Source organism: Hemiscyllium ocellatum, chromosome 30, assembly GCF_020745735.1.
Source record: "Hemiscyllium ocellatum isolate sHemOce1 chromosome 30, sHemOce1.pat.X.cur, whole genome shotgun sequence".
Classification (NCBI taxonomy): Eukaryota; Metazoa; Chordata; class Chondrichthyes; order Orectolobiformes; family Hemiscylliidae; genus Hemiscyllium; species Hemiscyllium ocellatum.
The window spans coordinates 35140814-35203520 of NC_083430.1; the positions used below are offsets into that span (position 1 = coordinate 35140814).

Sequence of the window (62707 nt, forward strand, 5' to 3'; positions counted from 1 at the left end):
CGTTGAATTCCCTACTCCTTGAATGCTGCCTAACCTGCTGTGCTTTAACCAGCAACACATTTTCAGCTGTGATCTCCAGCATCTGCAGACCTCATTTTTTACTCATGTGGTTTGATGCCACTCTGAATTTGGATTTGAGACATACTAATCAAGGACAAGGCAATGTCAAAAACTGTACTCATGCTTAAACTTTAAAGTAATGTTATTCAATACATATTAATGCTCAATAGTGCTCTACATGGTAATCATAGATATACCAAGATCTGACCTATAATTACTTTAGGCGAAGACTGTTCTATGTTCTTCATGTGTTCATGTCCATGTACTCACACAAATCTTCCAATCTATATTGTTGCAATCTGGTGATATTCTTCCAGAGTGTGCATTCCAGAATACAATACTCTGACTGCACACACACTGTTCTATTTATGCTCAACAATGTGCAGTTCTGTAGCAAAGTTGTTCCAGTATCATGAATGTGTTACACAGCACCCTTCCCGAAGTGTTTTCCTCTGTAAATAACATTGATTAAGTTATGCAAATGAATTAGCTAGATTATTCATTTTGCATTAACTTTTTTTTTGCATTACTTCTATCCCTCCCCAAATTTTTGACTTGATTTATCTGCTTCAATAGAGAGATCAAGAAAGTCTATAACCAGATATAGAAATATCTGAGGGAATGGTAGTGATCTTGTTTGACCTGTATTGGCTTCTGTAACATCAGAGATTCTATTGGTCTAGCTGAAGAAACTCATGAAGGTGTAACTTCAGGAATGTATGTGACTTATGAGCTGGTTATACATCTTCTGCTCCATTATTAGTGTCATATTGCATTATTAGACTCCGTAGGAAAAAAATAGTCTATCCATGAGCTGTTATCTTCAAGTAAAGAAGTTTGTTCCCTTCAAAGGTGACGTCCTTCAAAGTTCTATTCAATAATTGTAAATGAATGTACATATTTGATTGGTTATGATTTGATTAACATTTGATATGTTCTTCAGACTGTAACATATCTTTGAATCATAGCCCATTTTACTAGAATAAGGCAGAAGCTAGACACTTTTGTCCTTCCTAAAGGTGAGTCTTGGAACTACATCCCTAGATGGCTGTTGATGCTGTCACATGTAACATTTTGTTCAGATGAGAAGTTTTTCTCCTCTGGCTAGATGGTTTGTTTTGTGTTAAGTAGTCTACACTCTCTGTAGACTGTTTTACATTAAATTGAATGTTTGCCATGCAGAGCTTGTTGAACAGTCTTCTGGGTCTGTATTAATTGCTCTTTAAACTGCTGCTTCTGGAGATAAGATTCTCTTTTGATTGAAGAAGTTCAGTTGCTGATCTAACTAAGAAGCCAATGACACTTCTGTCACAAATAAGCTATTTTTGTACGTTTTCACAGCACATGGTTCAGATGGTACATACAGATCAATAATGAAATTATATAAAGACTATCTGCTAATAAAGCATGATTGCATCAATGCCATATTTGTTCTTGAAGTGAAATATTGATCAAAAGCTGTTTTGAAGATATCAAATACAATTTGTTTCTCACTGTAGGACATTGTCAGATCATGTTCCCATGTCACAGAGAAATATGCAGTTTGTTCTGCACATGATTGGTTTCCAATACTGAAGTTGTCTGATATCTTTAAAATTATGCTTTCCACATTTGCCAAATTGCTAGCATTTCAAATGAATCTGGTGTCCTGAATTTGTCTGATGTAAATATTGGTATTGGTAAATTTTGTTGCAATGTTTAATTGTTGATGGACAATTGATGTTGTTGATTATTTTCTTGATTTTTAAGAATATTGTTAGCATTTTGCTTTTTTTTGTTGCCTTGTTGGTTTCTTTGTTAACAAAATTGATATTGAATCATTGTTGTGATAAAGGTCTGGAAATTGCTGAAGTTTTTCAGTTCTGAATGTTGTGTTCAACATAAAAGTCAGTTTTCCGTTACTAATATGGCATATTCTAAGAGATAAATTTGAGGTATTTTTTTCCCAGAATGCTTGGAGGATCTCCCAAAAAGCTGGGAGCATAATTTTCTCAAAATAGCTTTCCTCAATAAGATTCAATGTTTGACTATGTCAAAAATGGCTGCCACGATATAAATTTTCACACTAAATTTGACTCTACAGGAATAGATTAGATTACATACATACAGTGTGGAAACAGGCCCTTCGGCCCAACAAGTCCACACCGACCCACTGAAGCGCAACCCACCCATACCCCTTACCTAACACTACGGGCAATTTAGCATGGCCAATTCACCTGACCCGCACATCTTTGGACTGTGGGAGGAAACCGGAGCACCCAGAGGAAACCCACGCAGACACGGGGAGAACGTGCAAACTCCACACAGTCAGTCGCCTGAGGCGGGAATTGAACCCAGGTCCCTGGCGCTGTGAGGCAGCAGTGCTAACCACTGTGCCACCGTGCCGCCCAAATAGATTTGTGGTTTTCTTCATTATCCGATTTCTTGCATTTTAGTGAATAAAATTGGTAAAATTGTTTAGTTGTTGAATAGAACATTGAATTTGTCTTTCAATCCATCAAAGAATTCATCAGCTTCCATGTTATTCCCTTCGATACTTTGAATTTAAAAAAAATCCTGATCTTTTTTCTTTTACAATTGGTTTACTTAAACTGGCACCTGAAGAATGATCTGAAATTGTTGTCATTAACTTTATCATCAAGTATATCACTCAGAGATGTGTCCACTCACTGCTAAATGTCAAGTCTCTTCCCCTCAGCCCAGTTTCACAGATGCTTCCTTCCCTTAATGGATTGAATCTGTTTTAATATCTGATAATTGGCCTCTTGTCACAGGTACTCAATTTGAATGGCTTCTTTTAGTAGCCATGGGCTTTCACTGCCTTTTTCAAGATGTGTTTTCCCTATCTCTGACTGTCAGAGGTTTTTTGAGAGTACTTACAGTGTTCTGGCAATTTCTCAGGAAGAGTTTCCTGTTCAGAGATGTTTACTTCACAATATCTGTTCAGCTCTGTTGCTTTCCTAGCTGCAAGCTGGCCTTAAAACGGACTGCCGATTCCTTGACAAAATTTGATTTTTTGAAACTTTCCCTTCCTCAGGAGATCCCAAGTCTATTTCTTGATTTTCACAATTTTCTGGATAGCGTATCCTGTAAACCATCTTTTATTATGTGGTTTGATCATGCACTATGAGTTCAGGTTTGAAAAATACTGAACAAGGAGAAAGTAAAGCAATGTCTATAGTGTTAGAATTCAAAATAGCACTACTTATTATACATTAATCCTAAATGCTAAACACATCGTAATCATAGATATTCCTTGCTCTGATTTACAGTTACTTTAGGTGAACACTACTCTATCTTTCTGTGTTCATGTCCCCGTGTTCACATGAATCTTCCATTTTGATGTGTGTTGCCGTGTGGTGGTGTTCTTCCAATGTATGCACTGCAATGTGTTAACTCTGCCCAAACTATTTATGTTCGATGTTTGCAGCTCTGTCATATCACCACAAGATTGCTCCAGGGACCTGAACACCACAATCTTCCCCCAGGGAGTTCAATCAAGTTTTGAATATGTTAGCACAAAAATAGTTGGATTCACAACGTACATTTACATAGAGTCAGAAATTTGTAGCACTAAAAGAAACCATTCATTCCGTTATACCAGCACTTTGATGGAGTTATTGAATTAGTCCTAGTTCTTTGCTCTTGTCCATAATGTTGTAAATTATTTCCTTACAACTAATTACTCAACCTACCTTTCAATATTTCTGTTGAATTTGTCTCCACCACACTCTTCAGCTGTGTGTTTCTAATCACAATAAATCTCATGTCCCTCTAGTCCTTTGGTCTTGAAGCTGTGTTCTCCAATTACCTTAAAGCTCCTCTTCCTGTCAATCATCACAGAGTCATAGAGTCATAGAGATGTACAGCATGGAAACAGACCCTTCATCATCTTCATGACTTGTATCTAGATGCATCACATTTGACAAAAAAACGAGGTTTGGCTTTTCCAGTGCTTTGGATAACAATTACTTTCTGGCTTTACAAAATAGGCTTCTTTTCTTCTAGTATAATACTTGGTTTCTGGAAATTTGATGAATCAAATCCAGTGAACTTAAAGCAGAGTCTTAAAGAAGGATCAGGAGCTGGAGAAGCTGAAAGCTTTAGAGAGGAATTTCGAAAGTGTATGAAGATCTAGATAGCTGAAGATATGTCCACAAATGAGCTGGTATAACAGAGAGGCCAACTCAGATGAACAAGATGTTCTGGGGGATAAGATGTAGGACTGGATAAAATTACAGAGAGTTTGTGAAGTGGTTTTAAGCATGCAGATAAGAATTTTAAATTGGAAGCATAAAGGGGCCAGAAGCCAATATAGGTCGCTGTGCTGAACAAGACAAGTTCCAGTTATTGTGAACTCATTGGAGCAATTGGGGTAGGAAAGGGGGAGATCTCTGTCTCTAATTGATTGCTGATCTCAGAAACCAGAGTAAAACTGTCCTGATTTGAATTGGAAATTAATTTCTGCTTCCCATGATTCAGCAAAGGCAACCAGGGATTTTTCTAACTAAATCCAGCTCTGAAGAGCAGTGTGATAAAGTAGCATTTTGAACTGACAACCCAGGTACAATTTTGTTCATGAGCTTCTCCTGTTCATTCCGAAACAACTGTGTGTCTTGTTTCAGCATTGCCAATGCTCATTTTCACTCAGCTGTGACTGTGGTCATTTTGAAAGTTGTTGATGTACTTTTAAGGATTAACCTTTGTCCCAATTTATGGGCTTCCTAAATTGGAGAACTGGATGACCAAAACACTTGAGTTGAACTTCTGGCAATGGGAAGATGTTACACCAGCTAATCAAGAAGATGGAGATTTTCAGATTTAGAAGTTTTGCAGCAATAGTAACAGAAGAACGCACAAATATTGTGAAGCAATGCAAAAAACAAGACCATGAAAAAGCACATAGTCTCAACACTTAAACCATACCGCTCCCAAACCCATGACAAGAAACCCCACGATATCACCTTGCCCATTCCAAGAATAACCTCTGCCCATGAAGCAGAAGATAGAAAAGCTTAAATACACTTACGAACAGATTCAAGAACTGCTTCTTCCCTGCTATTATTACACTGTTTGAATGGACCTCTCAAATTTCAAATTTAATGTTCATCTTGCTTTTGGACATTCTATGTAACTTTGTATACCTAACTCTCTTCAAGAGTCATAGAGATGTATAACACAGAAACAGACCCCCTCGGTCCAACACGGCCATGCCGTCCAGATATCCTACCCTAATCTAGTTCCATTTGCCAGCATTTGGCTCATATCCCTCTAAGCTCTTCCTATTTATATACCATCCAGGTGTCTTTTAAATGTTGTAATTGTACTAGCCTCCACCCCTTTCCTCTGGCAGCTCATTTGATACATGCACAACCCTCTGCATGAAAAAGGTGCCCTTTAGGTCCCTTTTAAATTTTTCTCCTCTCACCCTAAACCTATGCCATTTAGTTCTGGACTCCACCATCCCACAGGGAAATGACTTTGTCTATTTATCTTATCCATGCCCCTCATAACTTTATAAACTCTATAAGGTCACCCCTCAGCCTCCGATGTTCCAGGAAAAACAGTTCCAGCCTGTTCAGCCTTTCCCTATAGCTTTAATCCTCCAACTCTGGCAACATCCTTGTAAATCTTTTCTGAACCTTTTCAAGTTTCACAACATCCTTCCTGTAGGAGGGAGCTCAGAATTGCACACAATATTCCAAAAGTGGCCTAACCAATGCCATGTACGGCAACAATATGACATCCCAACTCCTGTACTCAATACTCTGACCAATAAAGGAAAGCATACCAAACACCTTCTTCACTATCCTATCAACCCGTGACTCCACTTTCAAGGGACTATGAACCTGTACTCCAAGGTCTCTTTGTTCAGCAACACTTTCTAGGACCTTACCATTAAGTGTATAAGTTCTGCTCCAATTTATCTTTCCAAATTGCAGCACCTCACATTTATTCAAATTAAACTCCATCTGCCACTCCTCGGTCCATTGGCCCATCTGATCAAGATCCCTTTATATTTGGGGTAAGCTTCTTCGCTGTCCACTACACCTCCAATTTTGGTGTCTTCTGAAAACTTACTAACTGTATATCTTATACTCGCATCCAAATAATTTACATAAATGACGAAAAGCAGTGGACCCATCACCAATCCTCGTGGCACACCACTTGTCATAGGCCTCCAGACTGAAAAGCAACTCTCCACCATCACTTCTGTCTTCTATCTTCAAACTAGTTCTGTATCAAATAGGAGTTCTTTCTGTATTCCAGGATTTCTAGCCTTGTTAATCAGTCTACTGAAGTCCATATAATCACATCCACCACTCTGCCCTCATCAATTCTCTTTGTTACTTCTTCAAAAACTCAATCAAGTTTGTGAGACATGATTTTCCATGCACAAAGCCATGTTGACTATCCCTAATCAGTGCTTCCCTTTCCAAATACATACAAATCCTGTCTTTCAGAATTCTCTCCAACAATTTGCCCACCACCGATGCCAGGCTCCCCTGTTTATAATTTTCTGGCTTTTCCTTACCACCTATCTTAAATAGTGGCACCATGTTAGCCAACCCCCAGTTATCCGGCTCCTTGTTTGTTATAGTGTGCCTGTACTGCATGCCAAACAAAACCTTCCACTGTACTGAGGTACATATGACACCAATAAATCAAATCCAAACAATATGCTATCTTGTATAGAATAACTCCACATGAATAAATCACAATGCATTGTCATGTCAAATAGCATTATTTCTGTCTGAAACCGTGCAGTTGATACTATATTCCTGCCCATGTGTTGTTTTAAAATTCTGAGAAATAAAAATTCAAGTCATCTTTCATCAAACAATGGTCCTTAAGAGTAGGGAAGAGCAGTGGACTTTTCGATAAACAGAAATCACAGCTTTTGTGAATGTTAATGAATAAGAATAGAACATCCTCTCACATCACCAGGATTAAACAAGAGCTTCACAGGTCATTTATCTGACTGCTATTTGTAGGTACCTTGTTAGGTTTTAATTAGCTATTTAGTTGGTCAATATAACAGTAATGACACTTCAAAAGCATTTCCTTTTCTGAAGGTACTTATTAACTTAGGTCAGTTTATCAGAAAGATAATTAAAAGAAATATAATAAAATGTAATTTTAAAAACAACTTAGTTTTCTTAGTGTCTGTAATATATGAAAGTGTTCTGCCACGACCGACAGTCTGGTTGATTGAGCCAATAAAAACTAAAATGGGAGGGAGGCAAAATCTGAATCAAACAGCTATGTTTTATTTCCCCCAGGCCCTTACCCCAATCCCCACACACCAGGTCTTGTTATCATATGGTCTGCTGTTACACATAACCCATTCAGAAGTCACATGATACCAGGTTATAGTCCAACAGATTTGAAATCACAAGCTTTTGGAGCGCTGCTTCTTCAAGGCACTTCACCTGATGAAGGAGCAGTGTTCTGAAAGCTTGTGGCTTCAGGTAAACCATTGGATGGTAATCTGGTGTCATGAGATTTCTGATTCTGTCCAGCCCAGTCCAACACCGGCACCTCCACAACGCAACCCATTGTTAGCTACCAATTGTCCCCATTGGTATCTATTCATTCTGCTACACTGATCCACTCTTTTGTCTGTCTGATGATTCTTCTGTCTTTGGGCTCTATCACTACCTATTGTTTACTCCTTACCCCCGCCCCCTTCCACCTTATTATCTGCATAAAAACAACTTTTTCCTACTTGCCATGAGTTCTGAGGAAAAGTCACTTGATTTGAAACATGATTTCTGTCCACAGATGCTGTCAGGCAAGCTGTGCTCATCCAGCAACTTTCTGCTTATCCAGCATTTGCCGTTCTTTCAGTTTTTATTTAACTGTGTTTTTCTACAGGGCAGGTAGGAACAGAAGTGCCACGAGAGAGACTTTAGGAAGGGAACTAAGGAGCACACTAACTGAAGGCTACAGCACCAAAGCAGGGTCAAACCAAGGGCGGTGATGAACAAATAGATGGAGTTAGAAGAGCAAACAATTTTTGGGGAAGGGGTTGAACTGTGGACTGTGGTTAGGTGGTTAGGGGGAGTGTTACTACAGGACTCAGGCTGGTGACACCCTCAAAAGATGTGTTTTCCAAAGTTACGGCCTAAAGGATGGATATGTGTCGAATCATGGCTAAATAAAGCTAGGCAGGTGCTCCATCCAGAGAAGTCCAAGGTACATAGTTCATGTTATCTGTCTGTCAGTGGATTTTATTGCCAATAGGTTCTTGTTACTGTAGTAAGGTATTACATAGCAGTAGATGAACTGTCCCCCGATTGTGAGTTAGACCTGACTACATCCTAAAGGCAAATTATTGCCATGCACATCTTTATGATTCTGCTCACAGAAGGCATCTTTCAACAACAGGTCTTTTTTCACAGAAAAATAAATTCCGAACCATCACTCCCTCCGAATGCATTGTCCGCACACCTTCTGATTATTGTTTAGGAAGGAGGCGGACGAAAAATAAAGTGGGGAAAATATTCGCATTGGCTAAGGAGAGCCGGGAATGACCACGCATGCGTCTCTCCAGCTGAAACTGACATCTTCAATCAAAATTGTTTAAAAAGACGGAAAAAGATCAGGATGGATTTCGAATAGGAAGGAGGGAAAATCCCCGCCAGTTCTGCAACAAGTCGAAATATGATTTAGCGACTGTAAGTACTGCTAACTAATCCTTGTGTAATGAGCCAGTGTTTGAACAGCCTCTTTAATCCATTGTGACATTTCTAGGCATGTTTTTTTGGAATCTCTGGCGAATTTGTTTTGTGACATTGACGTGAGAGAGCAACTCCCTTTTCCCTTTGCAGTTGTCTGCTGGTGTTTCTCATCGATATGCGATGAAGATCGCCCAGCAGAGTTGAATAATATATATTCTTTAAAAACAGGAACAAACCAAAGCACGCTTCCAACAGCGGGGCGATGTAGTCATTTAAATAGTTTGCTTTAAATAAAAACTCTGATATGCAGCAGATAGCATTGAAGTCTCGATACCTGTTCAGTACACGATATAGCGCCAGTGATAATTAATTCGTAGGAATATGTTCTGAGGACGGTTTCACTGCTGATTATTTAGGTCCATCTCAAGATTTTTTTTTTCTGTCCGGTGGGTTGATCCTACTTTCAGGTTTCAGTTCAGGGCTGCAGTGTATTGTGTTATCTCCATCAGCGCCAAATGTCATCTAAGTCCATGATGTTCTGCGACCAGAAGATTGAGCATTCAGATCTCACAGACAACAGAATCAATTTAGGATTGTTTCTCAAATTGCTGCACCGAGGGAGTGCTGTATTGTCGCAGGTGTTGTCTTTCCAATGAGAGCTTAAACCAAGTGTACGTCATGCCTTGGTGCCATAGAACTGGATAACTGTCCAATTCCTCCAGGCAGACCAAATGTCTTAAATGAATCTAGTCCCATTTGCCAGCATTTGGCCCAATCCCTCTAAACCCTTCCTATTCATGTACTTTTCCAGATGCCTTTTAAATACTGTAATTGCACCTGCCTCCATCACTTCCTCTAAAAGCTCATTCCATACACGCACCACCCTCTGTGTGAAAAAGTTGTCCCTCAAGTCCCCTTTAAATGTTTCCCTTCTCACCTTAAACCTATGCCCCCTAGTTTTGGAATCCCCTACCCTGGGAATAAAACCTTGCCTAGACACCCTATCCATTCCCCTCACAATATTATAGTTCAGAAGTTCAGAGGTGTCCTGGCTAATATGCATCCCTTAATCACAACAAGCAGGTGATCTGGCAGTGCAGTGAGAGCACCCCTACCCATGTGTCAGAACCTCTGGGTTCAACTCCCCATTGGGACCTGAGAGATACACAGGAGCATACATGATGTAGTAGGTTGACAATCAGCATGTGAATGCTTCAATCACTTGTCACTAATGCCCGAAGGAGAAGAAAACATATACATGAAGACATGCAAAGATTAAAAAGCAAACACTGGAAAACTTCGTGAGGTCAGACTGAATCTATCATGAGAGGAACAGAGTTAGCATCCTGGGTTAGAACTGGAAAATATTGGAGTTTATTTCAAAGAATGCACAAGGCTTCAGTTGCTATAACACTTGACCGCATTCCCCTGCCTCAGCTGCTAAACCTGCATCTGTACCTTCTTTAACATTTCAGTCAACAACTCCAACATCTCTTCTTGGCTTCTTGCCTTTTATCCATATTAACTTGAGCTCATGAAAAACTCAGTTGCCCATCATCTCATGTGAACAAATTCTTGTTCACCCAGCACCCTGGTGTTTGTTGAATTATACTAGGACCTGGTCAAACACAAAACTAGATCTTAAAAGTCACATTCTTAATTTTTGAACCTTCCCTAACCTTGAGCCTTCCCTATACTAGAACCTCCAGACCAGCAGCCTATTGAGATTACTGTGTCATTCCATTCTTTTTCCCCATGTACATCTCTGTTTTGCATTGAGCTATGTTTGGCAGGCATGCCTTCAATTATCTGAGCACTTGCCATCTTCACCTTTCCATCCTTCTTTCCTCCATTCTGGCATACCCTTACACCAAAGATTTTGACTAAACTTTGGCCACCTGCCTCAAAATATACATATTTCACTCTGCTAAGTTTTATTTGCAAAATATTTTGGAATTTTTTTGCTTAATTGAAGGGGCGTCCCAAATTCAAGTTGAAATTCTCCACAAATTTGGAAAATAAATAGCAGATTTTAATCAAATGTTCAGAGGTTGTCAAAAATTGTTCCTAGTGCCCAAAAAAGTAAGGTCTCTCATGGGAAAGTCATTGCAAATTTTTTGCATGGCTTGTGCAATATCTTACTGGTAGTTAGTTAAACTACACTGTACTGTAATATTTCCTGTTGGGAAAACATTTATGAATATGTAACGAACAGTTCTGCAAAACATCAAGCTGTGACGCAATAAGGAAAAGTGAAAACTATAAACTATTTTACAGTTCAGACATCTCGTTCAAGACTGCTGTAGACATTAACATGGGAAAAAGATCAACTACTTTTCTGAAGCCAAATAGTCTCAGACCTGAATATGGATTCTGATTGAAGGAGTGTTTCAGCTTGAAATTGGTGAGAAGCTTTCTTTATTGAGCAGGGTCTAACGTCTCACTCTCTAACAATAGTAATCAGATATCAAGCCATTGATGCGATGCAGCTTTATCCTGTGCATGGACAAGAGGAGTTTCAGAAAAGAGTCAGCTCTGAGCAAGGGGAGTTTGCTGCCTTTTGATATCTATCACCAGTTGAGTATTTTCTTCTGCTCCGTCAGATGAACAGGCCTCTAGGCTTTCTGCTGCCCTGGAATGCTGGTCTCCTACACAACCCTAATATCCGCACCCCACCATTAGTGGCTGTGTCTTCATCTGCCTAAACCCTAAGATCTCCAATTCCCTTTCAAAACTTCTTTATTTCTCTCTACATCTCTCTCATTCTTTCATTAAGGTGCTTAAAAATAACCTCTTTGACCAAACTTTTCACAGGATTTCCTTTCATAACTCAAAACTAAATTTTGTCTGCTCCTGTAGAGCACCTTGAGATGTTTTAGTACATTATAGATGCTAGTATGTTTTGCTGCTGTTTGGAGATTGTATTCCAGAAAGCAATATTTAGAGGGCTGGGGGCACCGATGCTGTGGAAGTTCAAATACAGAAAGATGTTGTTGTATTCATTGTAAAGTATCTCTCTCAATACAACTTGATTCCTTTCAATGTTTAATTTAGTGAAATATGTTATTGCCTGCTTAAACAGCACAGTTTGAAACTGTAGAGGTGTGTCTTTTAATCTCAGTGCAGTAGACTTCCTGCAGTAACCTGTCACCCAAACCTGTGACCTCTGACCCCAAAAGGGCAAAGTCTGCAGGCACATGGGAGCACCATCATCTCCAAGGTCCCCTTCAAGTCACGTATCATTCTGCCATGAAAATATTTTGCTGTGCCTTCACAGTCACAGAGTCCCTCCTTAACAGCACTGTGGGGTGTACCTGCACCACCTGAACTGCAAGAAAATGTTTCATCTGCAAACGCCTGAGTGTTGAAAACTCATTGTTCAAATATTAAAAGCCTTTATTTATTCTTTCTTCATGACTGGGATGATAAGGCAGGGAGGAAGCCACCTTGCATCGTGTTGCTTTGAAAGAGCAATCCAATCTGTCTCACACCTCTTTTCTTTGCCCATAACCCTGAAACTTTACTGTCAAGCACTTACACAACTACCTTTGAAAAGTTATTATTGAATCTACCTCTACCCCACACTTTCAGGCACGATTATAGATTATAATATCTTGTGGCATAAACTCATTCTTCCCATTCAAGATTAGATTAGATTACTTACTGTGTGGAAACAGGCCCTTCGGCCCAACAAGTCCACACCGACCCGCCGAAGCGCAACCCACTCATACCCCTACATTTACCCCTTACCTAACACTACAGGCAATTTAGCATGGCCAATTCACCTGACCCGCACATCTTTGGACTGTGGGAGGAAACCGGAGCACCCGGAGGAAACCCACGCAGACACGGGGAGAACGTGCAAACTCCACACAGTCAGTCGCCTGAGTCGGAAATTGAACCCGGGTCTCAGGCGCTGTGAGACAACAGTGCTAACCACTGTGCCACCGTGCTGCCCACCGTGCTGCCCATTCCTGTCTCAGGTTCTTTTTCCTATTAAATCTGGGTGTTCAGATCACTGACCTCCTGTCACTAGAAGCTCCTCTCTCTACCCTTTTGAAACCCTTATGATAATGTGTATGTGTGTATCATTTCATCATAGGGGTTAAAAAAATCAATCATATGTGGATATATAGATTGATTTTTGTAAGGTCTTCTGATACAGGACTCCATATTCCCAGAAAAAATGACCGCTAATAGTGCATTTGATGAGTAATTTAATATCAATGTGAAGTTACTCTGGGCTCTCCTCCGTCTTTAAACATGCTAAGAGTAAATCAGATGTCAAGCCCTGAATGCACTCAGCAGAAACGTGGAGTGATATTGCCTTGGGAGTTATCCAGTAAGACAGTGCCAAATAAATCCATCATGTTGACTGAACTCGGTTTTGCTTTTTTTTTGGTTATTGATTCTGCAGGTGCGCGTATTGCAGGCAAGGTCAGTATTTATTGCCCATGACTAGTTCTCCATGAGAAGATGAGATGAGCTAACTGCTGCCATCCATGTGCGTTAGATACCCCCACAGTGCCTTTTTCTATGGCACTATGAAACAATGGAATGGTTTGCTAGAGCATTTCAGAGAACATTTAAGAGCCAATGACATTGCTGTGAGTCTGGAGTCACATGTAGGCTATATCAATTAAAGAAAACAGATTTTCTCCCTGAGCACCATTAGTGATAATGCCCTTATCAATGATCCAGTGATGAAACACATATTCTAACATGATGATGAAAGACAGGAGGATCCCAAGTTATTTGCTGAGTTAATTAACCTCAGCAACAGCGAGGCTCCTGAAATTCTTTCAATGCTTCCCACTAGAAAATCTGTAATAGTGAATGTTCCCCAAATCTCTACTATGATGACCCTCCCCACTACCTGCTGTAGTCAAATAGTCTGCCAAAACTTGCTGTTCATGAAAGGTAATCATTGGGGAGAAGTATTCAAGGTGAGGCAGGGGTATAGTGGTAATGTCATTGGATAGTAATCCAGAATCCTAGGCCAAGGTTCTGGGGAAATGGCTTTAAACCCCTCCCTAGCAGATGGTGAAATGGAAAGCTAATCTAATGCCAACTATTATTGGTTGCTGTAAAAATCCATCTTGTTTATTAATGATCTTCAGGGAAAGAAAGCTGCTATCTTTACCTGATCTGGCGGACATATGACTCCAAACCCACAACAATGTGACTGATTCTTAACTATCCTCTGGGCAATTAGGATGGGAATTAAATCCTGGCCTAACTAGAAATACTCACATCTCATGAATGAGTTTTTAAAAATCAGTCCTATTCTAGGAAGGGCCAGTAGTTTCAATCAGAAAAAAAAAATCAGTCCTTATGCAAATTCACAAAGAAAACTAGAATAGATTAATGTGAAGAAAATGTTTAGGAACGTCTGTGCAGAGGAAACAGAGGCAAGTCTTCAGATCAATGAGATTTCATCAGAAATGTGTATATATCTCTTGCACATCAGACCTGAACTAATTAGGTTTTTTATCATTACTTTGGTGTTAAAGGTAGTTTTAGCACTGTATCCACCATCCTACAGGGCAGCAATCGTTTTTGTCTTGTCTTTTTTCCAGGCGATGGCTTCTCACCGAGCACAACTAAGAAGACAGAGTTCACAGTCAAGCAGTAATTCCAGCTCCAGTCGCCTGTGCAGGAGACATCCAAACACGTGCTGTTTCTGCTGGTGCTGCTGCTGTTCCTGGTACAGATCTGAAATTGTAATGGAAAGCCGTTTTTGTAATTGATCAGGAGGTGACCTACGTGTGCCAGATGTTAAAGAATGGCAGTAGATCCCTCTCCAGAGACCTGAGCACAAATTTGCTGCTGGCACTCCCTCTGACAATACTGGAGGAAATGCTACAGTGTCAGAGTAAAGCCAGTTCACCAAGCACTCTGCTTTCTCAGGTGGATGAAAAAGATCCCATGTGTTATTTTGGAGATGAGAGCAGGATGTGTCCCCAGTATCCTCAATAATTATCCCTCAACCTACACCTAAAGCAGATTATCTGATGTTGCTCCTACTTTCTGGGAGTCTGAAATGTGTAAATAATGTGCTGCATTTCCTATATTACAACAGTGACTACATTCCACAAACATGCTTTATTGCCACTGAGGCATTTGAACGGCTCTGTGCTTATGAAAGGTGCTATATAAGTGTAAGTTGTCTTCCATATGGAAGGTTCCCTGTTGGTCCAGTAAACAAACATATCATACCATTTGCAGTGGAAGGTCCCAAGGTTGGTTTCTGGTCTGCACTGAGGTATTGAATGTAGCTGAGGCAGTGGTTAGATTACTTGTCATCAACACTCATGGGACAGGAGCAAACCAGTTCCTGTTCATGTCATTGACTAATAAGCACTCTTGGAAACTACAAACATGTCAATATCAGGGCTGCATAGGATTGGATTTAAATGTGATTTCTCCGATCTCCCCCAGTATCGAGAAGTAGCCATTTGGCAATAGCTAGCCACACTCACAGATGACAACTCAGTTGATTCAGGGTGACATATACTCAGTCAAAATGATATCTGTATGATGTTGGAATCATATCCCGCTCTGAGTAATTATGTTCAAAATAAATCTGTTGTGCTTAGCTATTAATGCACCTAATGACAGTTTGCAAACACACTTCTAGAAAATGTGCACAAGGAAATTTTGGGTTCTACAGGCGGATCTCCCCAGTCCCTGAACAGCAAGAAAGTTGGGAACATCAGATGAGATGACCAGTGAGGACGTTCCCATCCCTGCGAGCAAGAAGTCCCATTTACAATCAGTGTTGGTTGGCAAAATGTGTTTCTCAGGAGTGAGCAGTGAGAGGCCTTTTCGCTTGAATGATCGACATTACTTCCTACGCTTGTCTTGATATTGTGTAGTTTTCTGTTCTCCACTGCCAGGTAGGAACTAGAAGCCAAGAATTCCCACCATCAAAGTCAGAGCGGGTAGCTGGCAATTCCAGCTTAAAAATTGTTCCTCTGGACCTTAATCTTGGATACCCGGTTTCCACATCTCTGAGCATGTTCCCTGGGCAGTGGCTACTCCAATCCACAGACATCAGCAGCCAACATGTACCAGCATCACTGCATCATTGTAATATTTCTCTGATCCATGCACACTATGTTTCTGAGTTTCAACACTGCACTTTGGTACTTTTCATTGGAATGCTGCTGCAAGGACATTTTCCATGCAGGGACAGGCAAACATTTCCTGGTTTGTAATTGAGAGCATCTCAGGTTGGCTTACTCACTCTCTTAGCACTCATTAGGGGCGGCACGGTGGCACAGTGGTTAGCACTGCTGCCTCACAGTGCCAGAGACCCAGGTTCAATTCTCGCCTTGGGCAACTGTCTGTATGGAGTTTGCACATTCTCCGTGTGTCTGCATGGGGGTGCTCCAGTTTCCTCCCACAGTCCAAAGATGTGCAGGTTAGGTGAATTGGCCATGCTAAGTTGCCCGTAGTGTTAGGTGAAGGGGTAAATGTAGGGGAATGGATCTGGGTGGGTTGCTCTTCAGAGGGTCGGTGTGGACTTTTTGGGCCAAACGGCCTGTTTCCACACTGTAAGCAATCTAATCTAATCATTCCCTCTGTGCCTATTTCGATGCTGTTTTGTGCTTTGCCCTCTCAGCCAGGCTCACGATACTTACACTTTGCCTTCCAGTGCTGGCACAAAGCCAAGCTTCTTGTTATACATAGTAGCAGTCATCAGTCATGAGGCATGGACATTTTGCTGTCCAGCATTGTGCTATGTCATTCTCACACTTGATTCATGTACCAGTTGAATCCACAACAAACATACTCCATGTGCTTCAACCCAATGGCCATGTCTCAAAGTCTACAGTGGGTGTTCCTGTCCTCTCAAGGAACACATCCTTCAGGCATGGGATCCCTGTACAGTAGATCAAGGGCAGCCTCAAGGGCAGAGTCAGCAGTTAGGAAGGCAAATACAATGTTGTCATTCATCTTGAGAGGAATACAACATAAAGGCAAGGATGTACTTCTGAGGCTCTGGTCAGACCACATTTAGAATATTGTGAGCAATTTTGGGCCCCATACCTCAGGAAAGATGTATTGGCCCTGGAGCGGGTCCAGAGGAGGTTCACAAGAATGGTCCCAGGAATGAAAGCAGGTCAGGCAGCAACTGAGGAGCAGGAGAATTGACATTTCAGGCTTAAGCCCTTCATCAGGAATGAGGCTTGTGGGCCAGGGGGCTGAGAGATAAATGGGAGGGGGGGTGGGGTTGGAGGGAAGGTAGCTGAGAATGCATTAGGTAGATGAAAGTGAGGGAGAAGATGATATGTCGGAGAGGGGGGTGGAGCAGATAGATGGGAAAGGTGATGGACAGGTCAGGAGGGCAGTGCTGAGGTGGAGGTTTGGGACTGGATAATGTGGGGGGAGGCGAAAAGAGGAAACTGTTGAAATCCACATTTATCCTGTGTGGTTGCAGGGTCCCAAGGTAGAACATAAGGCGCTCTACCTCCAGGCCTCATAGTCCACCTTGGGACCCTGCAATCACACCGGACATTGCAAGGGGAAACCCTCCATGAAACTCGTCAAAAATGACAGCCATAAAATGATAAGATTCAGCCCTACATAGGTTGGAGGCAGGGAAAGGTGGAAGGGTTCTTTTTTAATCACATCTTTAAGGCATTTTATCAGAAAGTGGTAGCCCCCTTCACCAGCTGTTTCAAAGATCAAAGTAAATTGAATACGGCTTCAGAAAGAACCCAAAACAAACAAGGCTATAATTCGAAAGATCTCTCCACTTCTCTAACTTGACTAAACTTTCATTATCCCATCATTGACAACCATATCTTCAGTCAGCTAGACTTTCAGCTGGGTAATTCTGTCTGTCATCCTCTCTGTCTTTTCCAATTCTTTGGGATACTCTTTAAAACTTACATTTGTGTCCGGTTTTTTGTTTTGGTCACCTGCCCTTATGTGGAAAACAACTTGGAAATCCCACTTATGAGAATAAACACGTAATCTCAGCACCAATTTGTACCTGATAGTGCTCTTATGCAAATCTTAGAATAATGTTTCATTTTTTTGAAGGCATTATATAACTGTGAGTTGCTGAATAAAGATACAACCTGGAGAGAGGTTAGGGTGAGAATTGTATGTCAGATTGCCATTATGCACAAAGAAATAAAACTTCTTGTTACTTTTCAGCCTAACTGTCAGAAATGAAGATAAACATGATTGCAACAGAACACCATCTCTAATTTCCCAAATGGAAAGTCTTCAGAACAAAGAAGAAAGGTGAACAAATCACTCCTGAGGTGGTGATCTCTTTTCAATTCGAACATAATTTTTTGAATCACACCGGAAATGAAACATCAACTTTGTTTCTCATTCCGCAGATGCTGCCAGACCTGCTGAGTTTCTCCAGCACTTTCTACTTTTATTGAGTTAAAAAAAAACTCATATCTGGTCAACATAACATGTGGAATTGTTAGAAACATACCTGCTATATACAGGAGGATGAGTCTGAGTTAGGAATATTTTGAAGATTTATGAGAGGATAGCCAATGAAAGATTGTTCCCACTGATTGGTAAATTGATTACAAGGGATTAACGCCATAGCAACAAAGGGGGAAATTACATCAAATGTACGGCACAGAAACAGGCCATTGGGTGTAACCAGTCACTGCTGTTATTTATGGTCCACATGAGCCTTCATCAAATCCTCATCAACACACCTCATTAGCCCTAATCTTCTCTGTAAAATGTGCAGGGGCTGGGAATCAGAAATTAAAGCAGAAAATACTGGGACCACCCAACAGGTCAGGCAGCACCTGTGGAGAGAGAGAAACAGAGCCAAGATGCTGATTTTCCAGTCAGGCTGCGGTCCAGATGTCAGCTTCAATTTTGCCTCGAACCTAAATGTGGCCATAGTGTAACATCTTTTGCGAATATCCCAGAGATGAGCAGTTAGTGAACTTCCACAAGGTCCTAGCAGACCCAGTTGTTTGCCAGTTCTGTCAATATTAGGCCCACACAGTTGCTCATGAATTCCAGGAAGGTAATTTCTGCAGCCTTCACCCCACCTTTGGCAAGATAGCGTGAAGGTAGGAATGCAGCTTTCCTGCTCTTGCTCCTGGTCTGCCTTAGTTTTGTTTGTCATTTACGTAAATCATTTGGATGAGAATATATAAGGCATGGTTAGTAAGTTTACGGGTGACATCAAAATTGGTGACATAGGAGACAGTAAAGAACGTTTTTTAAGGTTACAAAGGAATCTTGATCAAATGGGTCAATGGGCTAAGAAATAGCAGGTGGAGTTCAATTTGGTTAATTGTGAGGTATTGCATTTTGGTAAAACAAACAGGGACAGGACTTGTACAATTAATGTTAAGGCCCTGGGTAGTGTTGTAGAACAGGGGGACCTAGAGGTTTAGATACATAACTTTTTGAAGTTTACGTCACACATAGGCAGGATAAAAAGGCATTTAGTACACTTGGCTTCATTGTTCAGTTCTTTGAATATAGTTGGGAAGTCACGTTGAGGTTATACAGGACATTGGTGAGGCCTCTTCTGGAGTACTATGTCCAATTCTGGTTGCCCAGTTATAGGAAGGATATCATTAAGCAAGAAAGGGTTCAAAAGAGATTTACCAGGATATTGCTGGCTATGTAAGGTTTGAATTATAAAGAAAGGCTTGTATAGGCTGAGACCTCTTTCACGGGAGTATAGGAGACCGAGAGGTGACTGTATGGAGGTTTATAAGATCATGAGGGTTATAGATAGGGTTAATGGTAGGTGTATATTCTCTGGGATAGGGAATTTCCAGACGATGAGACATATATTTAAGATGAGGGGGAGAGATTTAAAATGAGGCATTTTTTTACACAGAGAGTGGTTTGCATGTAGGAGAGGGCAACTTCCTGAGCAAGTGGTGAATGTGGGTGTAGTTACACTTAAAAAGACACTTGGATAAGTACATGAATAGGCAAGGTTTTGAGGGATATGGGCCAGGAGCAGGCAGATAGGACTAGTTTAGTTTGGGATTATGTTCGGCATGTACTGGTTGGACCGCAGTGTATTTTCTTGTGCTGTATGACTCTATGATTGTGTGACCAAACTGTCTCTGTGAGATTGGGGAAATTCAGGACAGCTAAAGTTCAAAATGCAAGATGTTGAAGATTAATTTAGAAAAGACAATGGCCTAGCAGTATTGTCATTAGATTATTAACCCAGAAACCAAGGTAATGTCCCAGGGACCCAGTTTCAAACCTCACCATGGCAGATGATGGAATTTTAATTCTTTTTTTAAAATGTGGGATAAAGAGTCCAATGATGATTATGAAGCCATTGTCAATTGTCAGGAAAAACTCTCCTGGTTCATTAATACCCTTAGGGAAGGACATCTGTTGTCACCGGTCTGGTCTACATTTGAATTCAGACCCAGAGTAATGTGGTTGAGCCTTAATTGCCTTTGATTTGATTTGATTTGATTCAGTTTATTACTGTCACATGTACCGAGGTACAGTGAAAAGTGTTGTGAAAATTGTTTTACAGGCAGATTGTATTTAATGGGTGTAGCAGGGTAACAGAACAGAGGGCAGGATACAGTGTTACAGCTGCTGAGAAGGGAGAGAGAGAAAAAAAAGAAAAAAAATCAATAATCAACATTAACGTTGTAGAGGTCCATTCAAAAGTCTGATAACGGCAGGGAAGAAGCTGTTCTTGAATGTGTTTGTGTGTGTATATAAACTTTTATATCTTCTACCCAATGGATGGGGCTGGAGGAGAGCATAACCAGGGTGGGAGGGATCTTTGATTGTATTGACTGCTTTCCCAAGGCAGTGGGAAGTATAGATAAAGTCAATGGATGGAAGGCTGATGGACTGGATTGTGCTCACAACTCTCTGTAGTTCCTTTCTGTCTTGGGAAGGACAGTTGCCATATTATACTGTGATGCATTCAGGTAGGATGCTTTCTATGGTGCATCTATAAAAATTTGCAAGAGTCTCTAGGTAATTAGGGATGAGGAATAAACACTGGCCTGGCCAGTGATGTCTACATCCCATGAACAAGTCAAAACTAAAATAGCTTTTGTGTACATTTGGAGGCAAGGAAAATTAAAGTGACAGTGGGGAAAAGAAAAGAACAACTGAGAGGATCTGTGCTAGGCTAAAGGGTGTGAGTAAAAAGTGAGGTCTGCAGATGCTGGAGATCAGAGCTGAAAATGTGTTGCTGGTTAAAGCACAGCAGGTCAGGCAGCATCCAAGGAACAGGAAATTCGACGTTTCAGGCAAAAGCCCTTCATCAGAAATGAGGAAAATGTGTCCAGCAGGCTAAGATAAAAGGTAGGGAGGAGTGGCTAAGATAAAAGGTAGGGAGGAGGGGCTAAGATAAAAGGTAGGGAGGAGGGGCTAAAGGGTGTGAGTGACTAAATGACAAAAGATAGAACAATCTCAGGGGCTGAATGGCTGACTCATGGTCCAATACAAAGGGAATGATAATGTAAAGTAACAAGGGATAGTAATGGTTCAAATATAGCAACACAGCATGTGCCCAGAGGAACTTAAAATATTTAGCGCACAGTGGCAGAGGTCAGACTGGGAAATAGCATGGGGAAATATATCAACATGAAGAGGAAGAAAGGTGATGGAAGAAAGGCAAGGAGATCATAGAGGTATGGATCACCCAACCAACTGTGCTCTGATAGGAGATTCCAAAGCTCCAACTATTGAGCATGTTTGATCAAACTGGAACTGGATTGAAGCTCATTTACAGCACTCCCCACCATCACACTGTGGCAATACTGAGATCAGAGATTTCTATGAGGTCACTGGTGGTGCTAACAACTATTTATTGGCACTGCAGACCTCTGGAAAATATCAAACACCATCTTCATTTTCAAAAAGAGGTGACATTTAACAACTGCAATAATTTATAAGCCTGTACAAGTGATTTTATGTATAATGAGAGGCACGGTGGCACAGTGGTTAGTACTGTTGCCTCACAGCATCAGAGACCTGGGCTCAATTCTAGCCTTGGGTGACTGTGTGGGGTTTGCAAGATCTGTATGGGTTTCCAAGTTCTATGTGGCCATGCAAAATTGCCCATAATGTAGGTTATGAGTCAGGGGTAAATATAGGGCAGGGGAATGGGTTACTTTCAGAGGGTTGGTGTGAAGTTGTTGGGCCAAAGGGCCTGATTCCACCCTGCAGGGATTCAAATTCTAATTGAGGGTAGCTGAAGAGTTTATAAATTATCAGGAAAGACAAAACAAATTGGAATTCTTTTTTCTTGCAAAGCAAAGACTGAGGGGTTAAGGATTTTGAATCTATGAACTAGTCCATGAGATAGATGTGTTGAAGCCTAAAATGTGCACACGTATAAGATATTTACAAAAACAAAAGCTACATGGAATTCAGAAGAAACCAAGAAAGTGGAACTCTCAAAAATAAGGAGGAGCAAACAATAGGCAAACGTTTAAAAGGAAGCTAGATAAATACATGAGGTAGAAAGGAATAGATTATTATACTGTAGGGTTAGCTCATGTGGAACATTAACACCAATACAAACCAGTTGCACCCAGTAGCCTGTTTCTGTGCTATGAAGTTCTATTGACTAATTCTAGAGCTCAGCCTTTGATAACATCATGTATGGAACACAATGCCTCCAAAAGTTATGAGAAATGCATGAGTATTCACATTGGGAAAGGATTAACAGACTGGATCTCCTTTCCCTTTCATAAGGAGGCTGAGTAGTGACCTGATAGAGATGTTTAAAGTTATGAAAAGATTTGGCAACATCAGTACTATTTCCTCTTGTGGAGAACAGAATACCCAGAAGCTGTCAATGCAAGACAGCCAGTAAGAAATCCAATAGGAAATTCAGAAGAAATTTTGTTTTTTTTTAAATCAAGGGGCAAGAAGGCAGAACTGGTTACCACAGGGAATGCTTGAAGAATAGTATAGAACTGCTGAAAAATCTTCAAAGTGTGTCTTTTCTCAAGTTCTGTAATACAAAATGTCTATTAGAATAGTGTAAAGGGAAACCAGACAAGCATGTTAGAGGGAAGGGAGTAGGTGGCTACACTGGTAGTTTTAGGTGAGGAAAGATGGGAGGAGGTTCAAGTGTAGCAACAACACCACATGGACTGGTCGGACTAAATGGCATGTATTTGTGCCATATATAGTGCCATATCGAAGGTGGCACAGTGACTAGCACTGCTGCCTCACAGCACCAGGGACCTGGGTTTGAATCCAGCCTCGGGCAACTGTCTGTGTGGAGTTTGCACATTCTCCCTGTTTCTGCGTGAGTTCATCTAGGTGCTCCAGTTTCCTCCCACAGTCCAAAGAATTGGCCATGCTAAATTTCCCTTAGTGTTCAGGGATGTGTGGATTAGGTGTATTTGTCAGGGGTAAATGTATAGTAATTGAGTAGGGGAATGGGTCTGGGTGGTTTACTCTTCGGAGGGTCAGTGTGGACATGTAGGGCCAAATTTCCACACTGTAGGGATTCTATGAAATATTGTATGGAAATTCAAGATAAAATTTGTAATATTTATATGACTACTTATGAATTGATAAAAGGTCAATAGCCTGTATGGTGTCAGGTGGTTTTTGTAAAGATTTATCTCAAATATTCCCATGCTCACTCAACTCTCTAGAATCATGGAATTTTGTAACAATGATGGAGGCCGTTTAACTCATTATGTCGGTGCTGAAACTTCAAAAGACCTATTTACTTCATCCTACCCCTTGCCTTTTCTCCACTCTTTTCAAACATTTATCTATTTCCCTTTCAAAAGCTATTCTGGGTCTTGCTCCCACCACCTTCTCTGGGTGAACCTGTCATTATCCAACATACTATTGAGTAATGTATTTCTTATTATATCTTTTAGTTACCCAGTCACTAATCAGTGGAAACAGGTTTACTAATTAATTTTAGAAGCATTCCTCTCGTTAAATGGCATTTATTTCTCTCAAAATTCATCTTGTTGCCTCTATGACCCAATTATGTTGTCTGCCTCAATGCCATCCTTGAATAATTTATTTCGTAACAACTACCTTTTTGCAGGAGAACTTAGTTTTATTATGTCTCTGTGGCATAAGGAAGTAAAGATTAACATTCCATAGGGTTGTACATGAAAGGCCATTTGATGTATTCTGTTTCATATCCTTTCATATTCTTAAATTTCCCAGTATTTGACTCGTATTTCACGATGAAATAAACTCTTCGCCATCATGAGTATTATTTCTGAATAATTTTGCCACTTTCAGTTCATAAGACTAGGAAGCTTCTTTACCAGAGAGAATAAACCAGTTGCAATTTCCCTCACCTTCCCCTGTAACAGATACATTCCTAATAGCTGGCATCTCCCCTTTTGATTCACAGTGGGATTCTGAGCCTGGAAGAGGTCACTGCTTGGTCCCAGTCATTTGAACAGCTCCTGAAGAATTCAGCTGGAAGGAACATTTTAATGGAATTCTTACAAAGTGAACACAGTGATGAAAACATTCTCTTCTGGCTTGCTTGTGAGAAACTTAAGCAGGAAGATGACAAAGCTATCATTGCAGAAATGGCAAAATCAATTTACTTAGACTATATCTCAATACTGTCTCCAAAGGAGGTGAGTGATACATGAAAAAATTGGAGCACGTAAATAAAGAGGATGCACATAAAAGAAGTAATTTGCATTTATCTTTAAGTACCTCATTGCATCCCATAGTGCCCAACAGCTATTGAAATACAGTAACAATGGGAAACAAGGCAGACAATCTGTGTACAAGTTCCTGCAGAAATATGTTAAATAAGCAGGCAGTCTTTTGAACAATGTTTGTGGAGGGACAAATGCTCATTGGTGCATGAGGAACATTGCACTCAAAGTCTTCAGAATGATGCAATGTATTCATTTATATCCAACTGATATGACATATAGGTCCTTGGTTTAACATCTCAGCTGAAAGGAAGTATCTCCAATAGTACAAACCTCCCTCAATCCAGCCTTTGGAATGTCCCTGAAGTGGGATTGTGGAAGCCCATAATTTTCTGACTTTGGAAGAGTGCTACCCTCAGATCCACAGCTGAAATACAGTCACATCTCTATTTCTTTGTCCATTACATGTTTTCCCCAAATATTGGTTCAATGCCGTACCAAAGGAATAAACTCTCATAGTAATTGCATAGGTACCACGCCCAAGTGCCCAGGTATTTAATGCAATAATTATCCCCAGCTCTCTCTGTTCTTGCACAACTTTCAAATTGTACTGTTCAGCATGCATTTCTTTACATATTCTTCACACCAAGATATATCACCACACGGCCTATGTCCTTTTAAAATCCATTATCCTCCCTAATGTTTACTGTCTTGCCACCATCTGAAAAATTTGGAAATTGTGCTCTGAATCCCCAAGTTCATACTATTAAGATATTAGCGATTTTTGAGAAGATTTGTAGCTCAGGTTGATGATAAGTCTGTAAGTTAGCTCACTGACCTTAAAGGTTTGTTTTCAGATGTTTCATTACCAAACTAGGTAACATCATCAGTGAGAGTATCAGGTGAAATATTGGTGGTATGTCCCACCTCTCTGTTTATAGGTCTTGGTTTCTTAAGGTGGGTGATGTCATTTCCAGTTCTTTTTCTCAAGGGAAGGTAGATGGGATCTAAGGCAAGGTGTTTATTGATGGCATTCTGGTTAGAATGCCATGCCTTTAAGAATTCTCTTGTGTGCCTTTGTTTCACCTGTCCTAGAATGTGTGTGTTGTCCCAATCAAAGTGATGTCCTACTTTATCTGTATGTATGGAAACTAGTGATCGTGGGTCATGTCTTTTGGTGCCCAGCTGATATTCATGTACCCTGGTGGCAAGTTTCCTGCTAGTTTGTCCGATGTAGTATCTTGCATAATATCTTGTAAATGATGTTAGTTTTGCTGGTGGTATCTAATGGATCCTTTAGGTTCATTAGTTGCTTAAGGATCCATTAGATACCACCAGCAAAACTAACATCATTTACAAGATACCATTCAAAATCTGTAAAAAACATTACGTCTGGCAAACTGGCAGGACTCTTGCCACCAGGGTACATGAACACCAACTGGCCACCAAAAGACACGACCCACTATTACTAGTTTCCATACACACAGACAACGAAAGACACCACTTTGACTGGGACAACACACACATTCTAGGAAAGGCGAAACAAAGATATGCACGATAATTCTTAGAGACATGGAATACTCCATCAATAAACACATCAACTTAGATCCTACCTAACTTCCCTTGGGAAAAAAAGAACCGGAAATGACATCACCAACCTTAAGAAACCAAGACCTATAAACAGAGCAGTGGGACATACCACCAACGTTTCAACAGAGACTGTCACTAATGATGTTACCTAGCCATGGTGATGAAACATCTGAAAACAAACCTTCAAGCTCAGCAAGCTAACTTAGAGTTATTAAGATGTATTGAAAGTGCAGTGATCGAGTGCTGATCCTTAAGCATACCACACAGCCGATGTGCTTTTAAAATCCATTATCCTCCCTAATGTTTACTGCACTTTCAAACTTGCCATCATCTCGTTACCTCCCATTATAGACTATGAAACAGCCATTTGCAACCATTCTGTTTGCTGTCGTGGCCAGCTGGATATGTTTGTAATGTACTATCCCATATTTAAAAGGGATCGGTGATAGCATCTCCCTGACTTTAAAGAGAATATATTATGGCAGTATTCCCACGTTGTCAGTGTCTCTGATTACAAGAGTCTTTCTTTAAATAATTAGGCAATGCTGAGTTTCACAGTTGAGTTTCTTTCCCTAGGTCAGCATCGATGCGAGTGTACGAGAGACAATCAACAAAAACATGGTGATGCCAACAGCAGACATGTTTAACGAAGCACAAATGCAGATATATGCACTGATGCACAGGGACTCCTACCCAAGATTCTTGAATTCACCAATGTATAAATCACTTTTACAAAACGCAACTGCCTCAGGCAATGCCCTGGATTCTAAACTGTAACAGTCATTCCAGTATTGTGCGCAAGACCAAAAACCGAGGCGATATGAAGATTGATGAAAATACAAACTCTCAGGCCTCCTATGGCAATCCTTCTCACACTTCTTGAAGCAAAATGGGGCCATCAATTTCTCATCAAAATGACCACCACTTGCCTTACTGATATAATGTGGACAAAATGCTGTATCCTATGAAGTATCCAAAACCTTCCATAACTTCTAAGTCTCCAAATACCAGAGGATTGGAAGGCTTCAACAACTCATTGACTCTGTTTAAATTTCCACTGGGCTACTGACAATCCCATAATATGTAGATCCACCCTGAGTTAAGCAAAATTCAGTCTTGTTGAAAGGTTTGATCCTGGAGGATAATCCATCTCTTTCAAAGACCGTTTCATTTGTTGTGCTATGGATGTTTTAAGTTCAGGTTTTCCCTTTCACAGCTTTACTTTTCATCCCATAGGTCTTTATATTAATATGACATTAATAAATATTAATATGTGGAAAGTTTCATATTGCTGCTGGCTAAACCTCAATAACCCATTTTGTAGAAGTGGCCAAAGATGAGTCTTTGTAAAAAGTTGTTTTAGAGATAATTTAATCAATTTGCTTTATTGTTGAGGCAATTTTGAAATATTGGGTAGAATCAAACAAATTGCTGTGAATCTAGTGTCACATGTTGGCCATACCAGGTGAGAATGGCAGATTTCCTTCCTTCAAGAGCATAATAAAATTCATCTGGTTCAATGGTTTCAAGATCATCATTACCTGAGACTAGTTTTAAATTCCTGATTGTTCTTAATTGATTTAGTTTAAATTCTGCCTCAGCGGGATTTGAACTTGTGTCCCTAGTGTGGATCACTAATCCAATTATATTATTACTTGCCACCATCTCCCTATTAACTTAATTCATATGATGAGGTATAATTAGAGTCCTAGTTAAGACACTCAGGCATCTGATCTACCTTTCTGGTCCCAGCACAGTACAGAAGGAATATTGCACTGTCAGGGCTTCTGTTTTGGGGATAAGATGTTAAACCTAAGCTTTACCAAACACCCTCAAGTTTATAAAAGATCCAACAATGTGATTCTGAAGATGAGGCAGGAACTCCTTCCTGATGCCCTGGTCAATCCTTATCCCCAGTCAAATCTCAAAAAACCAATCTTCTGCACTGTTACATTACTCCCCATGGAAGCTTGCTGTTTTACATTAAGTGCTATATTTCCCATATTACAACAGTGGCTGAACTTCAAGAATATCCCATTAGCTAGAAAATGTTTTGAGACACCTAAGGCCATGAGTTTAGGCCTATGCAGTATTTGAGTTCACTGGGAACAATGCTCTACTTTATTGCAAATGCATGAACTGAACCTTTCCTTCAAACTATGCAATACTAGTCTCCTCACAAGTGAATACAGAATAGCTTGATAAAAAGAATTTTCACTTAGGTTTAGGCCTTTTTTTTTAGATTACTTAGTGTGGAAACAGGCCCTTTGGCCCAACAAGTCCACACCAACCCTCCGAAGAGCAGGATCGGTGTGGACTTGTTGGGCCGAAGGGTTGGTTTGTATCCAATATTAATTTGTATCAGCTGGTTTCTGATAGATCAGCTTGGCTTAACATTAACCTTCAGAATTATAAGGTCATATATTCACCTCAGCCTGCAATGTATCTGGACTGACAAACCAGTGTTGCTCAAGGGAGCACTGCATTGTTCAAATGTTGGCGTTGTGAATGAAATGTTTAAACCAAAGCCTGTTTCTAATGGTTTTAGCCAATATTTAAATTCCCATTTTCTGGACTGAGATTTGTTAGTTGCCAACCACAACACCGACATCTGTGTTTTCAAATCTCACCATGGCTTCATCATTACTATGTCACCATAACCTCCTCCATCCTACAGCATTGAGATCTCTGCAGTCCTCAAATGCTGGTCTCCTGTGCTTTCCTGATTTTAATCATTGCACCCAGTCAAGGCAATGCCTTCCATTGTCTAAACCGTGAAGTCACCTGTTTAATACCTCCTTATTTGATTCAGTAACAAATTTTATTCCTGATTTGGACCATTTTACTAGTTTAAGGGCAGTACTGGAATGCAAGCTATTGGTGTTAATTCACCCAATTGCAAAGACCTGAAGTCCCTATACTTTATAACATTCAACAAACAAACCAAAGAACTGCAGATGCTGGAAATCAGAGGGAAAACAAATGTTGAGAAAACTCAGCAAATGTGGCAGCATCTACAGGGATAAAGCAATAGTGAGAATCTTTTAGGAGGTATTTAATACCAAAAAATACATGCACATAGTCCAAAAGGACAATGGCTCCACTTGTAGTTAACTTTAGACAGTTTGATATCCTTCATTAAGGATGGATATTAGACAGAGTGAAACGTTTATTTTAAAAATGCACTAGATTGAATAACTTCCTCATCTTGGGAACCAATAGTGGAGAAACATTAGTTCCTCTTCCTCCTGCTACCCATACAGCCCAAGTAGCAAATTTCATCAACTTTGTTTGTAGTGAGCCTTGTGAATGTTGAACTCCCTAACCACGGGGAGTAATTGAGATAAATGTTATAGATGCAGTTAAGAGACAGTTAAATAAACACACAACAAAATCCGGGAACATAAAATATGCTGACAGATGAGGTAGAGTGCAAAAATGTTCGTATGAAGTGTAACAAAGGCCAATCTAGGCCAAAGGAACTACATCTGTGTTGTGAATTTGCCATAATCCTGTGAATTCAATTTTGAATCCTTGAACCCTCTCAGACCCACGACCTTGGAATCTCATGCTGCTTATGGAAGAAACTGGAACAACCGTTGCTTAAAATGAAAAAGGTTTAATTTAATCATTGATTGACACTCATGTTTCTAAAGAAATTTGAGTGCAATTACCAGTTAGTTGAGTTCATTGAATTCTAATGCCAGCATCTGGTCTGAAGCAGGGGAAGAAAAAGTGACAATTTAAATATTAAATATTTCATTTTCAGCAGAGCAGCAAGCCAGCCTTAAAGAACAGCTTAAAAAAAAGAAAGCACACATTTAAATTCAAATATCAACAGGAAATACCTCACACAAACTAAAACACAGGTTCATATGTCAATGTTTAAATGGGGTAGATGGAGGACTTGACCACCTGCTGGAGTACCAGCACGTAACCCGCACTGTCTCTTTATTAAGAAGACCCAATGCATCATGAGAGAGACAGGGACATAGATAACAACTGGCCTTTCCCTGGAACTGAGAACCCTGGGCAAAACTCCAGCTGACTGAGAGCAGCCAGCCAATCAAAGATTGATAGATCCATTCGTTCACAGTGCCAACCAGAGGTAATGGCTACTGCTGGTATGACACCCATCCGGGACCTTGTGTCACCACTGGATCACAGGAGAGTGGTCAGGGTGGGGATAGCAGGGAGGACAGCACCAAAAAGGGGCAAAGGACAAACTCTCAAGAGGGCCATCCAATGCCAGGTCAGCAACACAGTGGCTTTGAATGAAGGATTCCAGTTTGGGAGTCTGGAAACAATCCCTGACTGGGCTAATACCAGCAGTACCATTATAACTGTACCAATTACCTACTTAAGGCCCTTGACTGGTAGCAGAGGAGGAATCCACAAGACTTCCTACACAGACTTAATCCAAGTGGAGGTGGGGAGGTGGGAAGTGCAGGGTGTTTCCCCCCGCCCTATCTGATTAAATGCCTCTGTCACCAATCTCGCTACAGATGGGGATATTAATTACCACCCACAAATATTCTTTTAGCATGTGGAGTAGGGTTGCCCATCTCGGAAGATAATCCTGGAGTCTCTGAGAATTAAAGATCACAATTCAGATAAATGCTGCAAGAAACATCGGGAGAAAAAAAAATCACAGTGACAATATTGACTTTTTAAAAAAAAAGTGCCACATTAAAATTTTGTTCCTAGTTATAAAATGATTAGATGATGGGAAGAGGAAGACTATTTCCCTGACAGTGAATAATCAGCCAATCGAGAAACCAAGCGGACACTCACACTGCACTTGGCTGTGGGAAACAGAACACAGTGAGATCAGAAACGTTTAGCATTCTCAATGGTGGTGGTTTGGGTGCAATGGCCAGATGGTCTATATATCTAACCAGAGTTGGCCACTCTTAGCAAATCACAGCCTGGCTACACAGTCAAGGGTTTTCATTGACTCCAATTGTGCACACGTGCTGTCACCAGGCAAGAATCAGGCTGATGAAACCCTTCCAACCAAACAGCTCCACGGGTATCGTCCCTGAAGAGTGGCTGCTTCCATGAGATATTGAAGGGTAATTGTATCACATGAAGCAGCTCTCTGCAAAAGGAAGAAACATTTGGAAGGGGATGGGGGCGGAATATTTGAAGGCAAGGCAAGGGATAGAGCACTTTTCTGAAAAAGAACAAAACAAATCAGCAACAAACAAATCAAAAGAACAGATTTTTAAGCCGTAATGGCAGTGACTAGGTTTTCAGGTTCAGGTGGTACTCTTCTGCCAGTGTGGAATTAATTTCTCATTACTCATTATTTTAAGGAGAGTTGGTTCCAAATAATTCTAAATCAAACTCAAACTACTTTAGTTCAATGTGAAATCAAAACCTAGTTTTGCAATCTTTAAAATAAAATTAAGTGACAAATATCCTGCCTATAAACTTAGTTCCTACAACAAAATTAACTCTTCTGCACACCAGCTTAATTTTCCTGCATCAAGAAAATAAATCTCAAAAATGGTTTTTAGAAATTTGTAGAATGCCACAAAATTTGGTTTGCAAATGATTTGAATAAATTCACAGTGATCACCAGGAACAGAAGTCAGTTTCCTTGCAATGCAATTTACACAACAGGAAAGCTACAACATGCAAAAGCTACAAAAGTCATTCAGTTCTTGAAGATTAATGTTGAAGAATCAAATTGCTCTTCCATTGTCTGACGTAACGGATAAAGGAGCCCAGCGAGAGTCTCTGGCCTTATTGAATTACACCTTTTTTTCTCCTCACAGAAGACCGTAATTCAAATGGTCGTGAAAATGTTTGTGTCCTGTTTCATCAGCAGAACTGAAATAAGTGGTAAAACAAAAATCTTGAGGACCTATTATTTATTATACACTCATTAAACAGCAATGGCCCTTTGTAATGGTATGGTACAGCAGTGATATAACAAATCTTTGACAACAATCTACCAAAACAAAGCCAAGCCTAAATATTTTAATCAACATTATCAGTCTGTAGTAATAGGCAGAACTGGGTACTGCAGATGCTGGAGATTAGAGTCAAGATTAGAGTGGTGCTGGAAAAGCACAGCAGGTCAGGCAGCATCCAAGGACAGGAAAATCAACGTTTTGGGTAAGAATGATGAAGGGCTTTTTGCCCAAAACGTCGATTTTCCTGCTCCTTTGATGCTGCCTGACCTGTATGCTTTTCCAACACCACTCTAATCTTGAGTCTGTAGTAATAACCAAGTGACATGTTCCAGTCTATTATCTCTACACATTATTGGGAACAGTTACAGACTAGGAAAATCTGAACATTTGATGGCCAGTGTTTACTAATCCCAGCTGGGATGGTAGTAAATCAGCTATAACTGGCATCAGTGCCCAATGCCAGTGAATGGTGGAAAAAGTAGTTACAGAGTTTCTTATCTGGTAATGGGTGCTCGAAGAGACGTTGGATGAAAACAGATTTAGTTCTGTCCTGTGGAAGTATTTGTCCATACACACTAAAAATGGTCAGTCTATTGTGCTAACAATGTTGCCAGCATTTCTGAAATTATAACCCAGTTTGGGCGTGCATCCTTGACAGGCAAGATCAAAATGATGGAAAGAGAAGGTGGGAGCCTCCAGCAACATTGGAGTGGAGTGGGAAGTATTGTCCAAGACTCTTACCCAATGACTTCTGCTGGAAAGTGTATGCCTATGATTTTGAGAAAAGAATCAGAGTTGTAAGAGCCTTCACAGTTGAATAATAAGCCAAAACCCACGCTGTTATCTCACCCAACACACATGAAAAACAGGACCAAAGTCCACCTTGTCTACTTGTATAGGGGAGGGAAGGATAGAGGTTGGAGGTTGTCAAAGAGAGAAGGAAGGAAGGAAGGAAGGAAGGAAGGATTCAAACAAAATGTAAAGAATGAAGGAATAGTAAGACATACCTTCCAGCGGTTTCCGCATTCATTACACAGGACGAACGTGGTCATTGGTTCATCAGCACTACGGGTCTGGACCTATAGTGTCAATTTTTTAAAAATTAGCCTTTGGTCAGTGTATGATGATAACATAGGTTCAATTTATTATCATAAAGTATAAATGATTGTGTGGACCCCTAGAACTGATTCTCAAATCTGTGTTCCATGGATCAAAATATGACATGTAGCCTCATTCAGTTGATTAAATATTAATCAGTGAGAAGTAGTAAGTATTATTAAGGTTGGACATAATAGCATAGCATGAGGAAATTTGAGTAAGATGTATCACACATCTAGAACACTAAGAATTTTTGTACTGGCCTTCTTACAATAATGTCCATCTACCTGATTATAGGTACAATTTTTCTTCTTGCATTTTCCACATTGAAAAAGATTAGACTGAGTTCCACCCGTCTTTGCCATTTGATGTTCCCTGATAGCTTCTTTGGTTATCACGTTGCGAAGCTCCTTCAACTCATCACTGGCCATCTCCTGTCAAGACAAGAGTAAATGATAGTCTCACGAATGACAGTCCAGTTAATGGAGTGTCTAAACTCCATAAATAACCCACGTTAGAAAAAAACAAATTAGCTTGTGTCTTCACCTCAGCTGGTTTCTATGAGCAAACAGCCCAATTAAATTGAAAGCTAAGACTTTAGTCTTGATTCAAAGTCAACAGAGGTCAGATTCAACTCTAAAGGCTTCACAGAAAATTTGATTTTCAGAGAAAAATGGAGGAAGTGTTGCCTTCCGCTAAGAAAATCATAACATAGTGCCATCTCTATTTGATCCAAACTTTGTACATGCAAGCAGAACAACTTTAGAGTGTGGTAGTTGTACAATAAACTGTACAATACAATAACACTGAGTAAGTATTAATAAGCTTCCCTTTGTCAGCTCTCCTCCCCTCTTCTACAAGATTGGTGCTCCCACCACAGAGCAGTTCCACATGCAGCAGAAGCATTTCAATCCCTTACCCAAGTGTCCTGCTCCTGATCAATACAGCGAATGCAAGTTGGCTGGAGGTGGTACTGCAGCTGGGCTAATCCCAGAAGATACTAGTCCCTCTTTTCATCTCTTCACTCACAGGTGTTACCATGCACCAAGAAGCCATCTCACCTCTGCAGTCATCTTTGCCAGATGGAACAAGTCAATCGCACCAGCCAACACGTTCTTTCTCAGGTTAGGGTTCTTTGGGTCCTTCAGGTTACTTATTCTGCTTCGAACACGGTTTTTGTATTTCATGTCTGTTTTCTGAAACTCCTGGTAGATATGTGAAATGGTTCAGAAAAACAGAAGGGCAAATGAAATGGAGCTGACAAGAGAAAATAAACAAAAATCTTCCAGCATCAGGAGTAAAACACACTGCGTGAAAGGTTGGTGAAAGTAAATGTATTAGTAACATTCAAATAAGAAGGGAACTTAAGTTCTTCAGGGGAAGAAATCTACAGGGCTGTAGTGAGAAGGCAGAGGAATGTGATTAAATGTGCTCATTCTTCTCAAGAGCCACTGCTGCACCGAATGGTGTTTTTATTCTTCTTCATGGGATCTGCGTATCATTTGTATGACCAGTATTTGTTACCAATCCCTAATTGAACTTGAACAGACTTCAAAAGGCAGTTAAGAGTCAACCACTTTGCTCTGAGCGTAGACTCACATGTAGATCAGACTAGATAAGGATGGCAGATTTCTTTACCTGAAGGATATTACAGAACCACATGTGTTCTGAAAGACAACTGACAACAATTGTCATGGTCGCAGTTATTAGGACCACCTTTATTGGCCAGGTTTTATTAATTCAATTAAAATTCCACTAGCTGCAGTGGCGGAATTTGAACTCATCCTCAGGACATGAGTTGTGCCTCCTGATACAACACTACCATGTCCCCCAACTCAGGGCTGCACAGCCACCCTTCTTAGGTGGCATGGTGGCTCAGTGGTTAATACTGAGGGCCTCACAGCACCAGGGTCCCAGGTTTGATTCCAGCCTCAGGCGATTGTCTGTATGGAGTTTGCACATTCTCCCTGGGTCTGTGCGGGTTTCCTCTGGGTGCTCCGGTTTCCTCCCACAGTCCAAAGATGTGCAGGTCAGGTGAATTGGCCATGCTAAATTGCCCATATTGTGAGGTGCATTAATCAGAGAGAAATAGATCTGGGTGGGTTACTCTTCGGAGGGTCGGTGTAGACTGATTTGGCTGAACGGCCTGCTTCCACACTGTAAGGAATCTAATCTAATCAAACAGTTATGGGTTCAACTCTGAACTCTTTGGGACTTGAACAACAAAGCCTTTGCTAATACTCCCAGTGCTATACTGAGGCAGCTCTGTAACAGTCAGAGATTGTAAGATCTTTGTATGCTCTCAGGTGTGCATAAAAAATTCCATTAAGAAGGGTAGAGAGTTCCTCCTGATATTCTGACTAAGAGTGATCTCCCAGCCAACACATTATCCCAATGCTGTTTACTTCAACTTGCTGTGCACAACATTTCTTACATGACAACAGAGATAACACTCTGAATATACTTCATTGGTTGTAAAGGGCTTTGAGATGTGTAGTTATGAAAGGAACGGTGTACTTTTTTCTCTTTCACTCTTTTTTTGATTTTGGGACACCTTCGCACCTTAGTTTCTGTGCCGTCTAATTCAAAAGGATATAGTCTTCAATGTCAGCACCCATCTTGTCACAGTTCACACCATAGTCCTTGTAATCATCTGTGGAAATAAGCAGCAAATTATTCCAACATTCCAAGTAGAAAGTCACAGGATGATGCTCGATCCGGTATTGCCAGCTTGGAATGAAATTCATGTGGGGAAGATGCACATCCAGGATTTCCCAGCCTGTTAAACATGGCAGGGATTTTGGAAACTCCCCTACAATTCATTCCAAAGCCCAGCATTTACTGCATATATTACAGATGGTGGTGAGTCAATTGAACTATAAATAATATATAAAATTATGCTGAGATAAGAGCATATGGCAACAAGATTGTATTGCTATTTTGATTGAAAGTTGAGTTAACATGTTCAAGGCAAGAATCTAACCACATAAAATCTTCCCTCAACACAGCAGTACTATTGCCACTGGTGATACTAGTCTACTCCACCAGCAGTATTGATAACCTCACCCATTTCTTTTCAATTATCATTCTTTTCCAACCCATCTCAGTTCCAAACAAGTTACTACCATAAGTGAGCCAATTGAAGAAAGTTTTAAGTGACAGAAAGTCTTTTGGCATCCAATGAGGAGTTGGCTCTGACTTATTTTACTAATATCCCTAACCAAGAGTCAAATCTCACACCAGAGACATGAGCCCAAAGCCCAAAGGTTGGTACTGCCAGAACAGTACAGAAGGAGTGCTGCACTGTTGGAGAAGATATTGTTCAGATCCAACATTAAGTCATAGCCTTTCGAAACCTGTTGTGGAAAAGCACTATATAAAAGCGGGTTCTCCGAGGTGTTCTAGTCAAACTTTTTCCTTCAATTAACATCATTGTTTGGATTAGCTAGTCATTATCATGCTGCTGACATTGTGGGACTATCATTTACATAAACTGGCCATTGCATTTCCTTTGATACAATTGTGATGACACTTTGAACGTACATAATTGTCTAGAAAATCATTTTGAGATGTCTATTGGACAAATTGGAGGAAGAAATTTTGTCTAGGTTAGGCATTTACAAGTTCAGGGTTCTTGTGGCTCAGTGGTAGTGTCTCATCTCTGAGTCAGAAAGTCTGCAATCAAGTCCTATTTGCCTCAGAATTGACATAAATTGTCTGAAATAAATTCCTTTTTTTCATTCCTTAATCATGAAACTCTTTGAATGTCAAGAAATTAAGAAAATTCATTGTTTTAATTTCAAGAAATTTCAAAGTGAATTTGTTCTGCTTTGTTTTCTTGTTCAACCCAAAATTGTCAAGATATCCTTGAGCTTTTACACTCATCACCCACTCTACACACTGCCATCTACTGGCACTGACCAGTACACGTTTAGAACAAAAATAACAATTTAACATGGAAAAAGTATCTCACCATCAGTCTTCAAAGCTGCTATCAACATCTCTATACATTTGTCACGGATGGACTCTCCAGTTGACAAGAAAGGAGGGAGGATAGTTGGTGTGGAGAAGGTAGGGCTAGTAGGTGTGGAAGGTGATTCCATCTTTCCCTTGCTGCCAATACCACTGTTAAAACAGGTAGAAAAAGCATCAAAAGAGCAAATCTCTGAAAGATGAAGCTGGATGTGAAAATTACAGTAAATCCCAAAGAATCCCAAATGTCTTTATTTCTGTGATCAATGTGGTACATAGAGGGCAACCCAAAAGAACAAGAGGTCCAGTAAATTTGAAAGCCCACTTCCACTCTCCAAGAGCTTGATTTAACAGACCATTTTGCGACACCTCAGAAACTGAAGCAGTCTATGTCCAAATCCAGCAAGACCTGGACAATATCCAGGTTTGGCTTGTCAAGTGGCAAGTGATGCCCGTCTCCAACAGGAGAGATCTAACTATCATTCCTTGACACTTAATGGCATTGTCATCACGGCTAAAGATGATTAAAGGATTGGATCGGTAAATAGATTTGGAGTGCAGGTTCATAGCTCCTTCAAAGTGGAGTCGCAGGTAGATAGGATAGCGAAGGATGCGTTTGGTATGCTTTCCTTTATTGGTAGAGTATTGAGTATGTCATGTTGGAGCTGTACAGGACATTGGTTAGGTCACTGTTGGAATAATGCGTGCAATTCTGGTCTCCTTCCTAACGGAAAGATGTTGTGAAACTTGAAAGCATTCAAAAAAGATTTATAAGGATGTTGCCAGGGTTGGGGATTTGAGCTGTAGAGAGAGGCTGAACAGGTTGGGACTGTTGTCCCTGGAGCATCGGAGGCTGAGGGGTGACCTTATAGAGGTTGGCAAAATTATGAGGGGCATGGACAAAATCTTTTCTCTGGGGTGGGTAGTCCAGAACTAGAGGGCATAGGTTTAGGGTGAGAGGGGGAAGGTATAAAAGGGACCTAAAGGGCAACATTTTCACGCAGAGGGTGGTACGTGTATGGAATGAACTGCCAGAAGAAGTGGTGGAGGCTGGCACAATTGCAACATTTAAAAGGCATTTGGATGGGTATATGAATAGGAAGGTTTGGAGGGATATGGGTCGGGTGCTGGCAGGTGAGACTAGATTGGGTTGGGATATCTGGTCGGCATGGACGGGTTGGACTGAAGGGTCTGTTTCCATGCTGTACATCTCTATGACTCTATAATTTTATTGAGGGACTCTAGAAGAGTAATTAGGGATGAAGAATAAATGCTACCTAGCGACACTTATATTCTATAAAAAGACATTAAATTTACAGACAGTAATGAACATCTGGAGGTTTTTTCCCCCTAAAAAGCTGTTGAGCTGGGGTCAACTGAAGATTTCAAAACTGAAATTGATAGGAATCCTGTTTTAACAAACAGTAAGGTTGAAGGAGCCCAGGGGACAAAATAAATCAACATGAATGACCATGATCAAAGTAAATGAAACAGGGCCTTTGGGCTGAATGATCTGTTCTTATCCCAAGGGCTAGTTTTTACATGGTCCCAGCCCACTTGGATGGGTCATTCCAAAGTAATTTTATAGCCATCAGGCTATTAATTAGCTCAGAGCAAGAAGTCTGCTCCCATTCAGGAGGCAATCCTTTCCGGCTGCAGCCTAATCTCAGTAGCACCACTGGGAGCAGCAGTGGCCAATTCTGGAACAGCATGCAGTCCCCTTGCTGAGGAGTCATGCAACCAAATCCCAAAGGTAAGTTTGTATGGGGCAGGCACCACTTTGGAACAGCCACCTTTAGGAGGGCATTGAAGAGCTGGAAGCAGATTTAGAGCTGGTGAGTGGGCAGGTATATTATGGCTTGAGGCACAAGATGCTGAAGAGGATGGACCCCCATTCGTAGCTTACAAATGCTTCCCAGGTACAACTTAAAAGACCTTAACTGTCTCAAGGGTAAGCAGATTGTCTGAAGCCTTTCTCACTGTTAGTAAAAGTAGGTACAGACACGGCACTGTTTCAATCCTTAGCACCCAATTTTATATGTCCCACCTCAAACCCACTCACCTGAAAGCCTACTGCTAGGGAGATATAAAGCTCTAATCTGTGTTTCCATGAGACTTGAGGCAGTGAGTCAACAATGAAAGATCAGAAATTAACAAAGGTAAGCTTCGGCGAGGTCCAGAATAGGAACACAAGGCAGCAACTGAGAATTAGCACATGGCCCACAACTGAGGAAATGAGTAACAAGACCATTCTCCTGTACTATTACATGAAGAGGTGACCAAAATCATCAAGAACAAAGAAAATTTACAGCCCAGGAACAGGCTCTTCGGCCCTCCAAGCCTGAGCCAATCCAAATGTACTGTCTAAACATATCGGTCAATTCCTAAATATCTGTATCCCTCTGCTCCCCACCTACTCCTGCATTTATCCAGACGCATCTTAAATGAATCTACTGTGCCAGCCTCTACCACCTCTGCTGGCAATGCGTTCCAAACACCCACCACCCTGTGTGTGAAGTACTTGCCGCATATATCCCCCCTAAACTTTCCACCTCTCACCTTGAAAGCGTGACCTCTCATTATTGAATCCTTCACCCTGGGAAAAAGCTTGTCTCTATCCACCCTGTCTATACTCTTCATGATTTTATAAACCTCAATCAGGTCCCCCCTCAATCTCCTTTTTTCTAATGAAAATAAACCTAACCTACTCAACCTTTCTTCATAGCTAGCACCTTCCATACCAGGCAACATCCTTGTAAACCTTCTCTGCACCCTCTCCAAAGCATCCACATCCTTTTGGTAATGTGGCGACCAGAACTGTACACAATATTCTAAATGCGGCCGAACCAATGTCTGATCAGAACTACTGCTCACTATATCCCAAATACTTTGAAACTACATGGAATTGTACTCTCAAACATTTTCTCAGGAATTAAAATCTTTTCTTCTCTCAGTCTTTCCTCTTTGAGTCTGTCCAAACTGAAGCTTTTAATCACTGAACCATTATTCAGATTCACTTTGTGTTCTATTTGGCTTTCCTTCCAGCTATCCTGCACTGTGGTCCCTGTTGGATTTTGAATTTTAAAGAAACTAGCACAGATCATTAACCTTTCTTGTTTCGAATTATCCGCTGAAGTTCTTCGAGCTGGCGAGGTCACTGTTGATGATTTGCTGTTGTATGAATCCTTCCTACAACACAGAAGAAGGGTTTACTGGCTGTTTAATTTTAGCTAGTGTACATCACAAGATACCAGAGATAACACACCACCAGGACAGACTACCACTAGAGCAGGGACGAGTGAAAATGGGATCTTTTAAAAAAAACGTATTGGACAAATAGGAGGAAACCATTTTGTATAGATTAGGATCTCAGTGATTGGGAGTTCTCTATTTACTGCTGTCCCTCAGAGTAAGCTAACCTGCAAGATATTTCTTTATTCAGAGTATTGTTGGAGAACAGATTAATTTGCCAAGGGAAATAACTTTCCACAAAAATGGAGTATATATTTTATTCACAGGAAGATAGAGTGAATGCAATTCTTGTTTAATTCATCAACAGGATACAGGAATTACAGCTAGATCAGCATTCATTCACCATCCCTAATTGCTCTGCAGAAGCTGGTGATGGGAACTGGCCTTGAACCACTGCAGTCCATGTCATGAAGCTAATCCCATCAGTGATGAGTCCCAGGATTTTGAGACAGTGATATTGTTCTAGGTCAGGATAGTACGGTGGTTGAAGAGGAACTGGCAGCTGAAAGTGCTCAAATGTGTCGGCCCACCTTGTCCTTCTAGGTATTGGTGATGCAGAAGGACAGAGGAGCCTCAGTGAGTTGTCACTGTGTATCTCCTCGATGGTACACACTGCTGCCCCTGGAGGTTGTGAATGTTTGAAGTGGTTGTTGGGATACTAGCCAAGTGTGCTGTTTTGTGTTGACGTTATCAAACCTTCTTGAGTATTATCAGAGGAATACTCATCCAGCAAGGTGAGGGTATTACATCACGCTCCCTTTACACATAATGGGCAAACTTTTGGAAGTCAGGAGGCAAGTTACACACTTTAAAGTTTCTAGGTTCTTAGCTGCACTTTTAACCAGAGTATTTATATAGTTGGTTCAGTGCTGATGTCTAAAGGGATCACAGGGCAAGGGAGAAATTGGAACAGGATGTTAAGTTGGCTGATCATCAAGAATCATACTGAATGGCAGTGTAAGCTCAAACAGCTCAATGGCCTATGTTCTATGTTCCTATGTTCAGTATCTGAGCAATGGTAACCTGCAAGGTATGAATAGTATGGGATTCAGTGATGGTAGTGCCACTTTAGTGAAGGTGGTCATTGGCTGACACTTGTTTGGTCCAAGTCTGAAATATTGCACAGGCCGTGCTGCGTATAGACAGACTACTTCAGAGCTAGAGTGGGAGGGAGGCACAAAGCAATCATTTCCAGATCATAAAATTTAGTTACATAAAACAAAACTCGTCTTGTCTCTGACACTCTCAGTTTAAATCTGTGCCCATTGACAAACCTGACAATGGAAACAGTTACTCTTTTAAAATTCTAATTGATCTGAACCCCAGTGTATAAAATCTCTCCTTAACCATTTCTGCTCCCAAGGAGGAGGAGCGGAATCAGCCCCACTCCACTAAAGGACCTCATCCCCAGCATCATTCCAGTGAATCTCCTCTGCATTTGGCTGGCTTGCTCTGGAATGGAGACAGCACAGACAAAATGCATCTTTCTTCACTATAAACATTCATGGTCCCAAGAAAGGATAAAACAAATACACATTTCCCTTTAGATTTGCAGCTGGTTGGCAATTTAAATTATGTACTTACCAAGATATAATATTTACCATTCACTAGGGCGTATTTAAGTAAACAACATTTCTTGCAATAACCTAGAATCAACTATAAATTATTCAACTTATTCCTGTAGTTTGTATGTTCAAGACTGGCACTTGGCAGTAATATGCAACAAGCAAGGATTGGCACTGCCATGGTCTTCATTGGCAATGTATTCTGTTCATTGTACAGTGGTATGTTCTGGTCCAGTACTGTTAAAGTCTGTGTAAAGCAATATAGGAGTTGGTTTGTAACCTTGTGGCTGTATTTTTATTCTAATTGCTCTCAGTACAAGATGATACTGGAAGCTTTTGTTGATTTTAGGTTCTCTGCAAAGCAGGAAGAGGCCGTTATGGAATACTACACATAAGGGAATGTCTTGCTTCTGGTTTCTCAACTGATAGCGTGAAAATGAATGGGATCTTGCCTCCCAGAGTGACTGGAATAATACTCAATGGTACAGCACCTCAAGGCCAGATAACTCTGACATGTAGTCTCTGGTCCACGCTGGGTAGCTCAGGATGTGCCAGGGAAGCAACACCTACCAAAGGGAATGGGGGATAAGGATCAGTCAGTGATCCCACTCTTGATTGTAATTCATTGACCTTGTTGCATACTATGGTGAAAACAAGAGATGAAAACAGATCTGAAAAGTTTGATCTCTGTCAGTGTGTTTCATAACCATTTAAATGTCCGTCACTGCCTCCTTAGGTGACAAAAGGCAGTCTCCTGCATGATGTACCATAAAATAGCTGCATTAGGAAGATTCTGGATCAGTGGTGCTGGAACACCTTCAAAAGAGTGTGAAGATAATTAAAGGCAAGTGAAGATTAGACTATACTGGTTTTGCTCTGTATTTATAGTCTGATAATGAGAAAGAATCCAACAGTTATCATTCATCCTTTTTATCTGTTGAATGTTTCCTTGACAACTTCAAGCTGTGGGGATTTGCTGGACGATAGAAGTAAATGGTGCATTGAGCATTTTCAGTGTTAACCTTTCATGCTCAGGCAGATGATGTTATCACTGTATGGTGTTCACTGCTTGCAACCAGGTAACTCTCCATGTCTCTCATTCCCCATAAAACATTCATGTGATTTGTGAAGAGGAGCATCAGTGTTCTTTAAAGCTACTGTGAACTCAATGAGCTTGAAAAGTAACACAAGAAATCTTTAAACATGGCAAAAGTGTTAATTTTATCCAAGTAATTATCACGGATATGCTAACGTCAAAAGATCCTTAGACTTTAACCTTCACCTGGGATTTATCTTTTCTGAACCAGAGACCACGTATCAGAGTTATCTAGCCTTGAGGGGCTGCACCATCATATTACTCAAGTCACTCTGGGAGACAAAATCCCATTCATTTTCCTGATAAGCCATTAGTATCTGTCTGCTAACATGGTACAAATGGGACCACATTTCTTAACAGATGATTTTGTCATCTTTGTTTAACACCTCTTTTGCCAAACTTCCAAAACAGGTCATTATAATGGTTTGATCAAGCAGATCTGAGGAGAAGAGCAGAACAGGCTTGAGTACTCCACTCCTGTTCTTATATTGATAACAACATAGCTATCTTATGCTCTCCTATTGGCTCATTGCTGGTAGAACATCTTCTATAATGGGATGAGGGCATCACGGCTAAGCCAGTATTTATTGTCCATCCTAATTGTCCTTGAAAAGGTGGTGGTGAGCTGTCTATCTGACTGCAATGCAGAGGAACTCAATGTTAGAAAGGGAGTTTCATAAATTGACTCAATGGCAGTGACCATTTACAGTCCTGCGAAAGGACTTTGGAACAGGTAAAGTTTCTACATAAATCCAAGTTTGATGAGAGTGCTTTGATGTGTCTGAGAGATCTGATAAGGCGCTACAAAAATAGGCATCTCCGTTTCTCTCTCAGAGCCATTTGACTAGAAATCAAGAGATCAAAGTCATTCCTACTGTCAGTTCAAGTGAAGACAAGATCAGGCTCAAAATGTCTTCCTCAAGCTTGTCCAGGTTCTCAGTTCCAGAACAGTCAGAGGACCTACCCCAACACAAGTTAGTGCTGTCACAACAGAGTGGACAGGGCTACTTGGATGCAAAATGTTCCAAATCTTAGAAACGAGGCATTGAGCTAATGAATAAATCTTTGTCCGCACTGATGTTAACCACGTGGTTTTCTATTTATATACACAAACAGTGTTGCTGGGAGAAGCAGAGCTAGTTACTATGAAATGTGTCAGCAACAAAACTGTGTTGAATTGCCACTGTCCTTGAACAAAATCAAGAAACAGACGTTAATGTCACCTGAATGAAGAATACGTCACGGAAAAGACCACAGCTCAGCAATATGATCGAGAATAAAACTTTTTAATTGCCTATAACTTCAGTTACTGTATGACTTTGAAGAAGTGCAGTATTCAATAGTTTAAAACTTTTAACATCTTTGCTTTCCCTGCATTCAAGAAGAATAAATCACTGCCACCTTGATGAATGTTATTCAATTCGTGGTGCATCTTGGCAAAAACATGCATCTTTCTGCTCCTCATTCACAAAGAAAATAGAAGTCTGCCAGATATTTCTTCTAATTTTTTTTTAACTCCCTTTCATAGCAAGCCAGGTATTATCCTACCTCTCTTCAGTATCTGTAGAGTTTTTCCTGGACATAGGTGAAAGAGCCATTGGTGACATCGAGCTCGAGGAATCACGTCTGCAAAATAAGAGCCATTTCAAAAGCCCTCAAGGAAAATAAATAAAGCAGCAGTTATACAGCCATTTATGCATCGTTAACAGTTTACTTTACAGAACAGCCGTATAATTAATTTCATTTTCCAGTAATGCTCTGAAAATCCATGATAATTAGCAGGAAATGAATGACTTCCATTCTCAGTTTAGCAACAAACAACTTTCAAACACTGTCCACTGCACTATCTAGAGCCCTTCCTATTTCAAAAGAATATCATCCTTTATACTTTTGAATTAGGCATGACATTCACTCACAATGCCTGCTAACTGTATAACCATGCACATAGCAATCTAGAATGAATCCAAAATCAGAGATTTTCTTTGGAATCTGAAAACTGTGTAGTCTATCTAACTGTGATCCCTGCATTTTGGAAATCGCTCGGTACTGTTGGGAGGTGATGGAAGGATTCGTGTTTGGAGAGGCAACCTAACGGGAGTTAAAGTGTTTTCTTCAGGTAAAACTAACTATGACTTTGTGGTTCAAGTGGAACTTATTAAATTGTTTCAATTACAAGAAAAGTACTTCCTCAGCCAGACAATGTAATTAAATAGCAACTTCAGACTAGCAAACAAACTTCATTCAAGGACAATTAGGAATAGGTTCTGCATGGGTTACCTCCAGGTGCTCCGGTTTCCTCTCACAATCCAAAGATGTGCAGGTTAAGTGAATTGGCCATTCCAAAATTGCCCAGAGTGTCAGTGGTGAATATAAGGTAGGGGAATGGGTCTGGGTGGGTTACTCTTCAGACGGTCAGTGTGAACTTGTTAGGCCGAAGGGCTTGTTTCCATACCGTAGGGAATCTAATCTAATCTAATCTAAAACATGCTGGCTTTATGAGCAGTGCTCACATCCCAGGAAAGAACTTTATTTTTCAAATTGTCAAACTGTTGCTTAGCTAGGAACTAGTGGAACCATGCTGTTCCTGTATATTTAACACATTAAACATAATGGCAATGAATGAGATTGATTATCTCCCCAATGGGCCTAAGATCCCAATTTTACCTCAATGGGGTAACTCACCTGCAGAGCTAAAAAAGGCTAACAATCATTTCCTCACCTCTGATGGTCCCGCTGTCCATCTGTGGAGTTCTTCCTGGACATGGGTGAAGTTGTCAGTGGAGGCTTGGAGCTGAATAAATCTTGCCTAGAAATCAAATTAGAATTAATCAAATCTATTGGTGAGAAATGTTTAATTCCTTTTCTGCTAATCACAGACTAAGATCGGCATTCTCCGAACATCTCTGATGTAATGCTAGCCAAAGCAGGCATTAGCCACTGGGTTTGCCATCCAGATATCTTCAAGATAGAGTTAATCTAAAGATGGGCCTTCCATTGATCGACTGTGACTATTTCCTTTGGCAGCTTGTTCCATTGTGGGATCATCCTTGGAAAGTGAAAAAGTGAAAGTCTCAAACATTGCATGATGACCCTGAGGGTCATTGTACCTCAGGTAATGTTGAGATGTTAAGGCTATCGTGGTGACATTCGTCAGTACAGGGAATGAACCCATACTGTTGGCATCATTCCACATCACACATCAGCCATTCTTCCAGGAAGAAAGACTGTTAGCATAACTGTCTTTGTAGTTAGTGTGTGGATGGCTACCTCATGTTTTGTCACCGCTGGAGGACACCAGATACTTATTTTAATCAATTCCCACCAATGCATTCAACATTGCATAGAATAAAGACAGTGTACTTATCCCTTTCTATTCATTTACCTCAACTAAACTCTCATTCCTATGGGAAAAAAAACTAGAATTAATCTGAGAGCATTTAAATTATGAAGAAACAGCCAAACATACTCCAACAACAGTGAGAAAAAAATCGACAGAACTGGACAGTTACAATGGCAGTAACAGTTGGATGGTCATTACATCATCTAGCACAAGTGGTTAAGAAAGAAAAAGGTTAACGAATCCATTCATGTCTTCAGGACATCACAATGCCCTTTACAGCCAATGAATTAACTTTGAACAGTAGCCATTCTTATAATGTGGGAGAGACAATAAATGCACAGATTGTTCAAAAAATTACTCAAAGTGACTCAATAAATTTTGATGATCTCTTTTGTCAGAGGATGAAGACAATGAACTTGATGGGTTGGAAAATGTTTTGATTATAGTCAAAGGCATCTTTGTAGAATTAATTCATTCCACGTTAACGTGAATTACCATTGGGTTTTTTCACATTTCAAAATGGCGACCACTCAACCCTCACCAACAGTTCAACTTTATACCTTGCAAAATGTCAACCCTTGCTTTTGGAATGATTTTTGAAGGCTTTCCATGTTGATTTATGCACTACAACCCACAGAATAATCACAAGGATACAGCATTAGGAATGTCTTTTAAGTGCTCCAGCATAAATAATTTCCCTCGACATGCAAAAGCATGTTCAGTACATTCGACTCTTAGAATTATGTCAAAGCAAGTACATAGAAAGTTCATTTAGAATATGATACTTACATTTCTTATGTTCCAGATTATAACAACTCTGTGTGAAAAATAATTCTCAATTCTGTTCTCAATCTTTTGCTAATTATACTAAATTTATGACCTCTCGATACCTAATGCATCTGTCATTGTTACTTTAACTAGATCATGACAGTTCAGTGCAGAATGGTGACCTGTTCCATTACCTCTCCACATATTTCTCTTCGGGATGTTTTCGGGGTGCTGGGGACACAGCTGGTGCTTTGTCTTTCTTCTCACCCTCTTTTCCTGCTGCTTTCACAGTCTTGTGATCAGCTGGAATTTCTGAGGCTGAAAGAGAAAATGTATTGAGATTCATTCTGATCTCTCCTTTGTATTTATTGTGAATCAACAGTAATCATTAGGACCAACGAATAAAAAGTTAAGACATAACAGAGGTGTCCTTTGTAATCAACGGATGAATATAAAAATCTTTCATGCATAGGATATAGCAACATAATCTCCAGGGACAGGCTTCTGAAAAGCATTCAAAAGCCGTCTGATGGTCACAGCCTGTGGCCCCATTGTGACAGCTAATATTGCAAAATGTTATTGGATACAATGTGAACAAAATAAGTGTCAACCGGAAGTAGCACTTAGGGAGAGGAGATGGACAATTAAAGTGCTACAATTTTACGGAAATTATTTTCAAAGAGGGGTATGATTGCAAAATTATTTTGGTCATGCAAAATCAAACATTGCTGGATGCATATTATCAAGAATAGGCCATCTACCAATGAGCATGTCCTTCCATTCAATTAGATCATAGCTAATTTATACCCCAGTACCACTCACTTTTTTTTTGATTCTGCAATTCCAAGAGTCCATTAAACTCAATTTTGAAATTTTCATCAAACCACCCCCACCCAACACACAGCTCACAGCTTTTGGGAACTGGAGAAGAAAATGAGATTTTTATGAACTGATGTTTGACAAAGTGCTCTTGACTCCTAGTTCTAATTTCATAGTTTTTCCCACTGTTTTAGTCTCTTCCAGTTATCACCTCCCCCCCTCCCCTCTCATTTTAAATTCTCCTAGTCATTTTACATACCACAATCAGGTCACTCTTAAAGTTCTATACTCACCATTGTCTTCTCAATAGCAAGTAAAGATGGACAATAAATACTGGCCTTGCCAACAATGCTCACAGCCAATTGGAATAGAAACCCAGTCTACAGAACGTATCCTAATAATTTAACCCTCTCAGTGTTAAATGTGGATGCAGGATGTTGTTCTAAGAAAATGAAAAATGTAAGTTTATACAGCAAAATAAAACAAAGAACTGCAGATGCTGGAGATCTGCAACGAAAACAGAAATTACTGAAGAAACTCTACAGGGCTGGCAGCATCTGTGGAAAGAAATCAAAGTTAACACTTCAGGTCCAGCAATCGTTCTTCAGAATTAAACTTACAAAGTACCTGATTATATACATTTAGCGAATCTGATCCGCATTAATTGTTTTTATAGCCAGTCAATTTTTCACCAAGTAATGTAATTGCAAAAAAGAGTGAAGTGAATATTCAGCAGAGAGGAATGCTGAAAATGTGTTGCTGGAAAGGCAGCATCCAAGGAGCAAGAAAATCAACGTTTCGGGCATGAGCTCTTCTTCAGGAATGAGGAGAGTGTGCCAAGCAGGCTAAGATAAAAGGTAGGGGGGAGGGGCGTTGGAGATGCAATTTCCGATATGGCTACGAAGAACTGTTTGTTTAGTGTATGGATTTCAGAGAGGAATGCTGGCCAGGTCAGTTGAAAAATGTATACACTTCTTTGAATAATGCAATAGAATCTTCAACATTTATGTGAACTCACAAGATCACAATTTGGCTAAATTCTTCATGAAGTAATAGAACATGCCCTCATTAATGCATTCAATCAGCACTAGGAAAAATAAAACATTTTTGTTCATTGTCACACTGCGGTTTATGGGATCTAGCTCTATGAAAAACTGGAAACCTCCTTTCCTAAATTACAACAAAGATAACAAATAAAAACGAATGCATTGCCTGCAAAGCACTTGAAATTATACATCTGAAATGAACACAGCAACCACTTGATTAATTGTTTTAGTGAAGTTGGGGGATAAAAATTGGCCAGTCATAGGGAGGGCAACTCCTCTATCCTTCTTCAAAACATCCAGGCTTGGGCTGACAAATGGCAAGTAAGATTCGCGTCACACTACTGACAGGCATGAATGTCTCTAACACGAGAGAACATAAACATCAGCATGTGACATTCAATGTCATTCCATTGCTGACTTCCTTCATTATCAACATCCCAAGGATTACCATAGATTAGAACCTCAACTGGGCTAACCACATAAATATTGTGGCTACAAAAGCTGGGGAAAGACTTTGAAATCTGCAGAGAGTAATCAACCTTCTGTCATGCTGAAGCCTGTCCACCTCCTACAAAGGTTACTGTTGGAATTTCCATTTGACTGGATGGGTGCTGCTCCAACAATACCCAAGAAGCTCAGCATTATCCATGACAAATCAGTGCCCCATTCACCAGCTTCCACATTCACCATTAATGCACAATGATAGCAATGTGTGCCATCCCCTACCATTTTGTAACCCAAACTCATGACCTCTGCCCAGAAAGATAAGGACAGCAGTTACATGGGAAGACCAAAGGTTGCAAGATTCTACCGCACCCCAGCCAGCCACCTCCCCTCCTTCCTGACATGTAACTATATCAATGTTCCTTCACCACTGCCTGGTCAAAATCCTGGGACTGCCTTTCTAAAAGCGAAAGGGGTGTCCCAATATCTCAAGAACTGCAGCAATTCAAGAAGGCAGGTCAGCACAATTCAGTGGTAACTGGGGATAGGCATTAAATACTTACTGAATTTTTTTAAAATTCAACTAAGAGGGAAAAGAGGGTCTCAGTTTATTGACTTCTCAAGTTTGTGGAGCATGCTAACGTGTCAGCCCAGACTTCTCACCTTGGAATGGGATTTGTGCCATGATCTCCTAATTCAAAGGCCGTGAATCAAAGCCATCTTGACAGGACCTCATTAAATCCACTCACACTCCGTGATTAGACACAATACCAATGTACAGTACTTGTTGATTTTAATGTTTCAAGATGAATACTCAGTCAGTAACATTTTACCATGGTAGTTGTAAATATCTAGGCAACAGATAAAGGACACTGCCTTTTGCTGGTGTTTTCACTTTTACTTGTAGATAAAATACACTCTTAACAGTTGCGTTTGTGCACTTACCTAGAAGTTTCTTCCAGTTTTTGATGAGGATTTTAGCGAGTGCGATGACTTCCTCATCCGTGCTATGCTTACGGATTGCATTTACAGACATGCCAATTTTTGTACTCTGGTCAGAGATAAAAAGGCAAGTCTAATTCAATCAGAACAAATCGAGCAGTCCTCACCTAACATGCAGGAACTTCACTGACATTGCAATAAGGTGGATTAAAACAAATCAACCAAATGCACTTTGCTATACAACAGCAATTACGCACGTGAGACAAGGTTATGGATTCTTATCACCAACAGTCTGCAGGCTTAGTCACCCTTCCTTATTACCAAAATGCATACAATAAAACAAAAAATATTAAATCACATAATAAAATATGTATTTTTCTTTAAAAAATCTATAAATCTTCTCCTTGGATTTACTTTCAGCAGTGCCAGGGTGATTAATCTTCTATTCCTGAAGATTCCAGGGTAATCCTGGAGTGTTGAGAACATTATTTGGAATTGCTGTTAAGATTCAGGTATCAACCTGTCAGCTGTATTTATTACCAACCGAGAAGAACATGAAGTCAGATGTCTGCAATGTCCAGGGGGCTTTGCTCCCACATTTTTGTTTTATTCATTCATGGGGATAGGGGGCATCACTGGCCAGGCCAGCATTCATTGCCCAACACTAACTGCCCAGATAGCAGTTAAGCATTAACTACATTGTTCTGGGTCTGGAGTCACTTGTAGGCCAGACCAGGTAAGGTTGGCAGTTTCCTTCCCTGAAGGACATTCATGAACCAGCCAGGATTGTCCAACAATTGACTCATGAACATCGTTAGACTCTTAACTCCAGAATTTTAATAAAAGCAAATTCATCTCAAAGCCAGGTCCCCAGAACATTACTCAGGTCTCTGAATTTACAGTTCAACGATAGTATCACCAGGCCATCACCTCCCGGGTGCACCTTACCAATCACTGGTACATGTTTCTGGTATTGAGAATGTGGTGCAGATTTTACAAACAGAGAATCATTTTCATTTGGCTGCATTCCTTTTATCTATGGGTTTAGTCTTTCCTGAGCCAAGTCAATAAAGCTTTTGGCCAGTAGCATTCTATTCTCAATACTAATCTCTGCCAATTCATTTTCGTCCCTGCATCAATTCTTCATATTTTGCAATTTAAAGTTTTTTAAGAATAGCCATTGGTGGGGACAAGAGAGTTGGAAATACCTTCATCAAGAACCAACGCTGGAAAGGTTAACATTTTATTTGTATCCTGTCTGAGCTCAGGTCAACTAATGGGAACTCTGGTTAAAAATTACACTGCACTGCACCAGAAATAACTAACTTTACCCTCAATCTCACAAGTGCCGCTTCTCTGCACCTTTTGTGAATCTTACCAATTCCTACAATAGTTATTACTGGCTGCTAAAGAGATTTCTCACTATGTTGAGTTGTGAATGAGTGTTTATTAGAGGATTAATGTCTAAATTTATTTCGCTTCAGAAACATTACAGCCATTAAAATAAAAATGTGTTTATCAGATCAGGTTTTGCTGGAATTGAAAGTTCTGCAACTTCCAAGTGGGAACTGAACACATGTTAGCAATATGGAATGGGAGCCTGTCCAAGAGCTCAACTGCTTAACTGTTTCCAGCTTTACACACTTCATTTTATTTAGCATTGTTGTATACTCGATGTTCATGTTCCTCTCCCACACATTCCATACTTACCAAAGTCCAGAAGATTCACTGATGTCAGCCAAACCTCTAACAACAAATCAAGGTGTGATCGATAAATTTAACCCAAGCAACAAAAGGTCAGTTTATGTGGAATAAATGAGATTTTGGTAAGGAGGAGCCAGGAAGGAAAGAGGTCAGTTATAGGTATAGCTAGAACTGAGTTAAGTCTGCAGTAATAATACCTGTTGTGTTTTTAATCTAAGTACACCTAGGATTTTTGTATATTTAACCGTGATTACAAACTGGATGGTTACTTGTCAGCTGACATGAACACAATCAGCTGAATCGCCTTCTCCCTTGTTGTAAATTTTTATAATTGCATACGTACATGAATTTCCAACAAGTGTTTAGCATGAAACAGCATTGAGAGTCCCCATGACAATATGGAAAGCATTATATACAATATGAACAATGGCGGAAAAGTAACTCATCCAGACAATTCACAAGAAAAAAGAAGTGCAAGATAAAATATGTCTTTTTTTTTAAACAATACTCAAGTCCAATATTTGAATACTGAATTTGAACATTTCCTCATTCGCAATTTAACCAAGAATCCAACTCTCACTTGTGTACTGCATTTTAGAACAGTTTGTCTTTATCATTAAAGCAATTGGACACTGCAGAATGTGGCGTTGAAACTAATATAAACATTTTACCACAACCTTATGTTTGACATTGCCAGCCTGTGAAGCCATATTCAAATCCACGTGGCTTGCAGTAACATGTGCCAAACCATTTTTTTTCATGATCCAACATCTATTTCCCTTCAAAAAGGAAGTTAGACGAGTACAGCAGAGAAAGTTGGGATACAAAAACATGGTGAAGTACTGAAGTGAGATAGGTGGGATAGAGTGAGACTCCTGCAGAATCTGAGCAGCAGCACAGACTGGTAGGCCAAATGGCCTGTTTCTGTCAGCACATTTTATTGAATGTGATGGCAATAGAGAGCTGGAGAAATAGATCATGGCAATGTCTTGCCCCCGGTGTGCTGCCTGGGGAGATGAAAATAGGGAAGCTTTCTGCCATCCAATGTACTCTCGGGGGGTGCTCTGATCTTGTCTGCCTCTGAAAGCCATACATCCTTCAGCACCAGGTCAGAGCACACAACTCCCAGCATTGGATTAGAATCAGAATCAAGGTCAGTGCTTCGACTTGTTCTCCACAGCCCAGGGCATCAAGATGAACACAGCACCTCTTACTGCCATTCCAGGAAGTACACCTGGAAACATCCTGGTGTCCACATGATTTCAATTCCAAACTCAACAGTTTTGAGTCACTAAGCCACAAGGACAGATGTAGCTACATCCACAAAAGTATCTTTAAACAGGAACTTGCATTTTTGAGGTAATAAAAACATCCTAGGGCAAATTACAGGAACATTACCAGACAGAATTGAACACCAAATCAATTAAGATGATTAGAACAGAAAGCCAAAAATCCTTCAGGCACAACTTACAAGGAGAAGAGAAAGGGAGATGCAGCAAGATTTAGGGAGGGAATCCAGGTTACAGAAATAGAGAGGCAGCGAGTCGATCAAATGATGGTGGGGGGATGATGGGGGCATTATCAAATAAAGATGAGAATTTTAAAATTGAGGTTTTGCTGATCCAGGAGTTAATGTAAGTCAGTGAGCTGAGGGATGATGGGTGAGCAGGACTTGGTATAAGTTAACATCTGGACAACAGAGATTTTATTTTAAACCAGATCAAGATTACAGAAGACACAATGGGAGGTCAGCCAAGTGAGAAACAATATAGTTGTGGAAGCAGCAATATACAATAAGACAGTTTCAAAAGTGGATGAGTTGAGGCAGGATTAGATTTTGGTAATTGTTGCAGTCATCTCAGGGCACCTCCCACAGAAACAGAGGGAAATGGCCATTTGGTAGTGTTTGTATCATTAAGTTACCTGCAACAACTTTAGAGTCATCTTTACACCACGCAGTTCCTGGAGCAGATCCAGAGCACCATCCTATTCAAACAAAATTGAAATGATGTTTCATTAAGAAATTCTGGCAGCCTTAGATTTTTTTTAATGAGTACAACTGTTCATTGGCTGTCAATGTTGAACATCTGCAAGATTTTCTTTCCCAGAATCTCTACAGTGTGGAAACAGGCCTTTGGCCCAACAAGTCCACACTGACCCACTGAAGAGTGATCCACACAGACCCATTCCCCTACCTATTATCCTATACTTACCTCTAACCAATGCACCTAATCTACACATCCCTGAACACTATGGGCAATGTATCTAACCTGCACATCTTTGCATTGTGGAAGGAAATCCACGCAGACGCGGGGAGAAAATGCAAACTCCACACGGTCACCAGAGGCTGGAATCGAACCTGGGTCCCTGGTGCTGTGAGGCAGCAATGTTAACCAGCATGCCACTCCTATTGGAAAGCACACAATGGAGATTCATAAAGTCATATTGCATGGAAACAGTCCATGCTGACCATAATCCCAAACTAAACTAGTCCCACCTGCCTACGCCTGACCAATATCCCTTCAAACATTTCTTATTCATGTACTTATTGAAATGCCTTTCAAATGTTGTTGTACCCTCATCCACCCCCGATTTCCTCTGGAAGTTCATTCCACACATGAACCACACTCTGTCTAAAAAAAATGTCCCTTATGTCTTCTTTGAACTGTTCTTCTCTCACCATAAAAATATGACCTCAAGTCTGGAAATTCCCCAACCTAGGGAAAAGGCATCTGCCATTCATCTTCCTCATGATTTTATAAACCTCTCCAGTAAGGAAAAGGTCTCAGCCTATCCAGAGAGATGCATTGAACCCTTAAAAGTGTGTCTTATAGGGCTCCACATTCCAACCTACTATTTTACAAGCCTTGTTCTTCCCACCACAGTGCAACCTGCTTGGATTCCAAAGTCATACTGCATTGAAGCAGGCTATTCAACTCATTCTGTCTATGATGAGCTTTGGAAAGGGCTAATCAATCCCATGCCCAATCCTGTTAATATTGCTTAGAGTCATACAGCACTGAAATAGACCATTCAGATCAACTCATCCATGCCAACCAGATATCCTAAATTAATCTAGTCTCATTTGACAGCATTTGGCCCATATCCCTCTAAACCCTTCCCTTTCATATACACATATCCAGATGCCCTTTAAATGTTGTAATTGTACCAGCTTCCACCACTTCCTCTGGCAACTTATTCCATACACACATCACCCTCTGTGTGAAAAGGTTGCTCCTTAGGTCCTTTTTATATCTTTCCTCTCTCACCTTAAATCTATACCCTCTAGTTCTGGACTCCTCCAGCCCAGGGAAAAGGCCTTGTCTATTTATCCTATCCATGCCCTTCATGATTTTGTAAACCTTTATAAGGTCACCCCTCTGTCTCTAACGCTCCAGGGAAAACAGCCCCAACCTGTTCAAACTCAAACCCTGGTAACATCTTTAATTTGTGCATCTAATTCCATGTTGAATCATACAGTGCATATCATCACAGTCCGAGGAGGTTTGGAAAGCAGGGAAAGGGGGTGGGGCCAACAGGAGTGAAGAAGAGGTTAGGTGAATAAGGGAGGAGATGGAAGGGGAGGTGAAAGGTAAGAACTGGCAAGTGAAGGACATTCAGGTTTTAAAATATCCCTGGCTCGGTCACAAGGCGGCGTTTGCACATTTGGCGAACCGTGGCGCCTCTCAGTTTCGTTTACGTTTCTTTAAAAAGAAAGTCCAAGGCGAGAATGTGGCGTTTCGTTTTAAGACATGGGGGGGGGGTCATTAGTTGGCCAGACAGCACAGGGCGATCCCATTGCTCGGGAACGTGGGAGACTGCGGTTCCAACCAGACCCCACCTGCTCGACAAATGGAGCGAGCTTCTGTAAATAAGTTGTGCAGACGTTCACCCCAGCTCAGGCACGTCGAGAAAACTGCTCCCGGACACTCAAAAGTGACTTTGAGATTTTAATTAAAGTGCAAATCCGTTTTCAAACTTGAGAAACCAACTGTCCCGATGCGGAGCGCAGCAACTTCTGATCAATTTCACACTGTCTCCTTCGAGCTCATGAACCTTACCATACTCTTCCTCGTTACCATCTTATCCAGCTTTTTGGCAATTCTGATGAGGTTTTCCTCTCTTCCCATGGTGCTCTCTCTCTCTCCTGCACAAACCCACAAAAATGCACAGTTACATTACAATAACTACATTCGAAAGATCGAAATCAAAACTAAACATGTTTTTGAAAAAAAAGCTCACCCGGGCTAATGGTGAGCTCTCGGGCAGAAAGAGGCGTGTCCCATCGCTCGGCGCTGTATCAGTTCCCGAGCACAAAAAAAAAGTGCTGTCAAACTTCCACATATCCAGCCATACCCAGAATAACTGGCGAAAGGCTGTTACCGGTACAGGGTCGTAAAGGGAGCAGCCCTTAAACAAAACAGCTGGCTTTATTTTTGTCAATATAGTTTTGGTTTGAGGGCAGACACAAGTCAAGATTGTTTTGAAATCTGACGGAATTTGTACATGTTGATATTTTCTAGATCAACCTGTCTAGAGGTGTTACTACACACATGTGGAGCAGGCGGGACTTGAACCTGGGTCCTCTGTCTCGGTACACTAGTGCTGTGACACAAGAAACCTGAACTTGTAGATTTAAGATTGCAGAATTTGAGATATAAAGGGACAGAGAACAACCACAAAATGCGTTTCCGTGGCGTTCTTAGCTGATCAACAAATACCCAGTTGAACAGACAAAGCTCCTGTAGTGGAGGACACCCTGTTAAACAATTAAATGGAAATCAAAGTAAAACATGAGAAATATGAGCAGAAAAAGGCCATTCAGCATCCTAAATTAATTTTCAAACCCTTGTCAAAAATAAACCAACATCCATGTGCCACTAATTTAAAATCTACTATATATCACACACCTTTCATCACAAAGTGTAGTCACTGTTCTAAAGTTGGAAACACAACAAACAATTGGCACACAGTGACACACACAGACAGCACAGGGATAATGACCACAGCATCTACTTTGGTGATGTTGGTTTGAGAGACCATGACACAGCTGGGAGAAAACCATATCTTGGTGTCCACTGTATTTTTTATTAACTTATTTTCCCTAATAAATCTGTTCAGAGATGTTATTATACACCTCTGGAATAGGTGGGACTGGAACCCAGGCTTCTTGGTCCAGGGGTGGGGACACAACAAACACCTTATCATAATCTGTCCTGTTAAGCTTAGACAGAATATTTTAGTTTTAAATTATTTAAACTGTAATGAACAAAGGACCAAACTGCTCAACCCTTCCTTGTAAGACAATCCCTTCATCCCAGGAATCATTTAAGTTAATGAGACCAAAACTGTACACAGTATTGTACACAAACTGTACATAGTCTCACCATATTCTGTATAATTGTAGCAAGACCTCCCTGCCTTTTATACTCCATCCTCCCTCTAATGAAAGCATTCTCTTGTACACTGACTTTTTTATATTCATGAACTCGTTCACTCATCTCCCTCATACTGCAGCCTCTCTCCATTTCAATAATATTCTGCTTTTCTAATCTTCTTGGAAAAGTAGATCCACCCGCCAATTTACTGATCACTCATGCATCCTTAATTAATTTTTAAATCTCTCCTCAAATATAATCCAACACTCACTTGCCACTAATTTAAAATCCAAACTGAAAATATGTATTTTATATATCACACAGCTGTCACCAAAGTGTAGTCACTTGTTCTAATGTTGAAAACACAGCAGACAATTGGCTTACAGCAACTCCCACAGACAGCACAGGAATAATGGTCACAACATCTATTTTGGTGATGTTGGTTTGAGGAGTAAATGGCCAGGACACAGCAGGCAGAACACTACTTCTCTGTTTCAAACAGTGCTTTAATATCCACCTGAGTGGGCAGATATGGCCTTAGTTTAATATCTTATCCAAAAAGACTGTTGTGCCATCAGATACTGATGATGCTAATCCATCTGAAGTACATCTTCTTCATCTCAATGCTGTGGCTCTCACAGACTCCCATCATCCATTCCATAGCCTTGGTGCGTCCCCCATTTTTTTTGAAGTAGAGATTCCAAGGATCAAGTCGCATCCTCTTTGGATGGGACCAGTATGAAGTCCCAGACATGACCTGCATGGAAACCTGATTTAGAGAGGTCGTCCATTCTCCATTGTTGGCTCCAGTGGAAGGAGATGTTGCATTGCCGATGCACTGGACAGCATCACCCAGAATCCTAACTTTCTCCTCTGGACAGAATGTAGTATCACTTCCCCTCTCTCATCTGCACATCAATTCCATGGAAAATGAGAAACTATGGATCTCCCATGTCTTCAGCACATTGTGAGGGTACTTACAAGCTCCGCATGAGAATGACTCCACATCAGCTGGAGGTTCCCTATCCATTTGTGTATAAGTCTTGATGCGGACGAGGCAGGGACAGCCACAGTTTATGTGCCTGAATCCACTGGGAGAGTTTCAATGAGCCTATGTGGGCAATATCAGAAACAAAGCAGCACCTCAGTAATGGGATAATTCAGCAGTTCAGCAACACACACAAAATTTCAACAGTGTCCTCCAAATATTGGGGCCTGGAAGCCCGCCAGACAAGGAGACCAATGAGATGCCTGTCCTTGGACTTTGCACTTTGATTCAAATGACTTGCACAAGCTTTTCTGTGCACAAACAGTAGAGATTTTACATGTGGCGCAAATAGTGAGGATCGCACCCCCACCCCAACCTCAACAGAACCCTGGAAAGACAGCCTTGCATCTAGGCTAATGTGTGTAAGTTTTATAGTCCAAGTTGAGAAGTGAACAGCTCCTGCACCTTGTGCAAGCAATGCAACCTTAGAAACTGATTACTACGATTTACAATTGAGGTGATTTTTACAGACTGCAAAACATTCTTTGTACCTCAACTCATGCCCTTGCTTGGGTTGATTCATAATGTCAATTGTATTAATCAAGAGAGTTTAGGATCAGGATTTTAGTTCACACAGTAAGTCAGTACAAAGGTGTAAAACAGCATTTTGTGATCACAGATGTATTTAACCTGGGGTTTGTTTAATGCCTTTACCCTCTGAAGGTCCTCACATCACAAGGTAGTGAACCTGTTCCTTCATAGAATGGAACATTCACTCTGCTCACTCCAGGTTTGATGGCAGCCATTTTCATTTCCATTCTACATTTGCAGTTTGGATGAGGATGAATGACAACGGTGACCGTACTTCATGCAATAGGTAACAGGGTCAGCCTCTCAATCACGGTGAACCCCCCACTTCCTACCCCCACTGACCACCTCCAAATCTTTCCTTCTTCCTTGCTTTCCCCGTCAACTCCATTACCTTTGAACTTCCCAAATTTCCACCCAACCACATGTCCCTACTTTACTCCATGTGACAAGGCAAGGCAAGACAAAAGTACTTTAATGCCTCCAGCACTGAATGAGGACGGATATTGCAAAAAGCAAGGCATGGATGCTGTGAGCACAAAGATAGCAAGCAAAGACCCCAAAGTGCAGACTGGTCGAATCCATGAGGTGGTGCTTGCAAAGTGCCTTGACAGCAGCAGTATAGTGTAAAACATTGGCATGCCCTGAAGTGTACCAAAGCAAAGGAGAACTGTGTTGTAAATGGACCAGAGATTTGTCATGATGATACATTAAAGCTGCTATGAGTCCGATGCTAATCTCTGTGGACTGGGGCAGCAACTGTGGTTGTAACTGTTTATAGATTGTACCCTGTGTTGTTGCCAATTGCTGTGCAAGATGGAGACCTGGAGGAGAAAGCAACGAACAAGTATCAATAAGGCACCTGCTCTGATTTTTATTTTGGGAATTGTTGCTGTGTAGTTTCTCCCCAGTGTATGGGAGAATAGGAGAACGCATATCAATGAGGAGAGATTTGATACTAATGGCATGCAAATCCATGCAAGTAGGCTTCTTGCTGTTCACCAGCAAAATTCACTTCTCACTGTCTAAGACTAGGGGCTAAAACTTGGGTTTTTATGGCCAAATGTCAGCTTTTTTTATTCATTTACAGGATGAGTGTGTCACTTCCGAGGACCCCTTCGCCCACCTCCAACACACTGCATCCACCTGGACAACCCGTGCAGGCCTATTACCTGCCCTCGACCTCTTCATTTCCAACTGCCGCCGGGACATTAACCACCTCAACCTGTCTACCCCCCCTCCCCCACTCCAACCTCTCACCCTCAGAACGCGCAGCCCTCCAATCCCTCTGCTCCAATCCCAACCTCACCATCAAGCCAGCAGATAAAGGGGGGCGCAGTGGTAGTCTGGCGCACTGACCTCTACACCTGAAGCCAAACGCCAGCTCGAGGACACCTCTTCCTACTGCTCCCTCGACCATGACCCCACCCCCCATCACCAAACCATCATCTCCCAGACCATACAGAACCTCATCACCTCAGGAGATCTCCCACCCACAGCTTCCAACCTCATGGTCCGGGAACCCTTCACTGCCCGGTTCTACCTCCTTCCCAAGATCCACAAGTCTGACCACCCTGGCTGACCCATTGCCTCAGCATGCTCCTGCCCCACTGAACTCATCTCTACCTATCTCGTCACTGTCCTATTCCCCCCTAGTCCAGGAACTCCCCACATACCCCCCAGCCCCCAAGGCCTCATCTTCACCATGGATATCCAATCCCTCTACACCTCCATCCGCCATGACCAGGGCCCTCAAGCCCTCCGTTTTTTTCTCTCCAGACGTCCCCAACAGTATCCTTCCACTGACACTCTCATTCGTTTGGCCGAACTGGTCCTCACCCTTAACAATTTCTCCTTTGAATCCTCCCACTTCCTCTAGACCAAAGGGGTAGCCATGGGCACACGTATGGGCCCCAGCTATGCCTGTCTCTTTGTTGGCTACATAGAACAGTTGATCTTCCGTAATTACACCGGCACCACTCCCCACCTCTTCCTTCGCTACATTGATGACTGCATTGGCGCCACCTCGTGCTCCAGCAAGGAGGTTGAGCAATTCATCAATTTCACCAACACATTCCACCCTGACCTTAAATTTACCTGGACCATCTCTGACACCTCCCTCCCCTTCCTGGACCTCTCCATCTCCATTAATGACGACCGACTTGACACTGACATTTTTTTACAAACCCACCGACTCCCACAGCTACCTGGATTACACCTCTTCCCACCCTACCTCTTGCAAAAATGCCATCCCATATTCCCAATTCCTCCGCCCCCGCCGTATCTGCTCCCAGGAGGACCAGTTCCACCATAGAACACACCAGATGGCCTCCTTCATTAGAGACCACAATTTCCCTTCCCACATGGTTAAAGATGCCCTCCAACACATCTCATCCACACATCCCACACCTCCGCCCTCAGACCCCACCCCTCCAACCATAACAAGGACAGAACGCCCCTGGTGCTCATCTTCCACCCTACAAACCTTCGCATAAACCACATCATCAGCCGACATTTCCGCCACCTCCAAAAAGACTCCATCACCAGGGATATATTTCCATCCCCAGCCCTTTCCACCTTCCGCAAAGACCAATTCCTCCGTGACTACCTGGTCAGGTCCACGCCCCCCCCCCCCCCCCACAACCCACCCTCCCATCCTGGCACTTTCCCCTGCCACCGCAGGAACTGTAAAACCTGTGCCCACACCTCCTCCCTCACCTCCATCCAAGGCCCTAAAGGAGCCTTCCACATCCATCAAAGTTTTACCTGCACATCCACTAATATCATTTATTGTATCCGTTGCTCCCGATACAGTCTCCTCTACATTGGGGAGTCTGGGCGCCTCCTAGCAGAGCGCTTTAGGGAACACCTCCGGGACACCCGCACCAATCAACCACACCACCTGTGGCCCAACATTTCAACTCCCCCTCCCACTCTGCCGAGGACATGGAGGTCTTGGGCCTCCTTCACCGCCGCTCCCTCACCACCAGACGCCTGGAGGAAGAAAACCTCATCTTCCGCCTCGGAACACTTCAACCCCAGGGCATCAATGTGGACTTCAACAGTTTCCTCATTTCCCCTTCCCCCACCTCACCCTAGTTCCAAACTTCCAGCTCAGCACTGTCCCCATGACTTGTCCAGACTTGTCCTACCTGCCTATCTCCTTTTCCACCTGTTCACTCCACCATCTCCTCTCTGACCTATCACCTTCATCCCCTCCTCCACTCACCCATTGTACTCTATGCTACTTTCTCCCCACCCCCACCCTCCTCTAGCTTATCTCTCCACGCTTCAGGCTCTCTGCCTTTATTCCTGATGAAGGGCTTTTGCCTGAAACGTCGATTTTGCTGCACTTTGGATGCTGCCTGAACTGCTGTGCTCTTCCAGCACCACTAATCCAGAATCTGGTTCCCAACATCTGTAGTCATTGTTTTTACCTACCTGAGTGTGTCACTGGCCAAGCCAACATTTATTGACCATCCCTAATTGTCCAGAGAGCAGATGAGAGTCAACCATATGCTGTGGGTCTGGATCACATGTAGGTAAGGATGGCAGTTTCCTTCCCTGAAGGACATTAGTGAACCAGATGTTTTTTTCCCAACAACTGATAATGGACCCACAGTTATCATTAGATACTTAATTCCAGATTTTACTGAGTTCAAAATACACCATCTGCTGTGGCTGGATTTGAACCTGTGTCCATAGAACATTACCTGGGTCACTGGATTGTTAATACCACTGGGCCACTGCCTCCTCAGTTTTGCTGAGTTTCACGGAGGGTTTCACTTCAAGAGGCCAAGCGAGTTTGCTCACTGCACTTTATTATACTTTC

General features: G+C 41.2%; 2 protein-coding genes across 3 annotated transcripts; one reads left to right on the top strand and one right to left on the bottom strand.

Annotated features, from left to right (window-relative positions):
- Nucleotides 1-11091: 11091 nt before the first annotated feature.
- LOC132829966 (regulator of G-protein signaling 17-like) lies at nucleotides 11092-26979 on the top strand. Its single transcript, XM_060847398.1, has 5 exons — nucleotides 11092-11148; nucleotides 14324-14451; nucleotides 17916-18005; nucleotides 24100-24334; nucleotides 26528-26979. Exons 2-5 carry the CDS (start codon nucleotides 14327-14329, stop codon nucleotides 26726-26728), a joined length of 651 nt encoding a protein of 216 aa, XP_060703381.1. The 5' UTR covers nucleotides 11092-11148; nucleotides 14324-14326; the 3' UTR covers nucleotides 26729-26979.
- Nucleotides 26980-29554: 2575 nt separating this feature from the next.
- On the bottom strand, nucleotides 29555-56228 carry tcea3 (transcription elongation factor A (SII), 3). Of its 2 annotated transcripts, XM_060847207.1 has the most exons (14): nucleotides 56164-56228; nucleotides 55983-56068; nucleotides 53845-53907; nucleotides 50221-50326; nucleotides 47161-47284; nucleotides 45578-45664; nucleotides 44407-44484; nucleotides 40054-40134; nucleotides 36947-37098; nucleotides 35565-35626; nucleotides 34035-34184; nucleotides 33261-33407; nucleotides 32883-32954; nucleotides 29555-31789 (listed from the first exon to the last, which is right to left on the bottom strand). In XM_060847207.1, the coding sequence occupies exons 2-14, from the start codon at nucleotides 56049-56051 to the stop codon at nucleotides 31781-31783; spliced, it is 1200 nt and encodes a 399-aa protein (XP_060703190.1). In that variant the 5' UTR covers nucleotides 56052-56068; nucleotides 56164-56228; the 3' UTR covers nucleotides 29555-31780. The 2 variants fall into 2 exon arrangements, with proteins under 2 accessions (XP_060703190.1, XP_060703191.1); XM_060847208.1 differs by lacking the exon at nucleotides 40054-40134.
- Between the last annotated feature and the right edge of the window lie 6479 nt (nucleotides 56229-62707).

Bases quoted from the DNA above. Each gene is read 5' to 3' on its own strand.
- LOC132829966 (XM_060847398.1), top strand. From the start codon at position 14,327: ATGGCTTCTCACCGAGCACAACTAAGAAGACAGAGTTCACAGTCAAGC. The intron at 18,006-24,099 runs GTGAACAAATCA...TTTGATTCACAG, and splicing joins CTTCAGAACAAAGAAGAAAG to TGGGATTCTGAGCCTGGAAG. The intron at 24,335-26,527 runs GTGAGTGATACA...TTCTTTCCCTAG, and splicing joins CAATACTGTCTCCAAAGGAG to GTCAGCATCGATGCGAGTGT.
- tcea3 (XM_060847207.1), bottom strand. From the start codon at position 56,051: ATGGGAAGAGAGGAAAACCTCATCAGAATTGCCAAAAAGCTGGATAAG. The intron at 50,327-53,844 runs GTAACTTAATGA...ATCTCTGACCAG, and splicing joins TGACTCTAAAGTTGTTGCAG to AGTACAAAAATTGGCATGTC. The intron at 40,135-44,406 runs GTAGGATAATAC...TCTGTGTTGTAG, and splicing joins TCTACAGATACTGAAGAGAG to GAAGGATTCATACAACAGCA.